Source organism: Cupressus sempervirens, chromosome 7 (assembly GCF_028749045.1).
Source record: "Cupressus sempervirens isolate cs-2001-9-10 chromosome 7, ASM2874904v1, whole genome shotgun sequence".
In the NCBI taxonomy this organism is placed as follows: Eukaryota; Viridiplantae; Streptophyta; class Pinopsida; order Cupressales; family Cupressaceae; genus Cupressus; species Cupressus sempervirens.
In genome coordinates this window covers 470,286,618-470,358,706 of record NC_143124.1, presented here as the reverse complement: position 1 = coordinate 470,358,706, position 72,089 = coordinate 470,286,618, and the positions used below count along the sequence as shown (strand labels likewise).

Sequence of the window (72,089 nt, the reverse complement as noted above, 5' to 3'; positions counted from 1 at the left end):
GGGTTATTGAAAATTTTTCTTTTCTTTTTTGGGGGTGTCCACCTTTTTATACACCATCTTGGTGCACTTACCCGGGGATGGGGTGAATAGTTCATCTTAGAATGATGTTTCTTTGGTAGATGATATTGTTGTTGTCTTTGATGATACATATGTTGTCTCTAAGGTAGCTTTGGTTCATAATGTTAAAGGTGTCCCTTCCTTTTTTGCTGACTCTGTCTAGAACATTGTTGTTAGTGCTGATTCAACTACCTTTTTTTCCTGTTCTTGTGGGTATTGAGGCCCATGTTTCTTTTGTAAATGTTTTGGGGGTTAGCAGTGCTGCTACCCCTTTCCACCCATGGATACTCTTGTGGTCTACTTTGGTTCTTCAGGCTTATCTTTGGATTAGCAAATGGCTATTGATAAGGTGGAGGATGGATGGACAACAATTAAAGGAAAAAAAAGTCAAATCCTCCAAACCTTCATTTGATATGTCTTTACGTTCTCAAAAGATTGGACCAAAATGTAAATCTTGATGGTCCTTTGTTTTTTTCTAGGCTATTTTTTTATCCCTCTTGTTGGGAACTATATTGTGTCCCTCTAGTTTGTTGGGTGGTGATCCACAGTTGTATTAAGATCCTTCATTGATATATCTTTCTTGTCTCTTTGCACAAGGTTTTGGGTCCTTTCAAAACCTATTTTTACTTAATCTTGAAACAAGCCTCATGTTTTGTTTCTATGTTTTTAAATTGGTGTTCTATTTTTCTAATAGTAATACCTGATAAACAAAATCTTACATAAAGAAGTTTTAAAGACAATAGCAATCATCACTTAAATAAAATATTTCTAAACAAGGTTCTCTCAAAGATCTCTAATATATGGTATGAAGTATTTAACTCCTACGTTGGTTTCTTAAAAGATAATTTTCATAGTTACATCAGGTCTATTACTAGGAAAGATTACTTTGTAAACCTTGCCAAAACCTCCAAACCCTAAGGTTTTCCTCTCTCCAAACGTTTGAGTTGCAATAACTAAATCTTTGTATCTAATTTAATGAGACTAATACTCCACCTCCCACTCTTCAATTAGGGCATTGTGTTGATACCAAACATCATGTTACTACCACACGTCATTTTATTTAAATTTTACTACTTGTTATTGCAACATGGTGAAATTGAACTTTCCAATTCATGAACAAGGGAGTTGCTTGGTTGCATACTCCCACATCTTCCTTTTGAGCCACTTATATCAATGGGTATCAACCCATGATTTGTCACTATTTGGAATTAAGTTGGAGACAATTCATTTTGTAGTCCCATGTTAGCAAAATGCCATACTCAATTTCTAGGTTTGAAGGAAAATTCCAAGAGAGGTTTTGTTCACTATGAGCATTGTTATCATCACTTGTATTCTTTGCAGTTTTCTTTCAAAATCTATAATTAAAACTTCCTTAGCCATCATCTTAACTTCTTCACATCCTTCAAATTTTCATATCAAACTCATCATCTTCCACATTTTGAAGGCAAATCAAGCTAATTCAAAGTTCTCTCACTTATGAATTGCTTGTGAGATCCCATGCTTCACTCTCTTTGACCTCTTCCTTATTCAAAAGACAAAATAAACTAATTATGTGCTTTTTCATCTACAATATGAGCAACAAATTGGGCTTATTCACCCTCTTCTTGGTTGATATACATGCCTCTCCTTTGAGCCTCCACCATAACTTTATGTTTGATTGCTTGTTTGAAAACTAAATTCCCCTCAACTTGGATCGAAAAGTCCACAATAATTTTAACTTTGTCTTTGACAACACATTCTCTAAATCTCCTTCATTCTTAGAAGCATAAATTATATATGCCTTCTACATAGAGAAAATAAGCTTGAAACTCATCTCACACTTGGCCATCTCTTCTTCTAAATATATGTCATAGTTGCATGTTCACTGGGGTAAGAAATACACACAACATTGCCCATTTCTTTAGGTGAGTCTTTCTCTTTTTTCAAACTATCCCTCCTATGTATAGGACATTTCTTTTAAACTTTCACGTACTACGCATCTCTTTTCTAAATTGCCAAGAAATTTGTCAATGTTAGAATTAACTTCATTTTCTTCCATATATGCGCAATCTCACTAGGCTTTCATACTAGGTGTAAATTTAAAATAAGAAAAGAAACAAATATAAAAAAGGGAAAAAAAAAAAAAAAAAACATGGGCACAATTTTACAATGACTCAACAATTGCCTACATTCGCTCTTAAGTAGGGAATCACTTTATCATTCGAAATATATGATACACAACATGTACATAGATTGCATCTAGTAATTTATACATAGCTCTTCAATACAAAGAGATGATGGGGGGTGGGGTGTGTGAATGAAGGTTCGCGTGACCATTGGACACTACATCCCAACATGTGAGGCATATAATTCTCACTATTCACTAAGGATCAAAATATATGGGATGAGGAGTGTCATTTAAGTTTTCTCGAAACCAATTAAACTCTTATCTACTCTCTATTAAGAGAGCATGACTTATAAAATTGATGTACATTAAAAATTTCTATTTCGATTTGCAAATTCATATCACAATCTAACTTCAGTTTTCAATAGATAACAAAGGTTGAATATTATATCTAATAATGTTCTTGTGTACAAACTTGTTATAATCGAAAGATTTTAATAGCACTTCATTTTTTAAATATAAATTGCTCTCTCTTTGAATAAAATATAAATAAATAAAGATAGAAAAGAAAATAGAACATTATACTGCTAGTTTTTAAAAGTTTATATTTAGAAGTTTATATTTAGAAGCTTATGTAATTTTAAATCTTTAAATTATGAATATGTCAAATGTTTGCTTAATACTTTAATAAAATTGGAAATGATCAACACTTTATTGAGCACAATCTTAGATTGTAGACATATGATTGTTGAAATTCAACACCTTTTATGTGTCTAGAAAAGTAGACTCTATCATTAAACAAATGTCTCTTGACATACCTCGTTCATCTTGACTAGAAAACAGACTTTATCATTAAAAATTAAATGACTTTTGACTTGGATCTTCATCTTTGTCCAAAATTCAAACACCTGACAAGCACTCCACAATTCAAACAATACAATCGCTTTCGCTATGGCTCCCACTGTTCTCGCGGTCTAATCGTCCGTTAACCATCACGGCTGAAATTTGTGGGGTGGGAGCCTCTGTCTTACCTTCAAGCATCAACACCACCTGTGCCATGTTTGGCCTCGCATTCTCTTCATTTTGAATGCATAACAAACTTACCAAAGCAGCTCTTCTCACCTCATCCACATTCGCATCACTTGCAATTCTTTTGTCTACAATGTTTATCATGTTCCTCTGACAAATTTGCTCTTCAGCCCAGGCTGGAATGTAATACCTATTCGATTCTTTCACAGTGAAGTCCAGATTTCTTCTACCTGAAATAATTTCCAAGAGAGTCATGCCATAACTATAGACATCAACCTTGGAAGTGATGGGAAGGCCAGAGACCCACTCGGGAGCCAAGTATCCTCGCGTTCCTCTCGTAGTCGTCAGCACTTTGCTGAAATTTCTGCCCACAAGCTTTGCTAAGCCGAAGTCCCCCAACTTGGGAATAAAATTCTCATCTAACAGAATGTTTTCGGGTTTGATGTCACTGTGAATTATTGCGGTCGCTGCATTGCTCATGGAGGTAAATAATCCTCTTGCGGTACCCAACGCGATCTCAAAACGAGTCCTCCAATTCAGTGTCTTCGGTTGGCGTTTGGAATTATTGGTGAAAAGGAATGAATTTAGAGAGCCGTTGGGCATGTATTCGTAAACCAGTAATCTGCGTGATCCTTGTGCACAGAACCCTTTAAGCCTCACCAGATTCTTATGATTTATGATTCCCACGGAGTTGATTTCTGCCCGGAATTGCTTTTCACATTGTTTCGAACCCTCTAGCTTCTTTACGGCTACAAGCGTACCGTCTGTTAGGGTTCCTTTGAAAACTGAGCCAAAACCACCGGCGCCCAACTTGAATCTGAAATTCCTGGTCGCGGCCTTCAACTCCTCGTAACTGAACGTTCTGAGCAGCAATGCATCCGACGTATCTGGAGAGCTCTGGGTACTCGATCTTGACCGGCGCCTCCGCCACGCTACAATTGTGAAAACTAAAGCAATGACAAGTAGCACTGAAAGTAGTGGAACGACCACAGATGCTGCTTCATAGTGGGGGGAGGACGATGGAGCGGGGCCTGCTATGGAATCGCCATAGCCCAAACGAATCGTCAGCATGTACCCACGGACCAAAGTGTCTGATAAATCACCTGTACCACTCGACCAGATCTCACAGTGGTGATCGTAGGGATCGTAGACGTCGGAATAATATGCAACGCAAGAGCAGTTGCGGAGACAAACTTTCTCGCAAGCATCCCTTCCTATTTCAGGGTATGAATAAATAGCTTGAGCCGGCACCCAGATATAATCTGGATTTATGAAATTGTCAGTGCTACTAATTTGGGGGTCGCAATTGAGAATGTTCTGGGAAACACAGCCGCTGGACCAGTCGTGCAAAGACCAGGCGTGAGGGTCTCTTGGGCTCCAGCCTTGTGCACAGATGCAGGGATCATCCCCTCCCCGGCAGATTCCATATGGCCCGCACAGCCCATGCACCTCACATGCAAAAGGTTCATCCATCTCCACCTTGTACTGATCGAAATAATATTCCACTCCAAAGACTCCGTATGGTCTTAGGGAGAAACCTAATAAGATCAAAGACTCGACCGTGACTCTATAATCGGCCGTGAATATATATGTCAGATACAAGCCAGAGCTTGTATTTTCAACATTGAATCTGACGTGACCGAACAATGATGACTCTGAAGCTCCATTGGAGTCCCTCTTGATTCTCCAATACTCCGCTGTGTTGTTCGAGAGCAGCACAAATTGATTGTTTCCAAATGGATCCATCTGGAGCGAGAAAATCCCAGGAGCCGGATCCAAAGAATTCTTCCATGAAACCAACTTCTGGTCTCTGCCAAACTTCATTCCGGGCAGCCAGATGTTTCCCGGATGGTCGAAGCTCTGCCAAAGAGTCTCTGATTTGTTGCTGCCTCCCAGTAACACAAATATTCCCGAATCATATATCACGGCCCTGGACGCTGCCTCGCTCGCATTGACAGACCAAACAGACGCGTTCTTTTGATCAAAGAGTCCAAGGACACTGTGTGAGGACAGTCTCAAAACACCCGTCATGTTTCTAACCGGTGTCTCTCTGTTTGCTACCCAAACTACTGTCTTGCTTTGGACGCTCCAGATAGCAATATAGAAGTTATTCGTTCCACTGGGATTGAAGAATCCCAGTTCAAATTTGCCGTTGCTTGAAACTATGCTCTCATGTTCGGTTAGCGAGGTGCCCAAGGAAAGTGTGTCTGACAGTGCCAGAGAATCACATTCCTTTGGCACAGGCAGAAGCACTATTGCAAAAGCAAAGAGTGCATAAGCTAATTGATCCCTCCTCCCCATTTTCACACTTTTTGCAATGGTAGTAGTGCAGAGATGAGATATATTATAAAGATTTGGGCTCAGTAACTACCAACTGGTCAACCTGAATACAAATGATCGGACGAGGAGGTCCGTAAGGAACTAATGTTGCTCTGTACACTGGCGTTACTCAAAGCCCTCTGAATGTTCCTCATAGCAGAAAGAAGATATGAAATGTATTGTCAACTTGAAAAAGCCTCATTTCTTACTGCAATGTATTTGATTTTGACAGAAGGATAGAATGCTTTAATGTTGTTTGTCACCCATCCATTTGCTTGTTCCTCATCACTTGCAATCTTCTCAGGCTCGGCGTTTCCAACTCCCACAATAACTTCGATTTCAGAATTCTTCAGGGCCTGCAGCACCGACTAATTTGGTTCATATAATCTCACCCTTCCTATGTTGTTCAACTGCATCAGATTCACAACCTCACTGGGAGAAGGCAAGCTGTCCGAATTCATTCTGTAGAATACTCCTATCTTTTCAGCATCTACTGGACATAAAAAAGAAAAGGTTTTTAAGATTTATCAACATGAAATCAATACAATTTGCTTTCACTATGAAATTTTTAGTTTAATTCAATTGAATTTTATAGCTAATGTATGAGGTTTTATTAACATATCATTATATTTGTAAACCATTAATACTAAAATTTAGGAAAATTTATTAAGTTCTCAAGGAATGTGTTTGTGTTATTAATGATGCCATTTAAGCTGTTTTTCTATAGTCTCTAACGGACCATGTAACAGAAATAGAATCCCAATTTTCCTTTTAATCTAACACAAAAAATGATAATAGTCCCCAGATAATATAGCACAAGAAGAAAAGCACTACCAAAATACACTAGGGCAATTGTGAAAATATCGAATGGGCCATTCATTATCCGGGTAGCTGGAGCTGTCTATCAGTGATTAAAGCCCAATATAAGCTCCATTGATCAAAACTGTAACAAATTCCATTGAGGGAACCCCTGCCTCATCCATCGCTATGAAATCTAAAGCCCTGTTTCCCCTTCTCTCTTCACACTACCCAAACCAATCTATCATTTTGTAATAAAGGCATTATGTATTATGTATTAGTAAGTTCCAATAGTCCTTGTACCCTTTTTCCCTTGTAACTACACAAATTTAGTGGCACAAATTAACTTATATCTACATCTTCGGCTCTAATTCCTGATTCATAGCATCTATAGCTTTTTGTATCAAATTTAAATCCAAGCACAGGCTCCTTACCCTTTCCTTATCATCTTATTGTCAAAGGAGTTTGTTTGGAAACCCATATAATCCTTGTCCTCAACATCCATTAAGAATCTCAGAGAGAAAGGATACTTGTGTGCCCAACCTCATCGCCACTGGCACTTCCAATATTCTTGGAAGAAAACGTCCACAATAGTGCCCATCTACAGAACAAATGTCTTAACCAAATTTATCCCTTCTTTCCCAACATAAACTTCCTTTCTCCAACCCAAATGTCTCACTATTGATTGCCCACAAGAACAAAGATAGTATATGTTGCATTATCTATGGGCAAAGAATGCCTTAAACATCGGTGCCAAATACATCATATTCATTTCTTCTAAAAGCTTTGACATTTCAACAGGGATGGCTAAAAAAAATAAAACCTAGTTTTAAAATGGTTGGTCCTCAGCCAACAGTTCAAAGCTCAATTATAAGGCCGATCTTCGACCTCCCTAAATTCTAGGTAGGATATATCCCTAAAGATTCACTCCTCCATTTCACAAGAAATCCAGTATCCCATTGTATTAGGAGCCCTTGATTTTTAAATTTTCATAGGGCTTATATTGTGGGTGAAATTGGAAATTTTCCTGTCTAATTTATGAGATTTGGCAGTTCGAAAATTAGATTGCTGACAACGAATTATTTCTTATTCAGCTATCATCTAGATTTAAAAATCTTAACTGAACTATCAACTTTTGGAGCTTCATATTTCAAGCTCGTCCAAAATTCATCAAACTATCTACTATAAAATATTTCTGAAGACTTTCATATTCCCTGAAAATGTAACTTTATCTGCTACATTAAAGTGAATTTTAAACATCTGAAGAAGATAGCAATTCTGATTTCTTCCCAGTAAGAATGAAGCTCACCTGCATAGATTGTGTAGAATGAAGCGACACTGGGTAAAGCCAGAGCATGGAAATCCTTATTTCCTTTCCACGAAGCCATGCAGACAAATCATCTAGGCCCAAACACATAAATATTAAGTATCTACTAATCTGTAATTGTAGACTAGAGCAAAACAAAATCATAAGTTAGTCAAGTCAGAGTCCTCGCTGGTGGATGAACGTCAATTGCCCGCAATCGATGAAATTATTGAAAAATCAACAAAATCATTGTCTTCGTCTATATTGAGTCTAATCAAAAGCTAGATTTGATAGGAACAAAACCAATGCCGTTCTCTGCAGCGAAACAGACATTTCGAGACAACGATTCACAGCTTTCCATGTTTTTGTTTGATCTGTGACTCGAACGCGTACTGTTGGGGACCGAGTAAATCGTGGAGATGGATTTGAATCACGCGCTATACTTTTTTATGCTCTCTTTCCGTAAGGGCCGTAAAATTTCAATCGATTCCAATTAGAAGAAAGTAAAAATTCAATGATTAAGCACAATCAAATGTGTATTTTGACTGCTAATAGAAAACGCATATAGTAACTTTTGTATTCAGAAATATTTAGGGGGGAATTTGTAACTGTTTTTTTGTTTTTAAGGTTCTTTATGCTGAGGGAAAAAAGTTAAACCGCCAAAGGGTTGTAGTTCAATTGGTTGGGTACAATTGGTGAGGATGATGGTACAATTGAAATTGCATCCACTAAGGTTCAAACCTCAGAGATGCTTAGTCATAATGTTGTAATCAGCTACCTTTACTTATCCTATGGTGCGTTTGGCCCAAAAATACTCAAAATACTCTTTTGGTTGTGTACTATGCATCAAAACTGATGAATTGCCAATAGAAGTACTTGAAGATAATACAGATGAAAATTTACTTGTAGAATGGAGAAAAGTGATATAAGAGAAAATATTGCTTGAACTTTTGAGGGAGGCCACAATTTTTCTCCACCCAACTTTGGTTGTGTACTATGCATCAAAATTGATGAATTGCCAATAGAAGTACTTGAAGATAATACAGATGAAAATTTACTTGTAGAATGGAGACAAGTGATATAAGAGAAAATATTGCTTGAACTTTTGAGGGAGGCCACAATTTTTCTCCACCCAACTCTTTCCACTGGTGCCTCTAGTGAGTTGGGTTCTGAATAGGATTTTTGAACTTTTATGCTAATTTAAAGTGTTATTTTATGTAATCACAAATATTGAAGGTAATTATATTTTCTCATTTGAGCTAAGAATAGTTTTTAAAAAAACTATTTAAAATTGATCTATGAGATTATTAGTTTGTATTTCATTATACATTTTATATTTTATGAACTTTAATTATATGGATATATTATATGAATAGAATTTATTATGTTTTATATTTTATAAACTTTAATTTCATGCATGTTTACTTATATGAATAAAATTTATGATTTATATTTTAGAAACTTTGATTTTAGCGTGTCTACTTATATGAATAAAATTTAGTATATATGAAATTTACATTAAGTTATATAAGATTTAAAAGTGAAGTATCATATTATTTAAGTTCATGCATTTTAGTGATTTATGAAATTATTTAAGTTCACATATTTTTACTTCTATGAAATAAAATTGCGTATGTATAAAACTTTCTTGTATATATTATATAAACTAAAATTGTGTGTGTGTGTGTGTGTGTGTGTGTGAAAGATACGTGCAACTTAAATATCAAAAATAAAATTATATAAACAAAAGACATTTTAACCTAGAGGAAACAAAGACATGTAGGAAATCTACTATGCAAGTGTCATCACACGAGTCAACTCTAAGGTTACCCTGGCAGCCTCTCTGGACTCTAGTCCCTTAGTGAATTTATGTGACATCAGTATACTTTTGTATAGACAAGGCATACTAATGAGGCAAGGTTGTAGCCAAGCATCCTCTCTACTCCCATCCTAGCCTATACTAGCACTCGAGACATAGGCGAGGAGAAACCACTAACTCTTTTTAATTTATTTTAACCTCATTTAATGAAATGTTATCACTTATTACAACAACCTACAATGGGTTAGCCAAGCAACCTCTTTAGGGCTTCGACCTCCATTGTAAGCCACTTCCCAACAAACATAAAAACAACCTGCCCTAAGCTTAAAATAGTAGAAGGTCTCATAAGATCACAATAACACACATCAACTCTTATACAAGCAATTAGAAAGCACCAAAAGATAACTAATTGAAACTCATAGATTCCACCCATAAAATCACCATATAAATATTGATCCATAACGCAAAGATCACATCACAAAACCATGACATCACATGCCATTATAAAATAATAACTCCCAGGCCTCTGGTAATCATCCAAAACTAGTTAATGCATGAAGTCAACCCCAAACCCTACACAAAGTAAATCATACATCAAAGCAAGAGTAGTTTCATAATTCATCTGGTTTTAAAAAACCACACAAATGTTCAATTTTCACAATTGGGTTTCAAATTTTCATTCTTCATTTAAAAATATACTCCTAAAACTCCTTTACTAATAATTTACAAATTCCCCCTCTATAGATAAATGATCATTTAATTAAATCAATATTAGATTAAAAATAAATAACTCAAATATACTATATTGAATTAAATCAAAAATCAATTTCCAAATATTGTAATTATTTCAACTAAGTATGTTTTTTAATAAATATTATTAAAATTAAATAACCATTATTAAATTATTAAAGTAATAACTATTAATTATTAATAAAATAATATTAATCTATTAATGACAATAATTACTATTTAATAAGATAATATAAATTATTAATATTATTAATATCATTTAATATTAATTCAATTTTTTAAAATTTCTTTCATCGGTAAATGACCAAGGCCTTTTTATTAAATGGATGAATATAAAATAACAATACAATGTTTCTTCGTTCAAACGGGCATTAGTAGAAAATAATGAAGAAGAAAATATTAATTCAATTAATTAATAATAATAATAAAATTATATTAAAAAGTTAATTAATTAATTTAATTTAATTTAAAAATCCCAAACATAAAACACTTATGGTTCATCGACTTTGCTACAATAGCAACCCCTATGGCTTATGTAGCCTCGGCTGTCGTAGCAACTATGGTTGTTGTTGATAGCGTTGGTTATATATATATATGCAAAATTTAAATTCTGATTTTCTTTTTCGAACCCCATCCCAAATCCAAACAATCAAATTATGAATCCCCAATTTTAACAAACAAGGGGTTTGAAGTGACCATTACCATGTTTTCTCTTACCCTAGCTTCCTCTAGGGTCACCTTAGGTCTTTTTCTTGAACTAATAGGGTTTCTTGTTACCCTATTCTCCTTAGGATCCTTACAATGAGGACCTAAGCCATTCAACTAGTGCACACCAATTAGTAAGAATAACTCTCCATCACCATTCCCTAAGCTTGATTCAGGCTTTCCACTTCTTCACACACCCAACAACTCAAATGACACTCCAAATGGAGGAATGATCATCTAGGAAGGCATTTGGATTCCCTTCAAGATCCACAACCATAATCAAACTTGAAACCCTAATCAAGTTCCAAAAATCATACAATATTTCACAAATATGCTTGTAATAGGGCTACAAGCAAACAACCCTCTAAATGAAGAAAAAATGGAATGACTTGGAAAAAATCTTAACAAGGGATCAAATAAACCAATGATCTAGACACCCCTTTTAGATAAATCAAATATTTTTATTGTCTATGGTTCTCAACCTATTCATACAATATGACCACAAATTGAGCCTAAAAATCAGGGTTTCCAAGGTAATTGACTAGTTTTGCAAGAAACAAGTTTAACACTCCTTAAAACTTTCCACCAATGCTCCACCGTATATTTGGGGTTCCTACACATGTTCTCCTTACACAAACCATGTTTTTATAGAAGCTTTTCATGCATTCAATCACTCATATCATCTTTGTTGCATATTGTGATCCCTAGCTATGCATCTCTGGCTCACTTAGTGCATCACCATTTAAACACTTTCCTTGCTTTCCTAGGCCCCACCTTCATTATACAATAGGTGTAAGGATTCATATTCCTAATACCAAGAGATTGTATAGATCCTATGGTGGGAAGAGGAGCTATGACCCCATTTTGCTTAATCACTTGATTTAGAACAATAGGCAGACAAAACAAAATAATTTATTTAGGCAACATGAAACTTACAAAACCAAAAACTAATGATGCAAAAAACCTTAGAATGAATCCGTCTAATACACCTACATACTATTAATACAAACGAGTCCATAGAAGTATCAAAAATTCTTAGAAAATAAGAACTGTAACTATAAAGTTGTTGTTCAGTCCATACAACTAAAATTGTTCCAACTTCCAACCCTGCAAAAATATTGAGGAAGGCCTTAAAAACACATCTCAACTCCTATCCCAACTTATTTAGATAGTTAAAAAGCTCCAATTGAAAAGTTTCTCAAATGCAACAAAAGTTGTCAATGTTGTTAATGACAACATTAACACTTTTTGAGCAATTTTTACATCTTCTGAAGTTTGACTGTCAAACTTGATCCAATAGTTTACTTTACCAAAATAATTAAATAGAATAAATAAAACTAAAAAGGACCTTAAATCATGACTTTTTTCATCCTACCCACCAAAACCCAAAGATTCTCTATTGGATCTAATTAAGTAACTTTGCGCAATTTAGATCTTATGAGGCTTTCTTACCTTAACTCACCTCAACCTAGGACTAGGATAGCCCTATTATTCACATAGTGGAGTGGCTAACACCACTACAAGAAAAAAATACCCAAGGATCCCTAGGTTTTCCATGAGCCTACATAGGTTCCCCTACACCCTACTCCCCCACAAAAGAAAACTATGTCATGCCTATGGAAAATAGGTCTTGGGGGATGCCAACTTTGTTGAAATCTTCCTTAGTAACCCAAGTTACCTCTGAATTTGGCTTTTCTTTCCACTTGATAAGGTGTACACCTTGTGTCTAGTGGCCTTCTTAACTCTAGAATCAAACATTTGTTTAGCTTCCATCTTGCTTGATGAGAGTACTACCATAGGTTCCATATCGGTATTGGTTCCCTAACTATTTTGAGTTAGTGTACCCTTGAATTATAGTTAGTGTACCCTTGAATTCAACCAAATCTTATATATTGAAAACAAGAGAGATGCCCAAATCTAATGACAAATAAATTTTAGAGGCATTGACTCCATTATTGACCAAGATTTTGCAAGGCCCTACTCTTTTCATTTGTAGCTTAGTTGACACACCCTTTTGTGACCTGGATTTGTTCAAATGCACCATGACATAATCTCCAATAGAAAAATGAATATCTTTCTTTCTTTCATCCACCTTAGCTTTCAGTTTTTGAGTACTATCTTGGATAGTTTTTTTGACTTGGTCTTGGATTTATTTCATGGTTTGGGCTAAATCTTTAGCATGTCCACTTCTATTTTCCATTCCTCCAAGATCTCTCAACTCATATGCACCTCTTGGATGCGTTCCATAAAAATTTTCAACGAGACTTTTGCCTTTGGTTTTATTCCTAAGTTATCATTGTAAGCATACTCTACTTGGGGAATAATGGCATCCCATGTTTGCCCATATTCCTTAGCTAGGCACCTCAAGAGATTACCTAGCACCTTGTTGACCACCTCAGTCTGACCATCTATTTGGGTATGGTAGGATGATCCAAAAGAAAGATTAGTACCAAGTCTACTCCACAAAGTCTTCCAAAAGTGACTCATGAATTTTATATCCCCATCTAAAACTATGGTCAATGGAAGTCCATTAAACCTTGAAACCTTTTTGAAGAACAAATGTGCAATGTGGCTTGTATCATTGGTAGTCTTACATGGAATGAAGTACCCCTTCTTACTAAATCTATCAACAACTACATAGATACTATCATAGCCCTATTTTGTCTTGGGAAAACCTAGTATGAAGTCCATGCTCACACACTCACATGGCCTATGTGGGACTGGTAGAGGCTAATAAAGACCTGCATTACTCATTCCACCCTTAGCTTTCAGACATACCATGCATTTCTCAACATAATTAGTCACATCTCTAACTAGTTTGGGCCAATAGTAGAACCTTTGAACCATTTTTAGGGTTTTTCTACCACCAAAGTGTCCACTTAGACTTCCATTGTGCTTCTACTATATTAGGTTCTCCCTTATTAAGGCCCTCGGTACACATAATTGGTTGCCCTTAAATAGAAATCCATTCTGTAAGGTAAATTTAGAGAACTTACTATAAAAATGGTTCTCAAAATCAAAGCATACCTTATAGGCCTTTGCAAAATCTACATCCTTTTTATATAGAATCTTGAAGCTCTCTATCCCAATGTTATGCAATTGAACCTCTTGGACTGTTTACAATCTCCTACTCAATGCATCTGCCACCTTGTTCATCTACCCTTTCTTATGCTTTATTGTGTAGGTGAAAGCTTGCAAGTACTCCATCCACTTTAAATGTCTATTGCTCAAATTTTCTTGAGTGTTGACATAACTGAGAGCTTGATTGTTAGTAAACTAAAAAAATATCCTTGTGAAATAGGTAGTGTCTCCACTTCCTAAGAGACTGAACTAGGGCATAGAGTTCTAAATCATAAGAAGAATACTTCTTTTTGGCCTCATCAAGTTTTTAACTAAATAAGGCTACTGACATACCTTCTTCACTCTATACTCTACCTACTGCTAGGCCACTTGCATCACTCTCTGGTGAAAAGTTTCTCAAAACTTGACAATTGCAAAATAGGTTGGGTAGCTACTTGCTTCTTTAACATTTCAAAAGACTTCTATTCTTTTAAAATCCACATCAACTTAGACTTGACCCCACCCTTTATCATATTTACCAAAGGTGCACATATGCCAGTAAAATTCCAAATGAATTTGCTATAGAATTGAGCTAGTCCATGAAAACTACTTACCTTTGTAGATGTAGTAGGTGGTGGCTAGTTGAGGATAGATGAAAACTACCACAAAGCCCAAGTACACAAGCTCTTATTTGAAGAATTCACACTTCTAAAGGTTTATAAAAGCTTCTCTTCATGAAGTCTCTGCATTATTGCTACCACATGCTTGATGTGCTCCTCCTTTGTCTTGTTGAAGATAAGTATATCATCTAGATATAAAACCACAAACCTTCTAGTGAAGTAATTAAGCACTTCATTCATGAGTCTCATTAATGTGCTAGGATCATTAGAGAGACCAAATGGCATCACTTGCTATCCATAAAGCCCATCTATGGTCTTCAATGTTGTTTTCCATTCATCTCCCTCCTTAATTCTAATTTGGTGGTATCCGCTTTTCAAATCCAACTTTGTGAAGTACATTGCCCCTCTAAGATAATCCATGAGATCCTCAATCCTAGGTATGAGAAACCTATACCTGATAGTGATCCTTTTTATAGCCCTTAATTCTATACATATTCTCCATTTTCCTCCCTTTTTGGATGGTATTACAATAGGGACTACACATGGGCTTATGCTCTTCTTGATTAAACCTTAGACCATCAGTTCTTGTAGTTATTTTGCCACTTCTAAATTTTGGTATAGAGTGAGCTTGTATGCTTATGACTCTTCTAGGAGGTAGGTTAGTAGAAGTTCCATCACCCCCAATGTCTTTGTACTTCTCTAGCCATGATGGTACATTTGTAGGCAAAGGATCCTTTGACTATCTTTTCTTCTCCCTTGGATTTTAGTATAACTGCATAACTTTGGCTTTCATCATCCTTGAGGTCATTAACAAACTCTTTTCTAGTACATAGTAACACACTAGGCACCTTGGATTGTGACTCTTACCCTTCCAACAAAGATTGGATTTTAAAGGTTCTGCCTCCTTTCTTGAATGATATGAAGTTTTCCTTCCCATCATACACTGCCTCTTTGTCATACTATGAGGGTCTATCTAACAATATATGGAAAGCATCCATTGGCAAGATATCACACCATAACCTATCCTTGTACCCTACTATGGAGAAATCCACCCAAGTCTATTAATTCACAAGTATGACCTTTGTTAAGCCAAGCCACCTGTATGGACTCACATGGGGTAATATAGTTAGTTTAAGCTTCTCAACTACCTCCTCTAATATTATGTTGTCAATAGAGCCTGAATCTACCACTACCTTGTAGACCTTCCCAAAAATCTTACATTTGATTCTAAATAGAGCTCTCCTATGCTTAGGTTCACCAGGAATAAGTTGCTTGATCAATATCCTCCTAAACATAATGTTCTTACCTTTTCCAGACTCTATGTGCTCGACTTCATTCTCCTTGCAACTAGAGTTATCCTCTTGACCATATGCCACTCTTTTATCATGATTTTAAGAAGAGAGATTTTTAGGGCATCTATATGCTAGATGGCCTAGTTGACCACAACTTTAGCACTTCACACTAGAAAAGTATGAGTTACTTTTTTCTGATCCTCTTCCTCTATTAGAACCTCCTTGGTTGCATCTCCCTCGTCCATAACCTCCTCTAGGAGTTCTTTTAGTGGCTTTCTCAATAAGCTTGTTCTCACCTTGGTTTATCTTCTCATTACCTCTACCTTGGTAACCTCCTCTTTTTCCTCTTTGATTTTTTCCCTTGCCTATGTCTTTAAAATTGGAATCCCATTTCTTCTTATTATTTTCCTCCACCTTTAGGGCTAGCAAATGGCACCTTTGAACTATAGTAGGTGCCTACAAACTAAGCTCATGTTAGATATTCCATTTCATGCCATCCAAATACCTAACCACCTTTATTGGCTCTTCATTTTGCTTCTTGGATCTAAGGCATAACCTTTGAAACTCCTCTATACATATGAAGCCACATCCAAATCTCTTTTTCTTAGTCCTTGTCTCCTTTTGTGGAGTTGAGTCTCATAGTCCTCTGGTAGGAAATTCTCTCTTAGTTTGGTTACCATTGCATTCCAATTGGCTATAGGCTTCTTTCCTACCATGAACCTTTCATCTTGGACATATTTCCACCAAGTCAATGCTGATCCTCTGAGACTTGACTTGGCTACTTTGATCTTTTGTGCCTCTAACACCCCTTCACATTCAAAATGGTTCTCCATCCCATCTATCCAATCCATAACTACATCTATGTCCATCTTCCCAATACATAGTGACATGTACCTTCTAAACCCTTCCCTCCTAGGGCTCTAATGTCCTTAAAGAAAGGTTCTTCATTCAAAATAGGTATTGGATTAGGGAAAAAATCTTCTTTTTCTATCTCCTTACCCCTAACATTGCTCTCTTCTTCCTTCTTCTTGGTTACATTAGCAACTACGTCCAACTTTACCTTTACCTCTACTAAGGCCTCTTCAAGGAGTCTATTCTTCTTCTTTTTCTCATCAAATTCCTTAGCTAGCTTTGCATTGGTCACCATACTTGACTCACCCACTAAATATCTAGTAGCTATAGGCATATAGCTCCTTCCCAAGTCCTCAACTTCCTATGATACCACTCTGATGTGGCAAGTCTTTCTCTTACCCTAGATTCCTCTAGGGTCACCTTAGGTATTTCACTTGACCTAATATAGTTTCTAGTTACCCTATTATCCTTAGGATCCTAAAAATGAGGACCTAATCCATTCAACTAGTGCACACAAATTAGTAAGAACAACTCTTCATCACCATTCCCTATGCTTGATTCAACCTTTCCACTTCACACAAAAATACAACCAACCCTAACAAATCAAATGACACTCCAAATGGAGAAATGATCATCTAGGAAGGCATTTTGATTCCCTTCAATATCCACAACCATAACAAAACTTGAAACCCTAATCAAGTTCCAAAAATAATACAAAATTTCATAAAATGCTTGTAATAAGGCTACAAGCAATTAGCCCTTCAAATGAAGAAAAAATGGAAAAAATTGGAAAACTCTTAACAAGGGATCAAATAATCCATTGATTTGGACAACCTTTTCAAAGAACTCAAATATTTTTATGGTCTATGATTTTCAACCTATTCATATAGTACAACCACAAATTGAGCCTAAAAATCAGGGTTTCCAAGGTAATTGACCAGTTTTGCAAGAAACACACTCCTTAAAACCTTCCACCAATGCTCCACCCTAGAGTTTGAGTTCCTACACACATTTTCCTTACAGAAACCATGCTTTGATTAAAGAGTTTCATGCATTCAATCACTCATATCACTTTGTTGTATATTGTGATCCCTAGCCATACATCTCTAGCTCCCCTAGTGCATCACCACAAAAAAACCTGCATTGCTTCCCAGGGACCCTCCTTTACTATGTAGTACGTAAAAGGATCTATCTTCATAATCCAAAAGAGACTATACAGATCCTATGGTGGGAAGAGGGGTTAGGACCCCATTTTGCTCAATCACTTGATTCATAATAATAGGTAGATAGAAAACAAAATAATTTATTTAGGCAACAAGAAACTTTAAAAAACACAAAATAATGATGCACAAAACCTTAGAATGAATCCCTATAACACACCTACATACTACCAATACAAACTCAATCCATAAAAGTGCAAAAAATGCTCAGAAAACAAGAGTTGTACAACTATAAGCTTATTGTTCAATTGGTACAACCAAAATTGTTCCAACTTCCAACCCTACAAAAACATTGAGGATGACCTTATAAACACATCTAAAGTCCTATCTAAACTACTTCAAATAGTGAAAAATCTCAAACCAAAAATTTTCTTGATTGCAACAAAAGTTGTCAATGTTGTCAATGACAACATTGACACTTTTTGAGCAATATTTACATTTTTTGAAGTTTGACCTTCAAACTTGATCCAATGGCTACTAAACTTTACCAAAAGCCTTAAATGGACTAAAAAGAAGTAAAAAGGATCTTAAATCATCACTTTTTCCATCGTACCCTCCAAAAGAAAAAAATCTCTATTGGACCTAATTAAGCATCTATGAGAAATTTAGGCCTTATGAGGCTTGCTCACATGAAGTCGCCTCAACCTAGGACTAGGCTAGCCCTATGGATCATCTAGTGGTGTGGGTAGCACCACTACAAGGAAAAATACTCTAGAAGCCCTAGGTCTTCCATGAGCCTACCTAGGCGCCCAAGAACCAAGCTTCAAACATTAAATTCATTCATAGATGTTTTCAAGAGTGATAAATTTCAACACAAGGGTTTCAACAAGAATTAAGTTTTGAAAACAGATCCTTTCAAACACAAAGAAGACTGAGAGATTTCAAAGAGGAAATTACTACACAAAACTCAACCAGATCCTACCTTGATCTGATGCTAACCAATTGGATGCTTAGAGCTTGCAAGAAATTCCCATTCTTTTCAAAACCATCTTTCTTAAAAATTGGCTCCTCCAAACCTGTGAATTGAGAAATGAGCTCTAATTTCTTAATAAAAAGATCTCTCCCTTTAGGTTTTTTATTTTGCAATCATGCCAAACCATTTTCTTTATTATTTTATTTTATTTTAATTCCATGTGTAAACTTTTTCATTTTAATTAAAATAAATTTTAATAAATTAATTTTCTCTCTTGCTCTATTTTTTTGAAACTATAGGACGTCTTTAATAAAATATTTATTAATTTAACTAATAATAATATTTAGAGTTTATTATAAAAAATGAAACTCTTAAATAAATTATTATTAAATTAAATGAATATAATTACACCAAAATTAGAACTTTAATTAATTCTTTAACATTTAATTGTTTTATTTAATTAATTTCTCAATTAATTAAATATAATTACATATTGGTTTTTCTTTATAAAACTTTCATTATATTAAATCATTTAATAATCTTTTATTTGAATTAGTTATATCTAAAAATTATAATAGACTAACAAATCTAAATAAGAAAACCCACAATAAAGGACATAGTACTAAATCAAACTCAAGCTTCAAAATCACAAATTCACATCACTTGATGAATTTGGAAGGGTAAATAACTTAGTTACTTGTCCTACTTTCTATGACAATTGGCTTAGCTTTAGGGTCTAGACTCAATAATTATCTACCCCCTTTTACCTTTGAGATATTGTGATAGAGCATGCTCATCCTAGCAATTTAGAGAAGTCAATGTTTAATACCTGCAATGTGCATAAAATTTGAGCATATACATATCCATATAATCTAAACTAAACAAGGAATGGTAGGGAGTGGTGCATTGTGTAGATTCTAACTAGCCAGAAACTACGACTCCCTCCCTCAACCACATTAGAAATATCAAACATAAAGTAAAACATACATGTATACCATACACATGAAAGTATGGAGTAAGTAACCATAGAAACTTCATATAAATCATCCATCTAGCGAATCATCATGACATAATTGAAATCACTATATGAACATACATATATCATCATCGAAAGAATAATCATGCACATGTGAAATAATCAAGTACCAAGTAGCTCATCACAAAAATCAATTGAGTATGAAATAATACATGCACAGAGGAAATAACTAAGTATCAAGTAGCTCATCATATAAATCAACTAAGTATAAAATAACATCCAAATCAAATTTGGTAATTAAGTACCACTAATCATCAAACATAACCAAAAAAATGTGGTGCAGGGGCACCTACATGGGCTCATGGTAGACCTAGGGTTCCTAGCATATTTTGGCATTTAGTGGTGCTAGCCACACCACTAGGTGAATAATAGGGCTAGCCTATTCATTAAGTGAAGTTATTTAGGGTTTTTCATAGTTGTTCATAGTTTCTCAACGAGGTCAAATGGAGCATCTATTTTATTAATAGGGTAGGATGGCCAAAATGAGGATTTAATGACATTTTCACTTTAATTTCATCCATTTAATACCTTTGTCAAATTTTAGTAGCGATTGGATCAAGTTTGAAGGTCAAACTCCAAAATATGTAAAATTTGTTCAAAAGTTGTCAATGTTGTCATTGATAACATTGACAACTTTTTGTTGCTTTTAAGAAAATTTGTAGTTAGAGTCTTGTAACTATTTTTAAATAGCTAGGAAGAGTCTTGAGGATTTTTTATAAGTCCATCCTTGACCTTGTTGCAAGGTTGGAAGTTGGGAACAATTTTGGTTGTACAGACTGAACAACAAGTTCATAGTAACAATTTTATGCTTTTAAGGCTTTTTTTCATTTTAATGGATTAGATTTGGATATTTTAATCTTATAAGTGTTAAAGTAGTTTGATTTGGTCTTTCTTATAGGTTTAGTTTTCAATTTCATAAGGTTTTAGGTGCTTGAATAAATTATTTTGTTTCTTCACTATTTGTTGTCTTGAAGCAAGTGCCTAAGCAAAATAGAGTCATAACTCCTTCTCTTGCAATAGGATCTATATGGCCTCTTGGAATTTGGGAGATGACTCCTTGTAAATATTTTATATCAAAGGAGGCCCCTTGTAAAGAAAAGAAAACATTTTTATCGTGATCCCCTAGGCGAGCCAAAGATGCATGGCTAGGGATCACAGTTAAGTGAAGAGGTGTTAGAGTCATTGAATTTTCATGATACTTCAATAAAATCTTAATAAGTGTTAGGAGGATGTGTAATGAAGCTCCAACCTCAATGGGAGGCATTGATTGAATTTCTATGGATGTAAAAACATATTTTCTTTTAGACAACCTATTAAACCTTGAAAACCCTTTCTTTTAGGCACATTTTGAGGTTGTATAGTACTGAAATGGTCATATAGTACTGATAGGTTGAGAACCCTAGACCACCAAAATTCAAGTTCTCTAAAAAGAATTTCTATATTGAATGTTTCTCTAACCCTTTATTAAGGAATTTTTAATTTATCTAATATTTCCTTTGTTAGGAGGGATAATTGCTTGTAGCCCTATAACAAGCATTTGAGTGGATTATTGATTGATATTTGGAGCTTGATTAGGGTTTCAAGTATGGTTTTGGTTGTGAATCTTGAAGGGGATCCAAATGCCTGATTAGGTGACCATTTAGCCATTGGGGTGTCATTTCAGCATTTGGAGTTGGTTGTAGTGGTGAAGGATTGTGAACCTTACTAATTGGTGTGCACTAGTTGAATGGCCTAGGACCTCATGGTTAGGTTCGTAAGGTGGTTAGGGTAATTAGCAACCCTATTAGGTCAAATGGAAGATTGATGGTGTCCCTAGAGGAAACTAGGGTAGGAGAAAGGCTATTTGTCACATTAGAATGGTATTAGAGAAAGTTAAAGACTTGGGAAGGAGGTGTTTGTCTACAACTACTGAAGAGTCAGTGGGTGAGTCAAGTATGGTGACTAATGTACAAATAGCTAAGGAATTTGATGAGAAAAAGGAGAAGAATATACTCCTTGAAGTAGCCATGGAAAAGGTGAAGACAAAGTTGGATGAAGTTGCTAATGTAGCTAAAAAAAAGGAAGAAGAGGATAATGAGAAGGGTAAGGAGATAGAAAAAGAAGATGTTGTCCCTGAGCCAAACCCTATCATGAATGAGGAACCTTTCTTGAAAGCTATAAAAGCCCTAGGTGGAAAGCTTGATAAGGTGTGTCACTATTCAGTGGAAAGATGGGTATATATGTAGTGATGGATTGGTTGGAAGGTATGGAGAACCATTTTGAGTGTGAAGGGGTGTCAGAGACGCAAAAGGTCAAAGTGGCTAAGTTAAGACTCAAAGGATCAGCCTTAACTTGGTGTAAATATGTCCAAGATAAGAGGACTGACATGGGCAAGAAGCCTATAGCCAATTGGAATGCCATGGTTACCAAATTGAAGGAGAATTTCCTACCTAAGGATTTTGAGATCCAACTTCACAAGAGAAGAGAAGGACTAAAACAAAGAGTCTTGGATGTGACCTCTTATACAAAGGAGTTTTAGAGGTTATGCCTTAGATCCAAGAAACAATTGAAAAAGCCAATAAAGGTGACTAGATATTTGGGTGGCTTGAAGTGGAACATCTAAGAGGAGTTTAGTATATGGAAACCTACTATAGTTCAAAGGTGCCATCAACTAGACCTAAAGGTGGATTGGAAGATTAAGAAGAGAGGAGATTCCAATTTCAAGGATAGAGGCTAGGGCAGAAATCAAAGAGAACAAAGAGGAGGTTACCAAGGTAGAGGAAATGAATAGAGGAATCAAGGTAAAAAAAAGTTAATAGAGAAAGCCATTGAAAGAACTCCTAGAGGGGGATATACTAGAGGAAGAAACAATCAAGAAGGTTCTAATAGTGGTAGAGGATTAGGAAAATGTAACTCATACTTTTCTAGTATGAATTTTTACAATTGTGGTCAACTTGGTCACTCCACGTATAGGTGCCCTGAAAATCCCTCTTCTTAAAATCATTAAAAGAGAGTGGCATATGCACAAGAAAATAAATCTAACTACAAGGACAATGAAGTGGATTACATAGAGTCTAAGAAAGGTGAGAACCTTATGTTTAGGAGGGCATTAACCAAACAACCTACTCCTAATGAACCCAAGCATAAGAGAGCTATGTTTAGGATCATATGCAAGATCCTTGGAAATTTTTTAAGGTGGTGGTGGATTCAGGCTCTACTGATAACATAATATCAAAGGAGGTAGTTCAAAAGCTTAAGCTAGATAAAGTACCCCATGCAAATACATACAAGATAACTTGGATCACCAAAGGTCAAAGCATATTGGTGAATGAGTAGACTTGGGTGGAATTCTCTATAATAGGCTATAAGGAAATATCATTATGTGATATTTTTCCCATGGTTGCTTTTCATCTACTATTAGGTAGACCCTAGCAATATGACAAAGAGGTAATTTATGATGGAAAATCAAACTCCATATCTTTGAATAAAGGAGGAAAAGCATTTAAAATCCAATCTTTGTTAGAGGGAGAAGAGATAGAGTCTAAGGTACCTAGTGCGTTATTATGTAGTGGGAAGGAATTTGTTAAATATATGAAAGATGAAGATAACCAAGGCTATGCAGTGGTGGAAAATTCCAATGGAGAAAGCAAGACAATCAATGACCCTTTACCTACAGAAGTTCAAGAATTGCTTGTTAAATACAAAGACATTGTGAATGATGGCACTCATGCTACCCTACCTCCTAGAAGAATCATAAGTCATCAAATAGACTTTTTTCCTATTGCATCCTTATGAAATAATGAAGCATACAAGCTCACTCCAAACCAAAATCTAGAACTGACAAGAAAGGTGAAAAATTGATGGACCAAGGTCTAATCAAGAAGAGCATAAGCTTATATGCAGTCCCTATTGTACTAGCATCCAAGAAGGGAGGAAAATGGATACTATGTATGGACTCAGGGGCCATAAATAGGATCACAATCAGGTATAGGTTTCTTATACCTAAGATTGAGGGTCTCATGGACTATCTTAGGGGAGCTATGTACTTGACCAAATTGGATTTAAAAAGTGGATACCATAAAATCATGATTAAGGAGGGAGATGAGTGGAAAACAACATTTAAGACAACAGATGGGCTTTATGAATGGCTTGTGATGCCATTTGGTCTCTCTAATGCTCCTAGCACATCCATGAGGCTCATTAATGAAGTCTTGAAATTCTACACTAGAAGGTTTGTGGTAGTGTATCTAGATGACATACTCATCTTTAGAAAGACAAGGGAGGAGCACATCAAGCATGTGGAGGTAGTACTACAAAGACTTCATGAGGAGAAGCTTGATATAAATCTTGAGAAGTATGACTTTTTCAAGGAGGAACTTGTGTATCTAGGTTTTGTGGTGTCTAAGGGATCCTTGAAGATGGATCAAGACAAGGTTGTTTCTATCCTCAAGTGGCCACTACCTACTAAATCTACTGAGGTAATGATTATTCATGGTCTAGCTCAGTTCTATAGGAAATTCACTAGGAATTTAAGTAGTATATGTGAATCTTTTCTAGATACCATAAAGGATGGGATCAAGTCTAAGTTTAAGTGGACCTTAGAAGCAAAGAAATCCTTTGAAATGTTAAAGAAGGAAATTGCTACCCAGTTTGTGTTGCAATTACCTAGCTTTGACAAACTTTTCACCTTGGAGTGTGATGCAAGTGGCCTAATAGTAGGGGGAGTGTTGAGTCAAGAAGGTAGGCTAGTAGCCTTCTTTAGTGAAAAACATATTGAGGCCAAAAAGAAGTATTTTTCCTATGATCTAGAACTCTATGCCCTAGTTCAATTCCTAAGGAAGTGGAGATACTACCTATTACCCATGGAATTTATTTTCTTTATAGATAATCAAGCTCTTAGCTACATTAACACACAAGAAAAGTTGAATAATAGGCATTTGAAGTGGACGGAGTACTCGCAATATTTCACCTTCACAATCAAGCATAAGAAAGGGCAGATGAATTGAGTAGAAGTTTACTAATAGTTCAAGAGGCTTAGTTTCATATAATTTGGATAAAGAGCTTCAAGAGTCTCTATAAGGAGGGTGAAGACTTTTCTAAGGCCTACAAGATATGTCCTAACTTTGAGAATCACTTTCATAGAAGTTTCTCTAAATTTACATTATAGAATGGATTGCTATTCAAGGGTAATCAATTGCATTTACCAAGAGATTCAATAAGGAGAACCTAATTTAGGAGAAGCACAATGGAAGCCTAAGTGGACACTTAGGTGTGAGAAAGACCTTGGAATTAGTCCAAAGGTTCTACTATTGGCCCAAACTAGTCATTTATGTGACTAAGTATGTGGAGCACTACATGGCATGTACAAAAGCTAAGGGAGGTATGAGTAAAAAAGGTCTTTATTAGCCCTTACCAGTACCAAATAGGCCATGGGAATGTGTGATCATGGACTTCATAGTAGGACTTCCCAAGAAAAAACATGGTTATGAAAGTGTCTATGTAGTTATTGATAGATTCATAAATATGGGGCATTTCATTCCATGCAAAACTACCAATGATGCAAGCCACATTGCACATTTGTTCTTAAAAGAGGTTGTGAGGAATCATGACCTTCCATTGAGTATATTTTCAGATAGGAATGTAAAATTCATGAGTCACTTTTGGAAGACCTTGTGAAGAAAACATGGTACAAACCTGTCATTTGGATTAGTCTACCATCCCCAAATAGATGGTCAAACTAAAGTTGTTAACATGGTACAAGGTAATCTCTTGAGGTGCCTAATTAATAAGTATGGGAAAACTTGGGATATCATCATTTCCCAAGTATGCCTATAATGATAGTAGGAATAGAACCATAGGAAAAAGTCCCTTTGAAATTGTGTATGGAATGTATCCAAGGGGTCTGTGAGAGTTGAGGGATCTTGGAGGAATGGAACATAGAAGTGGACATGCTAAATATTTTTTCCAAACCATGAAAGAAACCTAAGAAAAAGTCAAGAAGACTATCTATGATAATACACAAAAACTAAAGGCCAAGGTGGATGAAAGAAGAGAAGACATTTAATTTTCTATCAGTGACTATGTTAGGGTATTTTTTAGTGGCTAATATTAACTAATTGGCTAATTTTAGGAAATTTTGGCTAATAATTTAGTCCTTAAAAATATTTGAAATCACCACATTTTTATAAAATTTAGTTATAAAATTATTTAAATAGTGTAAGATTCGACAATTAAATAATAGAAATTATTTTTATTTTTCAAAATAATCTAAGATTCTCCAACATTTTAATATCTATTTTTTGAGGGGGGTTTCTTAAAGTTTACCTTGGACTATGTTATGGTGTATTTGAACAATTCCACATTGCAAAAAGTTATGCCAAGAAAGTTACAAATGAAAAGAGTGGGGCCTTCCCAAATCTTGGCCAAGGATGGAGCAAATACCTATAAAATTCATTTACCCTTAGATTTTGAAATCTCTCCTTAAGGGGGGTTGCTTAAAGTTTACCTTGGACTATGTTATGGTGTATTTGAACAATTCCACATTGCAAAAAGGTATGCCAAGAAAGTTACAAATGAAAAGAGTGGGGCCTTCCCAAATCTTGGCCAAGGATGGAGCAAATACCTATAAAATTCATTTACCCTTAGATTTTGAAATCTCTCCTTAAGGGGGGTTGCTTAAATTTTACCTTGGACTATGTTATGGTGTATTTGAACAATTCCACATTGCAAAAAGGTATGCCAAGAAAGTTACAAATGAAAAGAGTGGGGCCTTCCCAAATCTTGGCCAAGGATGGAGCAAATACCTATAAAATTCATTTACCCTTAGATTTTGAAATCTCTCCTACCTTCAATGTGTAGGATTTGGTTGAATTTAAGGGTAAAACACCTTAGAGAAGTCAAGGGGTCAATACTGATCTAGAGCCTACAGTAGTACATTCATCAGACAAGTTGGAATATGAACAAGTATTAGATTAGAGAGTGAAGAAGGCCACTAGATGTTAGGTGTACATGGATCAACTCATCAAGTGGAAGGGAAAGCCTAATTTAAAGGCAAATTGGGTTGTTGAGGCAGATTTCAATTGAGTTGGCATCCCCCAAGGCCTCTTGTCCACAGGAGGAGTATGGTGTATGGGCACCTAGGTGGGCTCATGGTAGACATAGGGCTCTTAGGGTATTTTGGCTTGTAGTGGTGCTAGCCATACCACTAGGTGAATAATAGGGCTAGCCTAGTCTTAAGGTGAAGTTGTTTTGGGTAAGTTGCTCATAGGTGCTAAATAAGGCAATATGGAGAATATTTTTTATTAATAGGGTAGGATGGCGAAAATGAGGATTTAAGGACCTTTTTACTTGTATTTCATCCATTTTATTATATTTGGAAAATTTTAGTAGCCATTGGATCAAATTTGAAGGTCACACTCCAAAAGATGTCAAAGTTGCTCAAAAGTTGTCAATATTATCATTGACATCTTTTTGTTTCTTTCGAGAAAGTTTTTAGTTAGAGTCCTATAAATATCTATAATAGTTAGGGAGATTCTTGGGGTGTGTTTATTAGGCCATCCTCAACCTTTTTGTAGTGTTGGAAGTTGGGAACAATTTTGGGTGTACGGACTAAACAACAAGTTCATAGTAACAATTTTATGCTTTTTAGGCTTTTTGCATTTTAATGGATTAGAGTTGGATCTATTATGCTTATAAGTGTTAGAGTAGTTTGATTTGGGATTATGTACAGGTTTAGTTTTTGATTTCATAAGTTTTTATGTGCTTGAATAAATTATTTTGTTTCTTCATTGTTTGTTGTCCTTAAGCAAGTGCCTAAGAAAAATTGAGTTATAACTCCCTCTCCCATCGTAGGATCTGTATAGCCTCATGGGATTTATGAGATGACTCCTTGTACATATTTTATAGCAAAGGAGGGCCCTTGGAAAGTAAGGAAAAAAAATTATGGTGATGGCCTAGGCATGGCAGAGATGCATGGCTAGGGATCATAGTCAAGTCAGAGGTGTTAGAGTGATTGAATGTTCATGATACTTCAATCAAAGATTGATAAGTGTTAGGAGGATTTTTGATGAAGCTCCAAACTCAATGGGAGGAATTGGTGGAAGTTCTATGGAGGGAAAGAATTGTCTTATTTTAGACAAGTTGTTAAATCTTGAAAACCCTTGGTTTTAGGCATATTTTGTAGTCATACTATACAGACAAGTTGAGAACACTAGACCACTAAAATCTTCAAGTTCTCTAAAAACGGTGTCTATATTGAAGGTTTGTATGACCTCTTTTTAAGGACTTTTGCAAGTTATCTAAGATTTTCGTCATCGAGTGGGTTAATAGCTTATAGCCCTATTGCAAGCATTTGAGTGAATTCTTGCTTGATAATTTGGAACTTGATTAGGGTTTCAAGTATTTTTGTTGTTGTGAATCTTGAAGGGGATCCAAATACCTTCTTAGGTGGCCATTCAACCATTGTGGTGTCATTTGGGCATTTGGAGTTGGTTGTAGTGTTGAAGAATTGTGAACCTTACTAATTGGTGTGCACTAATGGCCTAGGACCTCATGGTTAGGTTCCTAAGGTGATTAGGGTAATTAGAAACCCTATTAGGTCAATTGGAATATGTAAAATGTCTGTAAAGGAATCTAGGGTACAAGCAAGGCTAGTTTTCACATCAAGCTAGCCCAAAATAATTCAGTAATATAATATAAAAAGTAAACTAGGGGTAGGCACTACATCCACCTCTCATAGAATTAGGCTTACTCTTGGAAGTGCATAAAAAAATAGGGGTATAAATCCACTAAACCTGATGCATCCTTGCAAGTAGCTAATTACTCATCAATAGGGTCCCATTGGATGCTTACTTGCTTTATTATTTGACCCATGAGGGTCAAATATCATTTCTATAGAATGCTCAATGGCTCCAAAGCCAGTTTCCCATCATCCACCTATAACACATTCCAATCAAGAACATGTATTATATTAGGAATATACTATCTAAGAATAGAAACATGGAAAATATCATGAACATGAGCTAAGTTGGCTGGCAATGCAAGATGGTAGGCAACACAACCTATCCTCTCAAGAATCTCAAATAGCCCCACAAAACAATTTTTTAGCTTCAAACCCTTTCCATAATGGATTGGACTCTTTTGTGGATGCACTCTCAAGAAAAATTTCTCACCTATTGCAAATTAGTTATCTTTCCTATGAGCACCAAAATACTTTTTATGTCTATCTTGTATTGTAGACATGTGCTCATGGATGTGTACTACCTCTTGTTTCATATCTTGAAGTATCTCAAGACCTAAGAGGATGTGATCCTCTAAAATGCCACAACTCAATGGTATATGACAAGGATGACCATACAGAGCCCTGAAAGGTGTTATCCAGATAGAACTGTGATACCCATTATTATATGCAAAGTCTACTAGGTATAGATAGTCCTCCTAAAGAGTTTATCTGTCCATAACATACATCCTCAACATATTATCTAGAACTTGATTCACTCCCTCGCTCTGACCATCTTTCTCTAGGTGATAAGCTGAGTTGAAGTTTAACTATGCTCCAAGATCATGCATAAAGGATGTCAAAATTTTTGATGTGAATATAGTATCCCTACCCAAAATGATCTTTTAGGGAATACCATTCAATCTCGTGATATCACCCATGAAGACATTAGCTACTAAAGCTGTTGTGTAGGATGACTTGATCAAAGAAAAGTGCACCACCTTAGTCAACCACTCAACGATGACCATGATAGCATCATGTTGATGAGTAGTCATAGGTAATCCCATAATGAGATCCATAGAAACAATATCCCAGCTCCATGAAGGAATGAGATTAGGCTAAAACCATTTTGGATGCTAGTGCTATGTCTTAACTCTCTAGCACTCAAGACACCTAGGCACAAAATCATTGATATCATGCTTCATTATTATCCAAAAGTATAGATGTTGTAAATCAACATGCATCTTTTTAACACCTAGATGAGCTGAGTAAGGTGTATGATTGGCCTCTGATATGATCAATGTATGAAGCTCATCCAAAAGTGATACGTAAATCCTCGTTGAATAGTGCAATTGACTATCTAACTCTAAGACTAACTTGCCCTCCAATGGTATACCTAAATCTATCTTCATACTTGCCTCCTAATACCAAGTATCTATAGGAAGTGTCTAAAGTATACGGCTCCTCAAATCCACACTAAGAGTCAAAGATAGTGACTCATGTCTCCTATGACTCAAAGAATTAGCTATCACATTCTCCTTTCCCTAAATATACTTCACCTCAATGTCATAATCTCATTAAAAACTCCATCCAATGCCTCTTTCTAGCATTTAGATTAGGTTGTGTGAATATATATTGTAAACTATGATGATCGCTATGAAGCCCAAAATAGTGCCCTGACAAGAAGATTCTCCATCTCAATAAGGAATGGAAAAATATAGATAGATCAAGATCATGTGTAGGATAGTTTAACTCATGATCCTTGAGTTTGTGATACTCATAGGTAATCACCCATTCATCCTACATCAAGACTACTCCAATCACTATACACCATAAAGTCACCTGATGGATTAGGTACTACTAGGATTGGTGCATTGTCAAAATATCCTTAAGCATTTGGAATGATTCCCCACATTTATCCATCCAAATAAACTTCTTTCCTATCCTCTAGAGGGATGTGATAGGATATGCTACTCTAGAAAAGTTTTGGACAAATGTGCGATAATAAACTACCATACGCATGAAGCTACAAAACTCAGACATAGTATTGGGTGGAGGCCAATCTACCATTGCCTAGATCTTCACAAGCTCTACTAAGATACCATCACCTAATATGATATCCCCTAAATACTGTATCTTAGACTAAATTAAACCACACCGCCCAATTGGCATAAAGTTTATTGTCTCTAAAGCACTAAAGAACTAACCATAGATGTTCCTCATGTTCCTTTTGGAATCCAAAATTTATCAAAATTTCATCCAATAACACAAGTAAAAATTGGTCAAGGTAAGAATGAAACACTCCATTCATCAAGCACATGAAAAATTGATGAAGCATTCATCAACCCAAATGGAACCACTATAAACTCATAGTGTCCATAGCAAGTGTGAAAAGCAATCTTATGAATGTTAGCATCTTGAATGCAAAGATGATGGATTTTGACTTTAGATCCATCTTAGAAAACATTGTGGCTCCCTTGATTTGGTCAAATAAATCATCAATCCTTGGTAAAGGATACATATTATTAATCATTACCTTGTTCAATTATTTGTATTCAATGCATAAGTGCAATGAACCATCCTTCTTCTTCAAAAAGAGAATTGGTGCTCCCCATTGAGAAACACTCAGCCTTTAATACAACCTTTGGCCAAAAGGTCCTCAAGCTGTAGGTGCAAGTCACTCAAATCCTAAGTGATCATCTAATAAGGATCTCTAGAAATGGGTTGTGCTTCTAGAATAAACATAATGTCAAAGTCAATGTCCCTCTTTGGAAGCATACCTAGAATCTCACTATGAAAGACATCCATATACTCCAATAAGATAGGGTGGTCTAGAGTCTTCCTTGTAGGGTCTTCTTCCTCCAGTTCTCTCATAGTAATGAAAAACATCTTACAACTCTCACAAAAGCTTTGCTTCAACTACATAAAAGAGATCATTCATAGGGATATAGGTCTCTGGATGCCTACAATCTCTATGTCCCCACCCTAATCATCCTTACATAGAATGGTCTTACTTCTACAGTCAATACTAGCTCTATGAGAGCCAAGCCAATCCATACCCAAAACTATATCATAAGAACCAAGAGGAATAAACTAAAGGTCTACTAATGTAACAAAACCTCCTAGGTTTAGTTCACACTACTACACTAAAGAATCTATGGGAATTTTAGCTCCTGAAGATTGTTCCACTTGCCAACCCAAGCCTTGATTAACCACAACTAGCTTACATTTAACAACTATGGAAGGTGAAATGAAATAATCCGTTGTGCCTAAATTGAAAAGGTTGGAAAGGGGTGTACCTCGGATATCTCCTATAGTCTCAACTACAATATCCTGGTGGTCTACTTGGTGGTGGTCCACTGCTACAAAGATTCTGTGTGATCTACCTATATGCTAGGTCCCGAATAGTGAGATGTATGTTATGGGCAGTTGGTTGCAATGTGCCCAAACTATCCACAAGAGAAACATCATGTACCTCTTCTAGAACCTCTCCCTACTAGAGGTGCACTCAACTACTAGTGGCTATCTCTACTAGAAAAATATTGGATTCTTTGTGTAGGTTGAGTATTCTAATTTTGCCTATTTTACTATGTGTTATGGAAGTTTTGAAAGTTGGAACCACCATCACCACTTTGTGTTGGAGTGTAGGACCCCTTTCGCTATCGTTGTTCTTATTATCCTTGGTTGCCCTTGGGATAAGGAGGATTCCTCTTTCCTTTGGACATTGATGTTGCTAGTGATTCCACAAATTCACCATGTCCTAGAGTAATGTTCTACTCTACAAGTGTAGCATGACATACCACATCCTTGAGGGTTTTAGGTTGGAATACCATAACACCCCCACATAAAATGTGGTTTCATCAGTGGTTATTTATCACTGATCCATACATAAGGCATGAGCTCATAGAGTTTTCGTTCATACTTTGCTATAGTCATAATATATTGTCTCAGATTGTAAAATTCATCTACTCTCTACTGAAGCCATTTCTCTGGTAGGAAGCTCCCATGGATGTTCTCAAGGAATAACTCCATATAAGAGTATTCATATTCACACCTAGCCTATTTTTTTCAATGTTCCACGATGTATCCCAAAATATTTCTAGGTGGGTGATGGAAAACCTTGCTTTGAAATTAAAGTCAAAATCTTGTATAGAAAAACATTTGTCTAGAGCAATTAACCATTGCTCTACCACATATTTTGAACCAATCCCTATGAAAGGTTTGATCTTGGAAATTTGTAAGTCCTTCATCTAAGCAACTTTAACCAACCTCTATGTGTTAATATAGAGGTCTCCCTAAGGACTCTTGGACCTCTGCCTTTCCTCATTCCCTGCATGATGTGATTCCTTATGATCAGCACCCTAAGGAGGAGGTGGGTGCTCCATAATAGTCCTCATCATCTATCATAAATGAACCTCTTATGAATATGCCTGATGCTCTCCCTGGTGTTCATCACTATTCTCCTCCTGAATAAGACTTTCATGGTTAGACTCATGCACATTGATTTCCCTACCTTGTCCATGACCTCTACTATGGCCAAAGTAACAACATCTCAATGTCGATCTCATCCTAGATACCATCCTATAATAATATCTAAGAATAAAAAGATGCTAAAAGATCAACAAGAAGCATACTAATTTCACACATAAGTAACATTTTTTAATACAATACAAGATCTATTCTTGTTTTGCCTATTTTTAGGTTTAAGTATGTTTCAATTTTGAAGTTCAAGTGTTTCATTTTTGTAATACATATATACTAGTTTAAGTTCCATTTCAATTAACTATCATCTAGAAATGTTCCAATATACTGAGAGCTCCCAATGTAGAAACTTGGCTCTAATACTAGATGTAACACCCCACTAGGGAACCTAAAAGAAATTAACCTAAAGTTTCACTAATTTTTCGAAACAATTATTTTTGAAAGATAATAACAACAACATGCAATATAGTAGAAGCAATAACTCGCATACATACAACCATAAACAAATTACATGTCTTAAGGGTTCCATGGGATTGAATCACATTCATAAGTTTTATTATTATTAAGTCTAATACATAACAATTCCACATCATACAATATCTACAAGTATGAATCCAATTAAATAATATACAATTTAGATAGGATGTCACTTGGCATAATCAAAATGCATAATCAACCACTATACAAGTCACAGGGTATGAAAATCTTAAAGAGTATACACCAGGAATAAAATTCATCATCTCATAAGATCTCTAAAAGTCAAATATAGTACAATACAATATAACCATCCATCCAAAAATACAAGATCAGAATCAAAGCAATAATTGCACAAGGACATCCAGCAATAACATCCAGTTGTTTGATCTCAATGGAATAATAAACACTACCACCTAACCTCATGAAACCTAAATGGACCACTCCCACCATGTTGAGGAGATAGTCCCAAGTCCTAAATGGATAATAATCCCAAAAGTCAAAACCAACATCTAGGTCAAGGAAAACCAGATAGCAATCTATCTCAAAGGTACCAAGACACAAAAGACATCTAAACCTAGAGGCAACAAAGACATGTAGGAAATCTACTATGTAAGTGGGCAAGTGTCATTGCTTGAGTCAATTCTAAGGTTACCTTGGTAGCCTCTCTAGACTCCGACCCCCTAGTGAATCTATGTGGGATCAGTATCCTTTCACACAAACAAGGCATACTAATGAGGCAAGATTGCAATGAAGAATCCTCTCTACTCCCATCCTAGCCTATACTAGTACTCGAGGCATGGGTGAGGAAAAACCACTAACTATTTTCAATTCATTTTAAACCCATTTAATAAAATGTTATCGCTTATTAAAACAACCTACAATGGGTTACCCATGCAACCTCTTTAGCACTTTGGCCTCCATTGCAAGTCATTTCCCAACAAACATAAAGACAACCTACCCTAAGCTAAAAATAGTATAAGGTCTCATAAGACCAACCAATAACACACATCAATTCTTATACAAGCAACTAGAAAACACCAAAAGATAACTGGTTGAAACTCATAGATTTCACCCATAAATCACCATATAAATGCTAATCCATAACTCAAAGATCACATCACAAAACTATGACATCACATGAGATCATAAAGTAATAACTCCTAGGCCTCTAGTAACCATCCAAAATTGGTCAATACACTAAGTCAACCCCAAACCCAAAACAAAGTAAAATGTACATCATAGCAAGTGTAGTTCCATAATTCATCTAGTTTTTTTAAAAAACACAAAGGTTCAATTTTTACAATTGGATTTCAAATTTTTCATTCTTCATTTAAAAATATAATCCTAAAACTACTTTACTAATTATAATTTACAATTTCCCTCTTCAGAGAGAAATGATAATTTAATTACATCAATATTAAATTTAAAATAAATAATTCAATATACCTTATTGAATTAAAAAAATCAATTTCCAAATATTGTAATTAATTAAACTAAGTATGTTTCTAAATAGATATTATTAAAATTAAATAACCATTACTAAATTATTAAACTAATAACTATTAAATATTATTAATAATATTATTACTTTATTAATAATAATAATTACTATTTAATAATATAATATAAATTATTTAATATCAATTCAATTAATTAATAAAAATAATAAAAACTATATTTACAAATTTGATTAAATAATAAAATAATAATATAGCCCAAACATAAAACATTTGTGGCTCATCGACCTTTCTACAATAACAACTTATGTTACTTATGCAACCTCAATGGTTGTAGCAACTATAACTGCTTCTGGCAACCTTGGTTGCCTTCGCAGCCAACTGCAATGCAGCACAAGAGGGGGAATGGGGGTGGCTATGACCCCCGATTTCCCCCTTTCAATTTTATTTTTTAAAATATTGAAGCCCCCTGTACCAACACATTCTGTTAAAAGAAATATTTATTGACAACCCAAAAAACCATAAAAATAACAAAATATAACTACCAAAGTATTTTTAAATTAATGTGGATATATATATATTCTCTCTCAAAGACTTGATAGGAAAACAAATAGAAACCATCAATTTTGTCAAATTTAATTTTTTATTTTTCGTTTTGAAACCTCATCCTGAATCTAAACAATCAAATTACAAATCCCCAAATTTGACAAACAAGGGCTTCAAATATTAAATTTGTTCACAAGACTTTTTAAGAATGGTCAATTTCAACACAAATTAAGTTCTGAAAATAGATCCATTCAAACATGAACAAGATAGAGAGATTTCAAAGAGGAAATTACTACAAAAAAACTCAACAAGATCCTGCCTTGATCTGATGCTAACCGATCAAATGCTTACAAATCACAAAAATTCATGTCCTTTCAAAAACCCTCTTTCTCAAAAATTGGCTCCTCCAAACCTGTGTGTGGAGAAATGAGCTTTGATTTCTTAATAAAGAGCTTTCTCCCTTTTGGGTTTTAGTTTTGTAATCACATGAAACCTTTTTCTTTATAATTTTATTTTATTTTAATTTCATTTGCAAACTTTTTGCATTTTAATTAAAATAAACTTTATTAAATTAATTTTCTTCTCTCTTTTATGAAATCACAAGATGTCTTTAATAAAATATTTATTAATTAATGCTAGTTTATTATAAAAAATGAAACTCCTGAATAAATTATTATGAAATTAAATATATATAATTACACCAAAATTAAATTTTTAATTAAATCTTTAAATTTTAATTATTTTAATTATTTTATTTATCAATTAATTAAATATGATTGAATATTAATTTTTCTTTATAAATTTTTCATTTAACTAAATAATATTATTATCTTTTATTTGATTTAATTATATTTGTAAATCACAAGAGAGTGACCAATCTAAATAAGAAAGCCCACAATAAAGGATAGAGTACTAATCAAACTCAAGGGTCAAAAACATGAATTCACATCACTTGACGAATTCTAAAGGATAAATAACTTAGATATAGTTTATCCTACTTTTTAGGAAAATTGACTTAGGGTTAGGACTTGGACTTGAGAAATATCTCCCCTCTTTTACCATTGAGATACTGCGATAAGGCAAGCTCATCCTAGCAATTCAAGGAACTCTATGCCTAGTATCTGCAATCTACATAAAATTTGAGCATGTATATATACATATAATCTAAACTAAATGGGAAATGCTAGGGAATGGTGCATCATGAAGATCCCAACTAGTAGGTGACTATGGCTCCCTCCCTCAACCACATCCAAAATCTCAAACATAAAGTAATACATACAAGTACACCATACACATGCATGTATGGGGTAAGTAACCATAGAAACTACATATAAATATCCATTTAACTAATCATCATGAAATAGATGAAATCACTATATGAACATACATATAGAGTCATCAAAGAATAATCATCCATACATGAAATAACTGAGTATCAAGTAGCTCATCACATAAATCAATTGAGTATGAAATAATATCCAAATCAAATCTAGTAATTAGGTACCACTAATCATCAAACATAACCATAATTTAGGGCCAAAAGAATTCAGTTATATAATATGAAAAGTAAACTAGGGGTAGGGACTATAGGAGCTCTCATGAGAAATTTTTTATTTTGCTATAGTATTATTCAAAATCTTTTCCTAAAAAATAGAAGCCCCTAAATTTTAGGAAGTAGATGGAAAATGGGTGGGGCTGGAAATAGCCGCACCAACTTAGGAATGCTTTCTGCCTCTTGTCAAACATTTGATTTTTTCATTCTTAATTAATAGATAGTTTTAGAAGGAAATGATTTTTTAAAACTCATTTTAAAATTTATTCTCCTTATATTTTGGAGCTTCTTGGATATACAACATATGTCATGGGACCATTACCTTTAAAATATTTCCTAAAAAATAGAATATGGCCTCTACTCTATTTTATAGGAAGCCCGTTCTATGGGAACCCAACCTCATGTTATCTACACTATCCTTCCTTTGATCTGTTGCAAATGCATTTGATAATAGATAATGTAAATGTTAGCCTTCTCAAGCTTCAGGTCATAAAGATGTTCTTCTATAGGCTCTCTCAACTATAGATTTTATGAATTATGTAGGAACCCCACACATCAGCATTTGGTTCAATGACATCTTGCCAATGAAATCACGTGCCTTGACCAAAAAGTTCCCTTCTTGACCAAGAAGATCTAGCATGCATGAATTCTAAAGTCTTTCTCCCCTTCCCATTTTGTGCATAAGTTCCAATGACAGGGTTGTAGAACATTGTATCTCTTTTAGATTGGCATATTTTGTCAAACACTTTTTGGGTGGATCTTCAACCTTCCTATAATTGGCATATATGGTAATAATGACATTTATTGTAAATATATGAAATTCCAATCCATGTGTTGTTACATAGACATGAAGCTCCCTACCTCTCTGCAAAGAAGACATTGTAGTGCATGCTTTGAGAATGCATAGGAATGTAAATGGTTTGCTTCTTGTTCATTTTGCATTTGGAAAAAGAGCTTGATGGATTTGTCGCAGAAAAAATCTTCGAATAATCACTGAATTCCATGCAAATATGCATTTTTTGAGGATTGAGCATGTGAATAGAGCTATAAGTATTTTCATCTTGCACACCTAGCATGAATGAAAGCTACTAGAATAATTTTGTAATCAATTTTGAGTTGAGCCACTCAATGAAAATATAAAAATTAGGCACAAATTACAAGACTATTTGAAAGATGCAAAAATAAATCCAAAATAATAATTTCTTTAAAACATTAGTTATACCAAGCTGACAATGCATAATGTCTTTCTATTCAACAAAAATTATTGGGTTAAACCAGATTGGATGTTAATTTAATAGATTTGATTTCTTATATGTAGTTCTTCGATTTAAAAAGAGAATATATTCTAATTTTATAATTAATTTGTTTCTAACAACTTAAACATCACACTTAAGGCTTGATTCTCAAACTAAAAGTCTTAAATAATCAAAATTGACTTAATTTTCCAAGCTTAATTTTTTTTGCTCACTCTTATAATTAAAAATGATCCATTTATTTTCATTTATGGTTCTCAAATACTATGATTATTTTATTAAACATGCCTAACAAATTTGTATACAAAAGATCAATTTTATATCATATTATTAATAGTGTAGTTTAGATAGAATTGTTAAACAATAAATTATTAAATGATTCTTAGACTTCTAATCGAAAGAATAATCTAATTTAAGTGTAAGATTGATTGTTATTTTATTGATCTTTTTAGATAATATTTATTTTTATTAAAAGTTTTGGAGATTTTAAAATATTTTATTGCTCTTATCATAAAAAATTCTTAATGTGGTGGGGTTAAATTTTGATGTAATATTATGATATTGCTAATAGGATTTAATTGTGTAGCTTTTGAGTCAAACTCATTGATCCATGTTTCAAAAGTAGTGAATCAACATGGATCCATGTCTCATGAGAATAAATGGAACATTTAGCATTACCTAGATATAATGAGTGCCAAGTGTTCCATTTATTCTCATGAGAGATGTACTTTGGTTGAATCACTACTCATGAAACATGGCTTAATGAGTTTGACTCAAAAACTACACAGTTAAATCCTAATAGCGATATCATTATTCTACTAGCTATGGAAATTATCTCCTACATATCAATTTGGTGTAATAGTTGGACCAAGCACTTATATAAAACTTAATATAACATAAAGTACAATAAATGAAAGATTGAGTAGAAAAGTCAAAAGTTCATCTTCCAATCCCAAAAGTCGGGCTATATGGAAACACCTAGAAAATGTAGAACAATGTGCAAAGAGAACCATAAACAACATGTTGATAATAAAGAGTGGAAAAACTAGAGTAAGAAATGCCCTCAAGCTACCATAGTAGTGGAAAATGAAGATAAAGGGTCTAGATCATCTCTCTACTCTCCCCAACATGCTTCCTTAATGGGAATTAAACCTAGAAACATCCAACCATTAACATTATCCTCATTCTCATTTTGTTTTCTCCATGGGGAGATAACCAAGGCTAACTCGGGGAAGCCTTTGGAAGGCAACCAATCAGATCCATTTCTAACAAGACAATAAGAATTAGGAGTTGGCAGTCAAGTGGGCATAGGTGACATTCTCTACCCTAAGGTAGAACCTCTAAGGTGAGGAGCCACCACAATACCCTATGTATATTGACAATAGGAAGGAAAGTGATGGTGTGGGGCTCAATAACATGTATGACTTTTCTTGATGGATTGACTTCAACCTAATCATCAACCATGGGAAGTAGAAGGAGTGATCGAGTTCGAGGCATCTAGATAAGAAAATGTTTTTCACTTTCATCCATATTATCAATCTTACATGATATTATATGCCAAATCTTGTGATATATTTAAAAAAATAGCCATTTTAGAATAAATTATTAGATCAAAATATCAAAGTTAGTGGATAAAAAAATTGGAATCCTTTACTTTCTATCTAAGTACATCCAGTGAATAAAGCAATAGTTCATAGTAAAAATGATAGAATTTTCTTTTTAAAAAGAATCTTAGTTTTGCATCTTATTTCATTGAAATCACACAGTAAAAGTGATGCTAACAAAAATATTTTTAAAATGAAGACTTGAGAAATTTTTTCTATCTGTTGCTAATTGCTTTGATTATTCTTAAGAGTTATTCCTTGCCCAATCTGAGAGTTCTCTTGTCCCTGTGTCCCTTGTGTTGGTTATTAAAACCCCTAAAAGGAGGGGTCAAAAAGCTCAAGATTCCAAGGTTAAAGAAAAAATTGAAGTAGGTATTCAGTCAACTCTTTTGGATTCATTTTCACCCATTATTAGAACTAGGAGAGCGACTCATTTTCTTGCCTCACGATGAGGATTATTTCTTGGAATGTCAGGGGTCTAAGTGCCCCTGACAAGAGTTACAAGATTAAAAATTTTATCTTATCTTTTTAAGAAGATATCATTCTTCTTCAAGAGTCCAAACTTTCTCAATAGTCATTTAATAAGTTTTGTAGGAACTAGTCTTCTTGGGACTCAGGATGTGTCCCATCCTCTAGAGCCTCTAGAGGTCTTATTTTTCTTTAGAAGAGTAAGTGTATTAAAGGCCATATTCTAGAGACAAAATCCAATTGGTTACTCATTGAATTTAATTGGTTTGATGTTAAGTATTTTGTACTTAATTTCTATGGTTCGTCTTCACCCTAGGGTAAACTCATCTTATGGGAATCACTTACTGATCAAATTAGTAACCTTGAAGATCTTCTAGTTGTTATAGGTGGTGATTTTAATGCTATTTCATTGCCGATTGAAAATATTGGGGGTAATGACACTGCTCAGAGGATCCTAGAAGAGTTTAGTTTTTTTATGATGTTCCTTTTTCGAATGGGATCTTTAAATGGACTAATCATAGGTCCATTGCACCTATCTCTTCTAGATTGGATAGATTTCTTATTTCATAGAACCTAAAGCTTTTGAATTTAAATCTATTTGCTAAAATTCTTTCTTCTTCAAAATTTGATCACTTTCCTATAACTCTTGTATTGACGAATCCAATCAAGTCTAATAAGTGTTCCCCATTTAAGTTTTAAATCATGTGGTTTCCCCATTTTCTTCAGCTACTTTGGCAATGGTGCCTTAGTGTGCCTTTTTGTAAAGGTACCAAAATGCTTCAATTTTCCAATAAGCTTAGATTTTTGAAATTCAAAATTAGAATCTGGAATAAGGAAGTATTCAAGAACATGTTCCATGAAAAGGCTAGGGTTGAAAATGATCTTAGTCTTATTTTAGATAATGTTGCTAATTTTGGGATAGATGAAAAAATAGTAGAGAAACAAAAATCTCTTCAATATTATTAGGAAACACTTTGTGCAAGGGAGGAGATTTACTAGAGACATAAATCTCGTGAGTTGTGGTTAAAAGAGGGTGATAAGAACACAATGTTTTTTCATGCTTATGCTAAAATTAGGAAAGCTTCTTCATCTATCTTGTCCATTAAAAGTGTTTTGATGAGGGATACTCTAGTGTCACAATAGGATATCAATAATGAGGGAGTAGTTTTTTACAAAAACTTACTTTCTCTTGGTGTGTCCTTGAGAGATAATAAGTGTGATAAGAATGTGTTACTATAGTCCATCCCATGTTTAGTAAAAAGTATAGATAATGATAACCTTATGAAGCCTTTTAGTATTGATGAACTCCATTCTGTTGTTTTTTCTATGGCTCTAGAGAAAGCCCCTAGCCTAGAAGGTTTCACCATGTTATTTTATTAGAAGTGTTGGGATGTTGTTAGTTTTGATCTCTTAATGGCTATAGAGAAATCTAGTAAGAAAGGATATATTCTTAAAAAATTTAACAGAATGAACTTCACTTTGATCCCTAAGTCCAAATCACCTTAAACATTTGTATACTTTAGGCCCATTTCATTATGCAATTCCATATATAAGATCATAACTAAAGCTATCCATCTCAAGATCAAATCCCCAATCCCTAGATTAGGCTCTCCTTAGCAAGGAGGTTTTGTTCCTAGTAAGGATACATCTCATGGGGCTTTAGTTTCTTTGGAAGTCCTACATACTATTTCAATTGTAATAAAATAATTTGCACAATAGAAGAAATAATATAAAATATTACATAAATACTTGATAATAACTAAGAGTAATAGGTCACTTCAAGGGGGCAACCTCCAAATATTTCCAATGAGAACACACTTCTCAATATTATCTTTAAATAAGTCTCACAACCTCCTATATATACCTAATTATGCTTAGGTTTAATAGACACAACCCTACATATCACCTAGGCCAACCTACCTACCTAAATAATAATATAAGAATGATAACATGACTCAATTAAGGATTAAGATAGCCACAAGTTGACTATTCATAACTATATATACACCAATATTAAGGACATAACATGCCTCATCTCTTAAAAGAAGCATTATCCTCAATGCTAACCAAGTGTGAATTCTTTGGAATGAACTCCTCATCCTCCCGTGTGGCCTCTTCAACTGGTAATTTCTTCCATTGGATGAGATACTGAGTGAGAGTTCTATTCCTTAGCTTCTTCATGTGTGTTTGAAGAATACACTTTGGTTCCAAAATTATTCTTCCTTCTTCATCAAGCTTTGGTAATACTATTTGAGTAGGAATGTTCTCCCCAATTACATTCTTCAAACAAGAAACATGAAAAACTAGATGTATCTTGTTGTTGGTGGATATAAACCAATATTAATGGTGTAGCACACCCCTCTCTTAAAAGAAGCATTGTCCTCAATGCTAACCAAGTGTGGATTATTTTGAATGAACTCCTCAACCTCCCATGTGGCCTCTTCAAGTAGTAAGTTCTTGCATTGGATGAGATACTGAGTGAGGGTTCTATTCATTAGCTTTTTTGTGTGTGTCTAAAGAATGCACTATGGTTCCAAAATTATTCTTCCTTCTACATCAAGCTTTGGTAGTACTATTTGAGTAGGAATATTTTTCCCAATTACCTTGTTCAAACAAGAAACATGGAAAACTAGATGTATCTTGTTGTTTGTGGAAACTCAAGCTTGTAGGTAATACTACCAATATTTTGCATGATTTGGTATGGTCCATAATATCTTGGAGACAACTTATTATGATTTTTTTGTTGCTTCATTAAGATTTTTTTATAAGGTTGTAATCTCAACAAGACCCAATCCCCAACTTCAAAATTCCTTTTTCTATGATGTTGGTCCATTTGTTGTTTCATTAAATTTTGTGTCATAGATAAATTCTCCTTGAGTCCTGAAAGTGCCTATTGTTGATGAAGCAAGTGGTCCTCTACTACCTGAACTCTTGGTGACACCTTTGATGATGATGTGATGGAAGGAGGATGATATCCATAAGGTGCCAAAAATGGAGACATTTTTTATGAGCTATAAAAAGAAGCATTGTACACCATTCTACAAGAAGTAGCCAATCTACCCATTCATATTATTTTTTTGAATTGAAACAACGCAGATATCCTTCCAAACATCTATTAACAACCTTAGTTTGCCCATCTGATTGAGGATGGTATGAAGAACTATGAGCCAATTGAGTACCCAAACATGAGAATACATCTTTCCAAAAGTGACAAGTAAAGATGGGATCACAATCACTAACAACAACCTTAGGTGTAAAATATAGCTTTTGGATATTCTTCAAGAAAACTTTTGACACTATACTTGTTGTAAAAGGATGTGATAATGTAATGAAATTTGCATATTTAGTGAGATGATCAACTACTACCATGATGACATTATAACCTTTAGATTTGGGAAACCCTATGATGAAGTCCATAGATACCTCTTCCCAATATTGGATAGGAATAGATAAAGGATACAAGAGACCTAGTGTCTTAATTATTTCCCCCTTATTTCTTTGACAAACCAAACATTCAGCCATAATGTTTTGAACATGACCTTTTAGCCCTTCCAAAAAAATCTTGCTTGACCTGATAATATGTCTTCAAAAGTCCAAAATGACCACCAATTGGGAACTCATGTAGTTCTTTAAGAATCTTGTGTTTAAGAGCGGAATTATTGCAAAGATACAAGCTCTCTTTATACCAAAGAATATCCCCCTTTAAACAAAACCTATCTAAACTACTAGGGTCACTTTTTATTAGCTAGATGAGATTACTTATTGCAACATCATTTTGCCACTCTTCTTTGGCTTCTACCACCCAATTTTCTTGTAATATTGAAAGGGCACACTATAAGGTTTCATCTTTTTCATCCTTCCTAGAAAGTGCATCGGCCACAATATTTTCCTTCCCTTTCTTATATACAATTTAAAAGTCATATCCCAACATCTTAGTGACCCATTTTTTGTTGCTCTTCAGAAGATAGTCTTTGTTCCAAAAAAAATTTTAGGCTATCATGATCTATCTTAACCTTGAAGTGTCGATCCATCAAATAAGGGCTCCATTTTCTAATTGCATGAAGGATTTCTAGCATTTCCTTCTCATAAATATGTTTGAGTTGAATTTTACCTTTTAATTGATGACTCTCAAAATAAATTGGTTGACCTTCTTGCATGAGAACTACTCCTATCCAATTTCTAGAAGCATCACATTCAACAATGAATTCCTTGGTGAAGTCTAGAGTGGCAAGTACTAGAGTTGTACACATATCCTTCTTTAATTTCTCAAATGCTACATTGGCAGATTCATTCCAATGAAAATAATCCTTCTTCAATAGAGTGGTAAGGGGTGCTACTATATGACCATAATTCTTCACAAATCTTCTATAGTACCCTATCAATCCCAAAGAACCCCTCAACTTCTTAATGGTTTTTGGAATAGGTCATTCCATGATAGCCTTAGGTTTGTTAGGTTCCACCTTTACTCCTTCATTTAAAACTATGTGTCCCAAATACTCCACCTCCTTAAGACCAAAAGCACACTTGGCTGATCTTTGAGTAATTGTAATACTTTGTCTACATGGTGCAAATGTTCTTCCCAAGTCTTGCTATAAATCAATATATCATCAAAAACACTGGCTCAACCTTTCTCAAGAACTTTTTATAAATGGAATTCATCAAACTTTGGAATGTAGATGGTACATTGGTAAGACCGAATGGCATCACCAAAATTTTTTGATGTCCCTCATAAGTTTGAAATGTAGTCTTACAAATATCTTCCTCCTTAATCTGAATTTGGTGATAACTCGATATATGATCTAACTTGGTAAAATACATAGCTCCATTTAATGCATCTAGAAGATCATTGATGACTGAAATAGGAAACTTATCTTTAATGGTATACTTTTTATGAACTCTATAATCTAGATACATGCACCAAGTTTCATCCGTCTTACGCACCATCACAATAGGTGAGGAGTAAGAACTTTGGCTATGCTTGATAATTCTTGCCTCTAGCATTTTCTCAACATTTTTTTCTATCTCAATTTTTTGTATGTGTGGGTACCTATAAGGCCTGATGTTTGGTGGTTGGATCCCTGGAACTAATTATATGGCATGCTCACAATCCCTCTTAGGAGGAAATCCTTTAGGAATATCTCCAAGAATTATTGAGTGATGATCAATTATTGCTTATAAATCTAGATGAGTAAGAGTATTAGATTGAGATACTTCTAATGAACATAGCTAGGCCACAAATCCATCTACTCCTTTCTTAAGAAACTTTTTCATTTGATAAGAGCTTACCATTTGTGGAGATTTTGCCTTCAATCCCCTTAGCTCCACTACCTTTCCTTTTGATTGAAATCACATGAATAGTTCTTATAATTTCATCTTAATTATTCCCAATGTAGTAAGCCATTGTACTAGCAAAATAATATCTGTCATACCCAAGGATATTGCATACATTGGAGTATCAAGTTGATAATCTCTCATGGATAATTTGATGCTACAACACTTCCATGAACAACTAACTATACCCATATTTGCAATCAAAACCTGACACTCTGGGGCTAGATATATAAAACAATTTAGAAGAGTTTTCAACTTTTTGTTGATGAAATTATGAGTACTACCTAAGTCGATCAACATTTTTACTTTTTGCTTCTTTAAGAAACCCACTACCTTTAGAGTTTGTGGTGCACTGAAACCTAAAAGTGCATGACAAGAAATGTTTGGTTGAGAATCATGTGATTCCTCACCTAACTCCTTGTCCTCCTCTGATACGAGCTCATCATCTTCTTCCTCACTTGGACCTTCAATATAGAACAATTTCTTTTTACTACATTTATGTCCTTGACTATATTTCCTATCACAATTGAAACACAATCCTTTTGCTCTTTTCTCCTCAATTTATTATGGAGTCAAACTAGTAGGTTGAGGAAAATAAGGTGTTGAATAACCTTTTTCTCTTGTCACATTAGCCCCTTAATTTCTAGGAATCAAGAACTTCTCCTTCACCCTCTGTGACAATATAAAAGACTCATTTACTAAGCTAGGACTAAACATGTGTACCTCATGTTAAATGTGATCCATGAGACCACCTAAGAATAAATCATTCAAGTTCTCCTCTGTAATTGTATCCACTCTTAATGATAGATTTTGAAATTTTTTAATATAATCCTTAAGTTATCCTCTTTGTTGAAGCTTAGCAAGTTGGCTAAAGATATTTCTGTCACACTATTGCTATATTGTGCTTGGAGTTCTTCTATAAAAATTGACCATGTACGGTGAGACCCTTTTTCCTCCTATGAGTACAAAGCCAATGATACCAAATGAATTGATCTAGTTCTAGATATAAGGAAGCCATCATGACCTTTTGTCCATATGGGGTTTGATGTACCTCAAAAAATTCTCCATTTGATTTATCCATGTTATAGGATCCTTTCCATCAAAATTGTGCATATCCACCTTTGGAAAAAAATTCCTAGATCCTATAGGAGTATTAAAATTTGTGTCATTATTAGTCAACTTGAAGGTTTCACCTTGATTGCTTAACAACTCCTTCATTCTTTCATTCATATAGGTGATTAACATGCTTTGTATATCTAATATATCTACTTTTAGGTCACACATATCCCTCTTAACCTCTTCCTTAAATTTACTTATTTCCCCATTAGGATTACTATCCTCTGTTGTTTCCCAATCTTGATCAGAAGATTTCCCTAGTGTGGTAACATTCTTTTTGCCTCTCTTTGGAGGCCCTGTCATGATGGAAACCAATATATTTGAAATAAGTCACACAGATGAAATATAAATTCTTTGATTTTTTAATTTATTTTTTTACTTTAGCTTACCATGGCCAAGATACCCATACTCAAGAAAAAGCCAAAAAATTGGTAAATTTGTTGCCTTGAATGAGAATTTTCTTAATTTTGTAATAAGTTAGTTATTTTTTCTTCAATTTCTCCAAGCTTTGAAATTTAGGCTCATCTACTATGTATTCAAAAACCTAATACAAGTTATACTCCAATTCAGTAGGATGTGAGAGCTATGCAAATCTCAATAAATTATGTAGAAATAGTAATTGTGTAATAATTTGCTCAAATTTGGTCCAATTCCTCTAAATTTTGAAGTATATATTTTGTAATATAGTCTTCAAAAGCCTTTTAAAAGTCTTTGAAAATTTTGATAAAATCTTAAAGTTATGCTCTTTCCAAAATTGCCCCAATGTTAAGAAAAAATCTTGCCTCTATGGTGCCAAGATCATGCTCTGATACCACTTGTAATGAAATAACTTGCACAATAGAAGAAATAATATCAAATATTATCTAAATAGTTGATAATAATTGAGAGTAATAGGCCACTTTGAGGGGAAAACCTCCAAATATCTCCAATGAGAACACACTTCATGATATGATCTCGAAATAAGATTGACAACCTCCTATATATACCTAATTATGGTTAGGTTGAATAGACACAACCCTACATAACACCTAGGCCAACCTACCTACCTAAATAATAATATAATAATGATAGCATGACTTAATTAAGGATTAAGATAGCCGCAAATTGACTATTCATAACCCTATATACACCAATATTAAGGGCATAGCAAAAACTAATTAGATGTCTTCTTCTGTGGCTATGCTAGATATGATGTAATGCCTCGCCCAATGGTCCTTGGAAACAAGGATAAATATAAGCCAAGATAAAAAAAATTTGAACAAGTATGGATGTGCACAACATACAACATATGAGGATCATAAAGATTGCAACTTAAGACTAACCAAACATCCCAACACCAACAGATCTTTAAACATCACTACTAACCAAAATGACTGGCAACAGAAGATGCAAAACTAAATTTGAATCAAAACATTCCAAATTCAAAATGTGACACCAAAGGATTGAAGAGCACCTAAGAGGGTATCCAAAACACTTCTTGAAAGGTTTGGGTCAAACTAAAAAGTACCTATTGTCTACTTGAATAGGTTTTTTGCAAATACTAGGTGATACTTTAAAATAGCCTTGTGTGATACTTTTAAGTATTGTACCACTAGTACATTTGACCCCATTTTTAGACCAAATTTTTTGAACATCTATTAAAATGGGGTCAAATTGGTCAGAATAGGCAAGGAAAATATCTTTTTTTAAATCCATGCCCATTGATGAGTCTAAAAAATGCCTTTATTTTGTTATGTTTAAGATACTTTGTGATACTCCATTTATCCTTGTTTGAACACTTATAAGCCTATGTTTGATAAACCTTTGATGATTTATGGGGTAGAAAAACTATGTCATCCTTTGCCTAAATTATATCTAATATGCAGTATTTCATATAAATATCCAAATGTGCGTTCTTATGCTTGAATTTAGTTTGATGGATGTTTATTTGCGAATATGTCTTATATCATAACTAACTTGATGATAAGGATTAAAGGATGAGCGGAGGAATCTAGAAGTTGGTTGTTGACAGCATTCAAGAAGAAACGAGCATCAAGGAACAACCACGAAAAGGAAGTTATAACTACTCCAAGAAACATGGCAATGAATAAGGAGGAGCTTTTATGAGCCATTGTCTTCTCTGCATTTACATTGTAACAAGCGGATGCCAAGATTTCATTGCTCCCTCCTCAATTCCATTATCCTTCCTTTCTTCTTTCAGTTGTTCTCCTATATTCTCTCCTGCAGACTTAATTTAGGACGTTACTTTTCTGTTATGTAATAAAGAGTAGATTCCCTATATATGTCGAGATCGACTCCTGTGTGTGAAGTTTTTTAGTTTTGGTTTTTGATAAGTTTTATCAAGTAAGAGAGAACATTGATTCACAGTTTTTTGTAGTTGTGTTTTACAATTCTGAATCATGTAATGACTAATTAATGAAATGAATTAGTTCTCTTTAGTTTATATCCTGTGTTGGTAGATTAGAGAAGCCAACCGGGAGGTGGATTAGATTAGGATAGAATAAATTTATTTTACTAGCATTAGCAGTATTTTAAGTAAGACGTAGTTAGTTAATTCCTTCCTGTAGCATCACACTTTATGAACGTTCCTGCAGCATCTGTGAGAACAGACTAGTGGATGAGTCAAGATGGAATCTCTATTATCTTGTCATTGTGTTTTCAACATTCATAGATTCAGTATTTTCTTTTCCACAGTAGTAGTGTAGTTTCCTTCCTTTTCATTTTTACTTTCCTGTAGCACAAGCATAATGACTCATTAAGGTACCTAGTGCACATACTATGCCGACCATTTCAAGTATATGTCCTTGGGTTAACAATCTAAATGCACCTCATGGTAGGGGAAAAGTAGTCCTTAGCTTGAATAGATTATTCCTAAGCCAGGCCTAGTGCCTAACTATAGAACACTTATTGTGAGGCACTTCATTTTTGGCACCATTGCCGGGGATGGTGTCAAGCTAGGAGCATTTTTGAGTCATAGTTTTTAGATTAAGTTCTTTTACCAGTGTGAAAATTTTAGTTGCATGCATCGAAGAGGAAGAGGATGAGATGAATATGGAAGATTTCTTCAACAAAGATTTGTTAATTTGAATGAAGAAGTTGAAGAAGAAGTTGAGTTGTCCTTTGAAGACGCAAGTCCTATTTTCCCCACAGTATCATCATCAAGAGCTGAATCCCTAGATATATCTACTCTCCAACCTTTCACTGAAATATTGACCAGCCTTCTTGATAATACTACCTTGAATCCACCAGCTATTAATCATCTAGTGCCTAACATTCCTTTTCAGCAGCAACCTCATAATCCAGTCCCACCAGTCATGGCACAACCCACTTTTCCATTTCCACTTCCAAGTCTCATAACCAATGCCAATCTCAAGAATATACCTCCCATTGCTCTTCCAAAGTTCTATGACCTTGCAACTAAAGACCCTGATACCTTCTTGTTTGAGTTTGACATCCTTTGTCATAGTTTTGACTACAACACTGATGCCCATAAGGTTAAATTATTTCTAGCTACATTGAAAGAATCAGCTTTACGATGGTTCATGGGCTTAGGGGCCAATGCAGCTACAAATTGGGATGAAATGCAAGCCTTGTTTTTGGAAAAATATAAAGAATATTGAAAAGCATCTGGGACAAGAGGAGATGATATCTTTAGGATATCACAGAAGGAGGAAGAGACATTAGAAGACTATGTTTCTCGATTTTTATATACACTACAAAAGAATCCTCAACACACATTGTCTAAAGATTCCCAAAAATTAGTCTTTCTAAGAGGAGTGAATGAAGACTGTTTGGAAGCATTGGACCTGATGGCCGGTGGAGATGTATATCAAGCTCAATGGGATGACCTCAAAAAGATATGTCAGAACTACTCAAGGTCAACCATGAAGAAAGGTCGAGGACCCCATTCTATGGTTACAAAAGGAATTAGTCAAGGCATTTCAAAACTTGAAATATCCAATTTGTTGTCAGATTTCAAACATGGCATCATTAATGATTTCACTACATAGTTGGATACAATGACTGCAAAGAAGAAGCAAGCAAAGGCTGAGTTACAACTAGCTGAATACTGTCCTCATTGCCAGAAGCAAAAGAAGGGTTGCCACTGTAAATTGGTTGCAAGCATGGAGAACCAGCATGTTCCAACTGAATATATAAAGATAGATGGGGATGATGAGCAAGTATTCTTTGTCGCTCAACATCGACCATGGGCTCAACATCAAGGTATGCCTCAAGACCCTTTGCAAAATTAAAATTTATATGGTAATCAATGGAAAAATCGTAATACCCAAGGTCCTCCACAAAACCAACCCAATTGGAATAATGCTGGGCAGAATAACCCACAACAGTCTCAATGGTTTCAAAATTTCCAACAACCTTGGCCTAACCTGCAGAATAACCAATGGCCACAGAATCAGTAGAACCAATGGCAACCACCCCAAGGGAATTGGCAATCTCCAAACCAATGGAAGGGACCTCAACAATGGCCTAACCAAAATACTGGTGCTCCACAATTACCCCCTCCAGCTCCATAATTACCTGCTTTAATGCCACCACCTTCAAATAGTGGACCTCAAAAGCAAACACAACTACCTGCATAGCCTTAGCCAAATCCAAATAGCCAACCACAATAGCCCATGTATAGTGCTGATACCCAATAGTACCCCGCTTATTCCCTAGATGTCACAGATATATGTTTGAGATCTGGAACGACCTTACCAGCACCAAAACCACCTCTTATAACTAAAGTATCAAACTCTCCTACAGCATCAAAACTATTGGTTGATGAACCTGTTGACCCAACTAATGTTACCATACCAATACCAGTTCAACTAGTAGTAGAGCCTCCTTTTCTAGACCAACCAATACAAAAGAAACCTAAACAAAGCAAGGAACAACCCCTTGACATTGTTAATTAGTTGAAGAATATGCATGTCCAAATACCTTTTTTTCAAGCTATTAAGGACATTCCTACTTATGGAAAATCTATAAGGGAAGCTTGTCTAAAGAAACCTAGAAGGAAGAAGAAGGATCCTACCACAATTCATGTTGTTGGACACTTAGCTGATATCATGTTAGGAAGAGTGATTTCACCAAAATATTCTGACCCAGGGAGTCCAGTAGTAAGTGTCAGCATAAATGGTCAATGTGTTAAAAATTCCTTAGTAGATTTGGGAGCTGCTATAAACGTGATGACCAAAGAAAGCATGAAGAAGTTAAAAATAGAAGGATTAAGGCCCACACAAACTATTTTGCAGCTTGCAGATAGTTCCACTGTCATTCCTGATAGAATGATAGAAAATATTGTTGTGACCTTAGATTCCCTAGAATATCTTGTGGACTTCATGATTTTTTCCCCTAAAGTAAACCTATCTAGCTATCCTATCATTCTAGGTAGACCATGGTTGGCCACAACTGATGCAAACATAAATTGCAAATCAGGAAATATGACCATATCAAATGGCCAAGCAACCAAGCAATTTGATCTATATCCTCCTGCACGATCATTACCAGATTTGAGTACAACTTTTTGACCAGATTTAGGAGATGAAGTAGAAGATATAAATTCCATAGTACAACTTATGATGTTACATAGGCAATCTTTTCTAAAGTTGCAAGAAGAAGATTCAGTAATCCAGAGCATCCTTACCAACACTTGTGTGGTAGGAAAAGATGTGTCTGAAAGCTCTGTCTTAGAATTGATTACATATGAGGAGTGTGATTCAAGTTGTACTTTACTTAAGGAACCTGAAAATCTTTGTTCACTACTTTCCTATGAATTAGAAGGAAGCCCAATCTCTGAAATTGCTATGGTAGAATCCACTATTCCTCTTGAACTGAGTAAAGGCCATAAACTGCATGTTAACCCCAAATTGACATCTGTACAGATGAAACGATTAAAATAATTGGTTTAGAAGCATGAGAAGACTTTTTCTTGGGATTATGGTGATATGAAAGGATTAAGCCCTACATTGTGTACCCATAGGATCTACATTAATGAAGGTTTTCTACCACTTTGTCAACCTTAGCGGAGGATAAATCCAAGCCTCAGAGAAATAGTCAAAACAAAATTGCAAAAATTGCTTGATGTTGGCTTTATCTATCCTATATCTGATAGTAAATGGGTATCACCGCTGGTTATAGTACCTAAGAAAGGAGGAAAATGGAGAATTTGTGTAGATTATAGGGAGTTGAATAAGGCTACTAAAAAGGATCATTTTCCTTTACCCTTCATAGATCAAGTTTTGGATACACTAGCTGGAAAGAAGTACTTCTCCTTTTTAGATGGATAAAGTGGTTATAATCAAATTAGTATTGCTCCTGAAGACCAAGACAAAACTACATTGACCTATCCATGGGGTACTTTTGCATACTCTGTTTTACCATTTGGTCTTTGTAACACTCCTGCAATGTTTCAATGGGCTGTAATTAGTATTTTTGCTGATATATCACATGATTGTATGGAAATCTATATGGATGACTTTACAACATTTGGAGTTACTTTTGAAGAAGCAATGATAAATCTTGAAAAAGTTTTGGTAAGATGTCAAGAACATAATTTGGCACTAAATAGTGAAAAGTGTTTCATGCTCATGCAAGAGGGTGTGGTACTCGGTCATTTCATATCTACTGCAGGTATACAAGTAGACCCAACAAAAATAGAGGTAATTCAAACATTACCCATACCCACTAAATTAAAAGATATCAGATCTTTTTTGGGACATGATGGATATTACAGGCATTTTATAAAAGACTTCAGTAAAATAGTCAGTCCCTTGTACAAATTGCTCACCAAAGAAGCTAAATTCAATTGGACACCTAAGTGTGATAAAGCTTTCCTGCAGCTTAAGCAACTTTTAACCAATTTTACAAGGCCCTGATTGGAACCTACCTTTCCACATATATACAGATGCTTCTGATTATGCCATAGGTGCAGTTTTAGCATAGAAACACTCAAATCTTGAAAATGCCATTTATTATATTAGTAAGAGTCTTCATGGCCCAGAACTGAATTACATAGTGACTGAAAAAGAATTGTTAGCAGTAGTCTATGCTCTAAATAAATTTCAGCTTTATATCATAGGTTATCCTATCTATGTTCATACTGATCATGCAGCAATCAAATATCTCATGAACAAACCTGCTATAACTGGTAGGTTAGCAAGATGGTTACTATTGCTACAAGAATTTGACATAACCATAGTGGATAAGCTTGGAAAAATGTATGTCATAGCTGATTATTTGTCAAGAATCAATCATCATGATACTCATACTACTCTAGTAGATGATGCATTTCCAGATGAACATTTGTTTCATATTGCTGTTAAAGTTCCATGGTATGTCGATATTGCTAACTACATTGTAGCTAATAAGATACCAGCACATTTTTCTTATAAGGAGAGAAAGCTACTCATACAGAAAAGATTCCATTTCTCATGGATAAACAATTTTCTATTCTATGCTAGACTTGATCAAGTTATGTGCAGATGTGTAAGAGAAGATGAGACATATGACATTTTGCATGCATGTCATAATGAGCCTTGTAGAGGACATATTGCAGCCAAAAGAATAGCTTTCAAAATCTTTGCCACTGGTTACTATTGGCCTACCCTTCATAAAGATGCAATCAATTATACAAGGAAGTGTGACCAATGCCAAAGAATGGGTTGCCCAACCAAAACAGATGAAATGCCTCTAAATCCTCAAGTGGTGTTAACACCATTTGACAAATGGGGAATGGACTTCATCGGTCCTATTGATCCTCCATCCAATGAGAAATCTTATATTCAGGTTTGTACTGACTACCTAACCAAATGGGTTGAGGTTAAGGCTATGAAGCATACCCATGATGAAAAAGTTGCCAAATTCTTGTATGAAGTGATTTTTACACGCTATGGAGTTCCTAAAGAATTGGTTACTGATCAAGGCACACAGTTTACTTCCAACCTAATTTTAGAATTGATGAAACAGTATAATATCAGGCATCACAGATCCAGTCCTTATCATCCACAAGCCAATGGACAAGTAGAAGTTACCAACCATGAGTTGGAAAATATTCTAACTAAAACAGTCCATTTGCATTGGTGGGATTGGACCAGCAGGTTACAAGAAGTTGTTTGGGCTCATAGAACAACTTGGAAAACCACTACTGGATTCACACCGTTTGAGCTTTTGTATGGGAAAGTGGCAATGCTTCCAATTGAATTTGAACACAAGACTTTAAGAACAGCCTTGACCTTAGATATTGATCTTCCTACAACACAAAGAGAACGCCTCCTGCATCTTAATTCTTTAGATGAAATGCGTAAGACCGCTTTAGAACACACTGAACTGGTGCAGAAACAAAGAAAACACTTTCTCATATCCTCAACAAACAGTTCAAAGCTAGTGACTGGGCATTATTGTATGATTCCCGCTTTAAGGATATGCCAGGGAAGCTGCAGACGCGATGGTTAGGACCATATCAAATCATCCATGTCTTTGACAATCGAACAGTTCAACTAACCACAATTGATGATGTGCCTTTCAAAATGCTGATCAACGGTCATCCACTTAAGCTTTACAAACAACCGCAAATAAAAGCCAAATTCATGTGATAGTTCAAACAACTGGATCCAACAACAACTCAAGTATCTCTTCCTACAGCAGAAGGTGAAAACCTTCCGCCTACTCCTCTTCAACATTAATTCTAATTTGCATGTCCATAATAATAACTTTATGTTCACATAAAGTCCATTTTATTTTCATAATATTTCTTTCCATTCATATCTTAATCTTCCATCCACCCACCCCACTCCATTTCTTAATCTTCCATCCACTCATTTTCTACATAATTAAGATTTTGTATTTTCAATCAAATCTGCACATGCTGATGGATGTTGCCATTTACATTATTTTTGCCACCTTTTTTTTGGAGCATGTGACAACCCACTTGGCAGGTATAAAAATTTTCAAACCATTATTCATTTATAAGTTTGCAAATTTTGTTAATTATATATAATACTGCATAGTCTTTATAATTACGGCGTATTCCAGTCCCTCAACCATACTAGTCTGACCAGTGAGGACACTTGTCATAAAATTAGTAGGGGGCAAGGGAGTGTCATACTATCCAATGACATGCCTGATTAATTGTGATGATTTTCTAAAATCATTGGCATTACCCCTTATTAATGAGAACTTTCTACCGTAAGTATGCTATGTCAAGTGTTGTACTCCCACTTTTTGAATGAATTTTGTTTTTTTTTTTTTTTTCCTTGTTCATGCCAAATTTTTCATGCTAAGCTATGATGTGACCTATTTTTAAAATTTTGGCATTTGAACCATGTTTTCGGATGACTTCCATGCAAATTCATGATTTATTTTTACCTAAAGTTTAATTATGACACATAACAATTGGTTATGGCAATTAATGTTTCCAAAAAGAAGCGGTGAAGCATCTGAGAAATAGCGTAGAGTCTTGAAGTTGCATTCAGAAAGGGAGAGAGAAATAGACTAGCAGAAGTATCAAGAAATGGGAGGAGGTTTACAGAGAAGAGAGCCGGTTGAGCACATTTTGTTTCTCTCTAACACAGAAGTAGTAACAAGATTCAATGCATGCGGGTGGCTAGGTTATTGTTTGAATTTAACAACATATGATGAAGAAGTAGCTGTAGAATTCACTAGGACATTTGATGAAGGTGAAGCTTCTGTGTGGGGTTTGACAGTAATTGCAACAGAAGAATGGATTGCAGAAGTAATTGGGTTACCTTCTGTTGGAGAGCATTATCCGAGCTCGCATGACGCTAGGTCAACAAGGGCCCAGTTCACTACCCCACATGACGCTCAATTGGATGTTACGAAGCAAGGGTGCAAGAGATTGTCTTTTCTGCCTCTGTACCCTGACCTAGCAATGCATGTCATCAGGTATTTTACTTGTGAAGGAAGATTTTCTCATTTACATGCACACAATTTTAAGTTGCTTAGTTGTATAAGGCACAATGTTGCCGTGAATCTTCCAAATTTTCTATATAATATGCTCTGTATTAGTGCGAAAGAAACTCAAAAAGGGAAAGATAATTTTGTTACTCACCATGCCTTGATTAAGTTGTTAATAAAAAGGTCTCTTAGGGATGTATCCCCTTTGACATGGGATGACTTTGTGAAATTTAAAACCCTACAACCCCAATTTGACCCTAGTGAACGACAGGGTGGGGAAAATGTAGTTCCCAATAGTGAGCCTGCAGAACAAAATATTGAGGGAGCTGAAACAGAAAACACACAAGGGATTGAACTAGACTTTGCTTCCGTTCAAGAGAATGTGCCTCCACCTGAACAAGACATCCCTAAACCCACTACTAGTAAAGCTAAAAGGAAATGAAAGTCACTAGAAGAAACCGTTGCTCAACAAAAACCTAGTCCTGCAATTAAACAATAGAAGAAAACAAAGAAGGATCCTGTAGCAGTGACACTAAAATAGAAAATTAGGCAAAAGACAGTAGTACAAGAAGAGACTCCTTTGTGGAGAAGCCCTAGAATGAGAGGGTAGGTTTTTAAAGATCCTATATTGTCTAAAGCATCTGCTCCAGAGTCTCCTGTGCAGATAATTTCTGACCATTCTCCCCTTCACATTGAGATGACAGAAGCTTCTAGTAATCCTCCTGCACCAAGTGGACAAGAAATTAACGAACCCTTAATGGATTTACCAGGTGTTTCAAGCCATGAGAATGAAGTAGTTCCTGAATGTCATGATTCGAATACTGCCTTAGTCCCATATAAGTCAACATGGATCAATAGTTTGGCGGAACATCTATGGCGAGAATAGAAGAAGAAAAAGGATTATGAAGAGGATAACAGTGCTGTCACCTTGCAAAAACTCCTTTTCTAATTATATGGATAGCATTTATTTGCTGAAGCACTATGGAAAGAGGAGAAGAAAAGAATGAGCAAGATCATAACATCACCAAATGAGGAGATTGAAGAATTGAAAGAATAGCTAGAAAGACAGAAATAGCGCATGGAACATGCACTTAAATTAGCTGATCAAGATCTTGCTTGCAAACCACCTCCTTGAGTATATGCTTTTTTTTTGGAAGAACAATATCTTTTACTTCAGTTAATGTTAACCCTTAGAAATGTAAATGCAGAATTCAAAACTGCACAAGATTTTTATGGGTTGTATGAAACCTTACCACCATGGTAGCAAAATCTATTGTGTGAGTTGTATGTTCATAATTTTGTCATTCCTGTAGAAATTGAGTGGAATCCTTTGCTCTATATAGGAGATGTGCATTTGAAAGCTTTAATGTCATGGATTTCTAATGAGGCAAATTATGATAGACAATTGGCTAACTACAAAGATGAGGAGAAAACAAAACCTTTACCCTTGAGGGCAGAAAGTAAACAACCAGAAGAAATGCTTCAAGACTGGTTTGCATTAACCTATGGGAAGAGTAATCTAGAAGTTAGAAAGAAGGTATTTGCTGCTAGAGCCAAAGTGTATGTCGAATATGAAAACTTGCCCTACTTTGCATTCCAGAGAGCTATGGCCAGAGCAAGAAGTAGATGGGCACAGTTACCTAATTCTCTCAAGAAATTAGAGCCACATAGTCCTATTAATTTGGAAGCAACACTAAATAGAGTTCCAAAATATTTAGAACTGGGAAAGCAACTAAGGCCAGAACTATGGTGTCCTTTGACCATGCAACCTCCAATGCTTTAATGGCCCCTTTATGATATTAATGACGAAAAACTTGACAAGTTGTAGGAAAACCACAAGTGAGAAGTATGGGAAAGGACTAGAGGATTCTATTACACTTTCAAGAGTAGCAGAAAAGGAAAGACAGAAGTTGGGGAGCTCAAATCTCTGACAAAGAAGTGTAATGCTTGAGGACAAGCATTAGTTTAGTAGGGGGCAGATGATGAGTCTAAAAAATGCCTTTATTTTGTTATGTTTAAGATACTTTGTGATACTTTGTTTATCTTTTTTTGAACACTTATAAGACTATGTTTGATAAACCTTTGATGATTTATGGGGTAGAAAAACTATGTCATCCTTTGCCTAAATTATATCTAATATGCAGTATTTCATATAAATATCCAAATGTGCGTTCTTATGCTTGAATTTAGTTTGATGGATGTTTATTTGCAAATATGTCTTATATCATAACTAACCTGATGATAAGGATTAAAGGATGGGCGGAGGAATCCATAAGTTGGTTGCCGACAGCATTCAAGGAGAAACGAGCATCAAGGAACAACCACGAAAAGGAAGTTATAACCACTCCAAGAAACATGGCAGTGAATAAGGAGGAGCTTTTATGAGCCATTTCCTTCTCTGCATTTACATTGTAACAAGTGGATGCTGAGATTTCATTGCTCTCTCCTCAATTTTGTTATCCTTCCTTTCTGCTTTTAGTTGTTCTCCTATATTCTTTCCTGCAGACTTAATTTAGGATGTTACTTTTCTATTATGTAATAAAGACCAGATTCCCTATATATGTTGGGATCGACTCCTATGTGTGAAGTTTTTTAGTTTTTTTTTTTGATAATTTTTATCGAGTAAGAGAGAACATTGATTCACAGTTTGTTGTAGTTGTGTTTTACAATTCTGAATCATATAATGACTGATTAATGAAATGAATTAGTTCTCTTTAGTTTCTATCCTGCGTTGGTAGATTAGAGAAGCCAACCAAGGGGGCCCACTTGGGAGTGGATTAGATTAGGATAGAATATAATATTTTACTAGCATTAGTAGTATTTTAAGTAAGACGTAGTTAGTTAATTCCTTCATGTAGCATCACACTTTATGAACGTTCCTGCAGCATCTGCGAGAACAGACTAGTGGATGAGTCAAGATGGAATCTCTGTTATCTTGTCATTGTGTTTTCAACATTCATAGATTTAGTATTTTGTTTTCTACAGTAGTAGTGTAGTTTCCTTCCTTTGCATTTTTACTTTCCTGCAGCACAAGCATAATGACTCATTAAAGTACCTAGTGCACATACTGTGCCGACCATTTCAAGTATACATCTTTGGGTTGACAATCTAAATGCACCTCATGGTAGGGGAAAATTAGTCCTTAGCTTGAATAGATTATTCCTAAGCCAGGCCTAGTGCATGACTATAGAACACTTATTGTGAGGTGGTTCACCCATGTTGGTCAAAATTTTGACCAACACATATTTTTCCCTAAGTGTTGGTCAAAATTTTGACCAACATGAGCTTTTATCATGTTAAAATAAAAAAATTCTATTTCATGCCTTATTTCATTGTTTGTCCAAGGTTAAACCAGTAAATACTTAGGCACATCAAAGAAGACAAGCTTGGATCTTGAAGCATGGTTATTGTGATGACTTGAGGCCTGGGAGTTCTCCTATCTTTAGTCTCTCCATTTCCTACATTTATAGAATGCTAGGACTTAAAAGGTCACATGTCAAGCAACTCTTCTATCAGCATGCTTTCTTGTAACTTTCTCCATTCCCCAAATTCCAAAATCTTGTTGAACATTTCATGATGGCTTGCAACTGTTTGCCTTTGTCACTGAATGTTTTTGGGGCACAATTATACAAAAAAGTCCAAAGATTACTGGGAATGCCAATTAGCTAAAGTCAGAAGAATATGGCTGGGTGAAATCAAACAAAGGTTACTAGTTACCTACAATGCACTGGATGTGGAAGAGAAGGAGATGTTCTTAGATGTAGCTTTTTTTCTCATTAGAGAAGAGAAAAATAGGGCAATAGCAGCGTGCAATGGATTGGGTTGGAGTGGTATGCATGGGTTAGAATAGAAGAACATGCAAGCACGAATACAAACACACCACTTTTAGGGAAAATATAAATGCATCTCTTCTATGAGGAAGTGAGGGCATCCTCGCTTCCTTAGCTAGTTCTGATAATAAAAAATTTAGATCCATCAATAGTTGCAAATCTTATATTAAGTCTCAAATTTGGATTGAAAAGCACATATTAAAAACATGAATAGACACATTTTTTAATGAACAATGGCTCACTTTGAAAAGGTTGATTATTCTCTTTCTTTTTTCAAAAGACTATGATGTGTATTCTTTTCACACCATTTAAATTTGCAATGGTATTGATGATTTCCAGTTCTCTTGGAATCAAATCCTTAAATTTTTTTGTTTGTGGAGGGTTTCTATGTGTTGCATATAAGGGTTGGTTCTTTGAGCATCAAGATTTTTTTGCTTTGGTTTTTTGATTGAGAATGTTATATTTGTCAAAGAGTAACTCTTCTTTGCATATCTAAGGATTCTCTTTTGAGAAAGCATATCTGAAGTTCTAATCTATGCTACTATGAGGATTTCCCTATGAGAAGGCCATGGCTTGGAGAAACCATGGAGTCAGATTAATCAGCCCTTGGTTTTTTGGCATGACTGAGTTCTACTTCTAAAATGAAAAACTCTTTATTTGGAAGCATACGGTTGATGGAAGGAGCTAGGTTCTTGAATTTTCTTCTTTTTCAATGGAAAGAAGCACTCATAGGGGCCTTAGAAAAGTAACATAAGTTGACCCAATGGGATACTTGAACACATACACAATAATATCTCTCTGGTCTGATGGAACACAAATCTATCTCATTGGTAAAGTTAATTAGGAATTTGTAGAATTACATTTTATTGTGGTTAGGGTCATAATTCATATAATTGTCAAGCCCCAAATAAATCTTATCATGTAACTTGATTGAGGGTGTTCTATTGGTGTCATAAGGCTCCATGAAATCTGTCAATTTATCAGACTCTAGCAATCAATCCTTGGCCCTCTCCAATTCATTTTAATGGTCTTGGTCTCTCTAAAGTTTTCCTATCAAATTATGCTCTATTAAAGTTGGTTTTTATGTACTTTGTGTTGCCATCTTAAAGGTTTGTATAGATTTGGTTATTGTCTTCAACCCTTTTATATCCAATTCATCCAATGATATTTTTAGAATTTGTAAATTCTATTGGTTCATTGATAGTTGTTTTTTTCCTCATTATAAACAATGGAAATCAATGTGTTGTTAGAAAGTAGGGTGTCTAATACTATTCTAGGAAGTTTGGAGTATTAGTCAATGATTTTGGGTAGCTTCTTAACCTTTCTTTTGTTGGAAGCATTTTCTTCTCCATTAGAGCTTCTCAAATGGAGGAGTGTTCTCTCCATTTGTCCTTCATTAAGGTTGATTTTTTTTTGGCTATATCATTTGTGAATGGGTAATGTGCACTCAGTGGAAATCAAATCTTATTTTATTATATTTCACAATTTGTGAGGAAGTTGAATACTAGAAGTTTTGCTACTGCAAATAACTCTTTGTTTTTGTGCTAATCTCTTGACCTAGCATTTACTAGATTTTCATGAAATGATATTGAAGCTAACTTTGATGTATAAGATTGCTGAGTATTCATAGATTATTCATTATATAGTGGCAAACTTAGAGGTCTGTGTGTGTATGATATCCACAGTGTATTTAATATGGCTGCCTTCTTAAGCACTTTGTCTCCTCTGCGCTCACACTTGTGATGGTAGTAATTGTATGTCTACTTGAATCTTGAGTTAATTGTTTGAACTGATAATGGTAGGGTCCAAGCCTAAGTGGATGCCATATACTAGCTATGGGTATTTTAAACATAACTAATTGCAATAAATATTCAGATGGATTCTCTACATGGTGAAAAATTATATCATAGAGACCCATTACATGGATTCCAATCTTCATAAACACATGTTAGGCTGATTCTTAAAATTGTCTAGCATGCCCAATATAACATTAGGTGGGACATTGAATTTTCATATTTGTTGTACATAAGGCTTTGTTGTGTGTTACATATAGCCTTATAGGGAAGAACATTGTCTCCAATTCTTTATGTAGCATGTTGTCTCAAGTTTCAAAATCTTCCTTTATGCTACTAGGCACATGAAGTTCATTATCTTTGAAGCCAAATTGAGCTTTGACATAGGTTTTTATAATATTGATACTTTGTTTGCAATGGCTGTGGTTACAATATCAACTTATATTCTTTCTTTACATTTTAATCACCATTTCATTGAGGTCCCAATTAAGGGTTTTTTATTTAAGTTGGTTTGTTAGTTCATCGATAAGAGCTTTTACTTCCCCTTGGTTTTCTGATTTGAAACTATTGTAAGGTTTTGATTTCCTTTTTTGGGTTTAGTAATGAAAATTTTCATTTTTATTCATTATAAACTTATTATCATTGAATTCCATTCATTAATAGGGGCATACACCTTTTATAATTTCTTTTGGTCTTTTATTTTATTGTTGTTTATCTTCTTAGGGGTTCACAAATAGAGTTCCTTTTACAACCCCCATGAGTCTTTCACAATCAAAAAATATATTTAGGAAATCAGTGGATGCAATTGCATAAGGCCATGTTACAATGATGTTGATGTCAGTATTTTTGGCTATGTGATGCCATTTGCCTACACAAGCCAACACAAAATGAAGGATATTGTAATGATAACCTATTGGTAATCAATACTTTTAAACATAAACTAAGATTAATGATTTGTGAATACCTACATACTATAAGTCCTCAGTGTCTTTTCTTCCAATTGAAGAATTAACTGGCTATAGAAAATATAAATGATCCTCAGTATTCAATGGATTCAAGCCTAAACATGATTCTTGGGAAAAAAAAAATATAGATTAATTCCTTATCCCTTTTCTATTTAATCTTGATTGTTAAAAGAAAACCTTGAATATAAAATAAAAAGAGAATAAACAAATAATCAAGAGTGACCTTTCTAAACAATTAATAGTAGTATTCAATAGTTATCTCCTGAACAAGACTATTACAATCTTGATTGGGCCTATACCTTATCGATTGTGTCTTGATATGCATTTTTTAGGATTATTACAAAGAATCAAAGTATGCTTTATATTTTATTGTTATGGCCTGCCATATCTTCTATATTTTATCATTACAGCCTTCCAAATTTCTTGACCTATTGATACTAGTCACCTACATAGGTATGCTGTCAGATAGAAAAACAACTGAAACATATAAATGCAGGTCTCTGAAACTCATCCCATGTAATGCATTTGAAAGCAGGAATAATCAAACTAGAGGAATATTGTAACTGCCTCTTGAATTGTGCCTAACTTTAGCAAGCTAGTTAAATCTAATCCTTTTCTATTACACCTCTCTAGGGATCATCAAATGTGCTTCTATCTTTTTAAAAAAAATAGAAGCTATATTATGTAAATTAGCTTTTACCTTCCCAAGAGTTAATAATTATTACCAATAATGTTTGCTGAATGTGACTTTGTATTGATTTATGATTGTATAGTGGCTTAGTATGGTTTAAATAGTATAACCCAGTGTCAGACTTGAATGGTTTCAATGGTTCCTACAGAGTGAGAGTGAAAGGAATCAATGACTATTTTTCTTTGTGGTAAAAGTGGATGTGGAAAGTCAAATTTATATTCTTTATTGGTATCTTCAAAATTCTTTTGATAGAAGATCTATTTACTAGTTTTATTATAAACCCAAAAGATAAAGCTTGATGATTGCAAAGGACTCAATCATATAAATATTTTGCCAAATGATGAGTTAGTGGGATTATGCCCATATCATATCCTATAGCCACATAGGCATAAGGTTCATTTAAAGTGATCCAGTGTTTCACTCTATCTCCAAACTCTTGAAAGTAGACTTCAGTGTAAGATACAAAGTCTTTCCTACATTGTTAGGAACATAGTCTCTTTTATGCAAGTACGATGACCAAGCAAATAAATTAAATTTTAATGATTTAAAAGTGTTGGTTACACAATGATTTGAAGCATCTTTTTTTAGGAGAAAGTTGAATTCTACACTTCTACAATCCAGGAAATGATCAAATATAAATAGTGTTTTACAATGTTGTATTAGATCACTAACTGCGTGGCTTGAAGCTAACTCCTCCACTCTCTATTGACGCATAATAGTGAAGCTCCCAAATTTTATCTAGACTTTAGGTGTCGTCAGTGCATTGCAGTTTGTGCTAAAATAAATCGATGGCAAAGAGGATTAGTAAGCCCCTTGTTTCTTAATTTCAAAGGCACCCACACTATTTATACTTGATCATTTCCTAGATTGGAGAAGTGTATAATTTAACATTTCTTTGAGCTTGAGTTGAGTTGCTATTTTTTTCTTGCCATTAACAATGAGGATGAGCATATATGAGGAAAAATGTATGGGTTTAGGTTTGAATAAGAATACAACAACAAGTGTTTCTAGGAGGGCTACATGCAATACCCATGGAGAGAAATCTCCTTATTTTGTTGGGTGGGATGAGTATGGAAAGAATCCATATGATGAAAAGCTCAATCCTAAGGGAGTTATCTAGATGGGCCTTATAGAGAACAAGGTAATGAAGATAGCCCAAATTGTTAAGTCGGTTGTTTCATATGATTGTTGTTTTTAGATTGAAGATTGCCAAAAATTATTATGTTTGTTTGTTTTCTTATGACATAGTTCATAATTTTTAGGAACGTTATTTCTAGATTGGACTATGTATGAGCTGTAACCTTTAAGAAATGTTCCATAATATTATATAATCTTGCTTTTATGATTAAGTATGTTGTATTTTCAATCAATGTAGGTAACCTTCCAAGGTATTCCTTAGAATAGTTTTGTATTTTGTTTTTTTGGTATATATCGAGAAATTAGCATAGTTACATGTCAAATGCTTTGACACCATAGATTTCCTAAGATAGGAATCTAATGTGTACTTGCATAGTTGCAGTGTTTTAAAGTGGTAAATTGACATTAATGGTTTCTACATTTGTATTGTAGTTATCATTTGATCTATTGGAAAAATGGTTGTCAAAGCACCTAGAAGCATTAATGGGATCGACTGAAAAGAGTTTATTCAAAGAATTGGCACTTTATCTAGACTACCATCAATTCGAAGCTTTCATAAAGGTAACATAAGACTTTCTAATATCCTTCAGAAAAACTTGTTTTGGACTATTGATCATAATTTTCTTTCAAGGTTGTCAAATTCTAGAATGAATTCATAATTTTGATTATATTTTGAAATTTAAAATCCATCTTAAGAGTGTTGGAGTTGATGAAATCCAACTCCAAAGACACCCAAGATCACCTGCATGCAAATAATTTGACAAAGGGAAGCCAAGGAGAGAAGAGCGTGGAGTTAGGGAAAAACCCTAAACAGACATGAGAGAGAAAATATGTAAACACAAGAAAATATGTATTTACAATATGTTAGAAGTGATGATACAATGAGGGAGCTCGAATATAAAGAGCTCAAAGAATCTCCTAGAACAAGCTAGAAGATGCTAGGAGATAAGTGTGACAACTAAGCATACATCCACATGAGGTGGAAAGTCCTCGAACAAAGTGAGAGGATAAGTATGACTTAGGAGAGAACAAACTCTCATATTGTCAACAACATATAACAAACTCCTAGACTAAAACTAATAAATAAAATGCATTTCCCTAAGTAAGCTTAAGTAAATAGAATAAATAATTAGTAAATTAATTATTTACTCTAACACGTCCCCTTAAGTGCAACTTAGGGAAATGCCTGAAGCTCAAAAAACTAAGATGAAATGTACAATGGGTCCCGGCGATGAGGCCATGTTAGGTACCCATGTACAATGCAAAGAGATGCAACCTCTGTAAATAGGGAAAGAGAGAAAACTACATGGGAAAAACTCTCCCCCAAAAAGAGGTAAAAACCTAGTGAAGAACTGAAGAAGCCACCAACTAGGAGAATGTCCCCAGGAACAAAAAGTGATCATGAAGAGCATCATTGAAGCATGAAGAAGTCACAAAATCTTCCATTAGAAAGAAATTGATGATCTGAAGAACCTCCATGGAAGAAGAAGGCATGAACCGAGCATGTCTATATGGTAGATGATCCATCTCACCAAAATGCATAGGTAGCTAGCCACTACAATCACCTTGTATATAGGATCAACCACTGAATACATAGCTCACACTAATGAACTATCAAACTGTAGAAGTATTAGAACAATAGAACAACCCCCCCTTAATCAAGATGGGGTGAGATGGTAGGCAACTAAAAAGGTTAGCCAAAGTCTCCTGTAAACAAACCGAGAACGACGAGAGAGGGAAAGAGGTACAAAAAACTCATAAAGACACGGTCAAAATGACTCTACATGGGCTAATGTCATGGAAGGAACACTCACTTGACAAAGGAAGATGGCACAAACATGGCAACTACTATCCCCCCATGGTGCTTTATGAAAATAGTGCAAGTACAACTATCTCAAAACAATGTTCATGACCCTCGAAATGCAAGAGTGGCACTTTATCTCAATGTGATACATAAAAGTGCTTCAAAATGATAGCTACAATGATCAAAACCAACAACAAGCTATAAAAAAAAGGTATAGCCCAAAACAAAGGATCCCATACCAAGAAAATGACCCTCGGACCTAAAACACCCAAGATATCCACCATGGATTAAAAATGCCAAAACTATGATAGAAAGAGCATGGGGCAAAATCTAAAGGAAATAAAAAAATTTCTAAAAAGTACACAGAACTAGCTTTCCAAAAATATAACATTTTCAAAAAATGGATATGGGACGCAAAATAAAATCTTGTCGGAGTCAAAAATAGGACTTCGGAGTTTGACTACAAAAAAAAGTATAAAATTGAATCAAAACTTGAAAATACCTACACCAATGTCTCTATCTTAGAACCAACTTTTTGGCACTTCTTTCAGATTGGAAAAATACCTTTGTATGCTCAAGTTATGGCCAAAAAACCAAGAGTAGGTCCAAAATGACCCAGAGAGGTGTAAGGGGATGATGTAAGTGACATCATACTGACATCAGCAAAACAATGGAATAAATTTGACGGCCTTTCAGCTGTCACAATAAAAAAGAGGCCATGTGGCATGCCACATGGCAGGTCCATGTGGCAGCCACATGTCAAAGCAGATGATGTGGCAGGGACCACATGGAAAAGTGCCATATGGCACCCCTACCACATGTCATGCACTGGCAGGGTGCAAAATCCATGTAGGCAGATGACTAGGATGAGAGGTAGGCTGGTGTAGTAACTAGTGGAGCAAATGAATAGGGGCGGTGATCTGATGCAGACATTGGTGGAGGTTGCAGGAGAGCGGCACAAGGGAGGCCCGTGAGTGATGGTGGGGTTATCGAGGTCCCGCGGTGGTGCGTCAGCTTCAAGTGGAGCTTTGATGGTGTGCAGGTGGAACGCGGGTGGCCTCGTAGTGGTCACAGGGTGGTGCTATGGTGCCATGGCCCGGCACTATTTCATTTTATTTTTTAAATGCCAAATCGTCCATACAACCATATGGAGAGCCTGCAACCAAAATTTTTTTGCCTCCCGAAGCCCTGTCTCCAAAATTGGAAACTTTTATATGAATCCTAATTTCAAACAGCCTTCTAGATCCAATGGCAGCATCTGTTTGGTCCCAATGTGCTTCAAAAATTTGTTGTGCCCCTGATTTGAAGAAAAAGTGCACAAAAAAACTAGGGTTTGTGACTTCAAATCATGGCTTCAAAAATCCTTCAACCAAGTAGCAACAAGGAGGCTCTGATACCATATTGGAGTTGATGAAATCCAACTCTGAAGATGCAAGGATCACCTGTATGAAAATAACCTGACAAAGGGAAGCTAAGGAGAAAAGAGCGTGGAGCTAGGGAAAAACCCTAAATGGACATGAGAGAGAAAATATGCAAACACAAAATTGTATGTATTTACAATATGCTAGAAGTGATGATATAATAAGGGAGCTTGAATATAAAGAGCTCAAGGAATCTCCTAGAACAAGCTAGAAGATACTAGGAGATAAGTGTGACAACTAAGCATACATCCACATGAAGTGGAAAGTCCTCGAACAAAGTGAGAGGATAAGTATGACTTAGGAGAGAACAAACTCTCATATTTTCAACAACTTATAACAAACTCCTAGACTACAACTAATAAATAAAATGCATTTACCTAAGTAAGCTTAAGTAAATAGAATAAATAATTAGTAAATTAATTATTTACTCTAACAAAGAGGCTCGCTCTACTTATCATGATTTTCTTAGATGATTGTTATAGTAAAGTAAAAATTCACAACTCTGATTGAGATTTGGATTATACCATATAACTTGTGAGGTATAGTATAATTATGATAGAGGACGAAATATTTTAGGCCTGTAAAAGCATTTGTAATGATTGTAACTTATTTCTTGAGCAATATGAATACTAATATTTTGTTTGGTATACATTTCTCTATGTAAATCCTAATTTTGTTGAATGATATTCTCTTTTTTCTATTTTTTGACATATTGTGAAGTGTCTACCACTTTTATCTATATCTTGTTGAACATTGTTCTCTTATTCTATTTTCTAACATATTTTCAAGAGTTTATTGAGCATTAGTTTCTTATGCCTATTTACATGATCCTTTATATTTTCACAACTAATTTGTATTCCACTTTTATGATTCTCTGGGCTTGTGAGCTTTTCTCATCACATGCATCCCTTACAATATTAGAATTATTGCTTATAAGCATTTTTCTTATTATTGCAGGCTATGGCTAGTTTCATGGAGGCACTAAGAGGAAACAAAGTAAAATTTGAAGCAGAAAGGATAGTAAATATAGTTAGGGCAACTATAGCCAATGAGCTGTTAATGTTCTACCTTGCTGATCCAGGAGATGTCTTCCTAGTGCCCACTCCATACTACGTAGGGTAAGCTATCTTTTCTTTTAACAAAACACTAAGAAACATCTCTATTAATCAAAATTCTTGAAACATCTCTATTAATCTATTTGTTAGAAGATAGGTTGTCCACGAATAGACTTATAAAGCCAATGTCTGATATCACTTGTTATAATATAGGACTATTATGTGAGTCCATTATTAGCATCAATAAATTTTGTCTAATCCTGACCCTTGATGGATGATATTTTCTATGTACAAAGATGAAATTTCTTTGCTAGGCATTTTCAATAGCCTTAGATTGGTATTTTTTCTGATAATTTCTTTTCACTTCAGGGTTGACAAAGATCTAAGGTTGCGGACAGGGGTAGAAACTATGCCCATCCATTGTTATAGTTCCAATAACTTTGAGATCAGAAAATCAAAAATGATATCAGCATACAAGAGAGCCAAAGATCTCAACAAGAAGGTGAAAGGAATTCTCATAAAAAATCCATGCAACCCTCTCGGCACAACATCAAGTGCTGAAACATTGAAGATGTTGTTTGATTTTTTCTTGAAAGATGAAAATACATCTAGTCTATGATAAGATATATTCATAATCAATCTTCTCTTCTCAAAGGTTCAATAGTATTGTAGAAATTGTGGCCAAAGAAAATTATAGTCCTAACAATGTGCATATAGTCTATAGTTTATCTAAAGATTTGGGCCTTTCAGGTTTCAAGGTAAAGGCAATTTATTATTACAACAAAACTGTGGTCACAATAGCTAGAAGAATGTCTAGTTTATGCATGGTATCATCTCAAACCCAAAATTTATTGGCTACTATGCTATCAGATAAAGGGTTTGTTGATTATTATATTGTAGAGAATAAAAGAAGATTACAAGAGAGGCATAATGTGTTTGTCTCGGGGCTTGCTCAGTCTGGCATTAAGTACTTGGAAGGAAATGTAGGTCTTTTTTTTGGGTTAACATGAGTCATCTGCTTCCCTCAAAAGATCTAGAGGGAGAAGTAAAGCTATGGAAAAAGATACTGTATGAAGCTAGGTTGAATGTATCACCTGAATCCTCATTCAAATGCATGGAACCTAGCTACTTTAGAGATTGATTTGTTGATATGAATATATCCACCATGGAAGTTGCCTTACAATGGTTTGAAGACATTGCAAGACGATATAAATCCTTGCACTAACATTACCCAATATTAAATTATTACCTCCTTTTAACTACAAGGAGAATGGTTGTATTGTGTAATAGCCATATCAAATTATTACAAGACCCTGCTAAAAATATTTGTCCTTATCCCTAACTCTTACAAAGAGTACTACTACAAGGAAGTATACATTTTAGTATATAAATCAAAGCATTCATTATGTTATACAATATTTGTATTGAAATATAATATTATAACTGTTTATGTGGCAACTAACACCAATTGTTGTACAATGTTTGTATTGAAATGTAGTTTTACACCAGTCTACATGGAAACACAAACCATCCTCACAATGGTTCCTTACTACCTTACACAAAGAACAACATGATTTATTTGGATGAAAGACTTAATTCCTTAGCCAAGTCTTGTTTGGCATTAGAACACAATTAAGTTTGAATGTAGACTGATCCATGTTAACATCCCTCATTATCACTAGAACTGCTAGAAGTGGTCTCCCCATGGTCAAGCTCTTTTAAAGTGACCAACCAGACCTCTTTGTGTATCTGTAGCATCCTCATCAATTTTTTCTATTGGAGTGGAGTCTCATCATTATTCTAGATAATGTATTTAGTGGGTTTTTCTAGGTTCATTCTGCTAAAAATTGATGAAGTGGGAAGGGCAATAGACAATGCAAGATGATCCACATTCATTGTAGAGTAGTCCAGTGTTCAAAGCTTTGTGATTTTATGGCATATGATTCATCTAAGCCACAATTTTTTAGTGTATTTCTTATTCCAATCTTGGATATGCTCTAAAATAATGTTACGAATAGCTAACTATCTATATGCTATGAATCTATATGCACAGTTGACTCATCTCTCTAAACTTGTTGCATGGGTAGGTGGGCATGATGCTTAGAGGTATGATATTTAATAATAAAAAATCCATATATTTAGAATCTAGAAAAATATACAAGGTGCAGAAAAACATGGTGGCACTCCAACAGATGTTTCCCTTGTTACAAACAAAGGCAACACTTGCATCTCTAGAAGAACTGGCTACATTTAAGGTATCCTTCTTTTCTTGAACTATTATGTCTTAGGAATGACCATTTTTATTATCTATGTTTTACTTCAAAAACGAAAATGTTGGAGTTAAGATTAGGCATGTTGATAGCTTCTACTATCTCATTGCTTTTCCTTCTATTAGTATGCTCACATTAATATAGTATTAAATGTCAATCTTATCATTTTATTTGGTAGGAAAGTATATACAGTAAAACATGGACTTAATACTCTATTTTTTATTTTTCAACCTAGGCTTCTTCCATGGAGAATATAGTAAAAACTATGCAACATGAAATAATACAACGGCGGCATTCTTTGGAAGCATCAAGGTATGTGTTTTGACAACAAAGGCATCTCATAA

The 72,089-nt window shown here is 34.8% G+C and overlaps 1 pseudogene; it reads left to right on the top strand.

Annotated features, from left to right (window-relative positions):
- Nucleotides 1-50,985: 50,985 nt before the first annotated feature.
- LOC149547577 (1-aminocyclopropane-1-carboxylate synthase 7-like) lies at nucleotides 50,986-70,716 on the top strand (annotated as a pseudogene).
- Nucleotides 70,717-72,089: the final 1,373 nt, after the last annotated feature.